General features: G+C 42.6%; 1 protein-coding gene and 1 pseudogene across 2 annotated transcripts; one reads left to right on the plus strand and one right to left on the minus strand.

The window, feature by feature from the left end:
• Nucleotides 1-16,672: 16,672 nt before the first annotated feature.
• DRAM1 (DNA damage regulated autophagy modulator 1) lies at nucleotides 16,673-55,865 on the minus strand. Of its 2 annotated transcripts, XM_054574629.1 has the most exons (7): nucleotides 55,376-55,865; nucleotides 39,645-39,712; nucleotides 35,536-35,678; nucleotides 27,416-27,593; nucleotides 22,241-22,299; nucleotides 18,083-18,175; nucleotides 16,673-17,503 (listed from the first exon to the last, which is right to left on the minus strand). In XM_054574629.1, the coding sequence occupies exons 1-7, from the start codon at nucleotides 55,504-55,506 to the stop codon at nucleotides 17,459-17,461; spliced, it is 717 nt and encodes a 238-aa protein (XP_054430604.1). In that variant the 5' UTR covers nucleotides 55,507-55,865; the 3' UTR covers nucleotides 16,673-17,458. The 2 variants fall into 2 exon arrangements, with proteins under 2 accessions (XP_054430604.1, XP_054430605.1); XM_054574630.1 differs by lacking the exon at nucleotides 16,673-17,503 and having other exon boundaries at nucleotides 18,107-18,234.
• LOC129071451 (intestinal-type alkaline phosphatase-like) lies at nucleotides 40,127-42,439 on the plus strand (annotated as a pseudogene).
• Nucleotides 55,866-56,160: the final 295 nt, after the last annotated feature.

Consider the following 56,160-nt stretch of genomic DNA (forward strand, 5'->3'; position numbering starts at 1 on the left):
CTTTTATAGGCTGTCACCTCATTAAAAAGTTACTGTGCATCTTATACCCAAAATTTAGAGGAAAAATATCAATTAAAAAGAGCTATCCTGATCCTGCGGTCCACAGCTTTCACCACTGAAGCTCCATCAGCGCGTTTTTCTGCCCCTTCACAGGGGGCAAAGTTGTAACCTCTTTGCCCAAGACTAGAATTTGTCGGTGTCTCGCTTGGAGAGAATAATCCCGGCTGCCAGCGTTTTCATATACGGAACTCAGACCGTGGACGAGGCCTGAGCCTCTTGATGGTGACTTAGACCCAGCAGTTTTCATGGGCTATTGCAATAGTCTCCCAGTGACTAAGCGTGCCAGTCTTCACCTAATCAAGTTGACCACACCTAAAACCATCAGCCTCGCTGCTGGTGCTCAGGTGGGGACAACCTGTGACATCGGAAAAGACTGACGTATAAGGCTGCCTTCATGTTCAGATGTTTCCCTGTATTCAGATTCATTGAGAAAGGCCTTTAAACTTTGACAGATAAAAATACAATTCAGTGATTTTAAGGATTGCCTTTAAACACCAACCTACAAAGAGAAGCTTTGCAAAGAACTACAGGGAGAGCCAGGTTGTCCCAGGAGGCAGAGGTGTATGGGCTAGGTGGCCTCTCTAAGGCATAATGACAGGGTGTTCAAGCCTCCCCTACCACAGTAGGCCTGGGGAATTCTGCATGCTTCACACTGTTGATGAGGATGGTAATTCCAGAAGGCTCTTGTGAAAGGTTGCCTGGGAAGGGTGAGGCAGGCCGAGAGCGGCACAGCAACCTCTATTCCCTTGGAATCGCCTAAATCTCATGACGTACAGCTACAGGGCTGGACTATAACACGACAGGCAGCTACCGGCCGGGTCATATCACACAGGCAGCTACTATCGTGAGAGGAACACACTCTGGCGACAAGCAGCCACTGTCATGAGGGGAAGACATTATCATGAGAGACAGCTACTCTCATGAGAGGCAGCTAAGGGGCCCAAACTACGTTGGTAATAAAGGGGAAATGCAATATGATCTCAAGTGGAAAGAGCCTAATTGATTTTTAACCCAATATTTATTTATTTGTTAGATTTACTATATCAATGTATGGCAAAATGTTTGTAAGAAAACACACATGAAAGAAAGAAAGAGAGGAAGGGAGGGAAGGAAGAAAGGAAGGAAGGAAGAGTCCCCTGGAATCTGGAGGAGGTGGAAGAAAAGTCAGAGGCATCTAAACCAAGTAGTAGAGGCCAAGGAGACCCCTGCCCGGCCCGTCCCTGGCAGGGGCACCGATCCTGCACGAACGCTGCTACATGGATGGGAGCCCGCTGCCCGGCAGTGCCACCCTCACATGCCCAGCCCACTCTGGGTATAGACAGGCCTGTTATTAGAAGGATCTTAATTTTATTGAGACCAAAACATCATTCCCCATAATAATGACCTTCGGTTTATGATTTGCCTTAACATACATATTTCCAATCCTAAATGTATATACTCAGCTGGCCATTTGACCAAGAATTAGCCCCGGAGGGACCTGTAAACCGGATTGAGCAATTGTCATGATAAACACACAAAAGGACAAGGCTGCTTAAGAAGCAAGCATGAAGGAGGGTGAGGTGGAGGAGTGGAGGATGGCATCAGCTCTGGCCGGCGTGCCAGGGAGACAGCAAGCAGCAGAGGGACTTGGACTGCAAGATCAGACAAAAAACCATTTGGTGGGCCACCCCTGCTTTCCCTGGGTCTCTCCCCCAGTGGCGTCCCAGGCATCAGAAACTGAGCGCTGGGCTAGAAGGTAGGAAATTTAGATCTGGTCCCAGCCTATCTTAACTTGGGAAGCTCATTTAAGCTCTTTGTGCGGCAGTTGCCTCATCTGTAAAATTGGGTTAATTATGTCTAGCTTTTCCACTATGTAGGACTGTGTTAAGAATCAAATGTGACAATGCACATGTAGTAGGGATACAGGTCTCTAGGTATAAATTTCTGGCAACACAACCCGTCTCTGCTTCTATTTTACTTTTCAGCCTTTAGTTTTCTTTGCATTGTATAAAAACTTATTTACAATCTCTTATTTATACTTTTAAGTTACCTCATATTCTTTTTGAAATATGGTGTGGAATAAATATAAACATATACAAATTATTTTTAAAAAAGAACATATCCTGATGCAGTTTGTTCTTTTCTTCACCTGTACAATTTTTTTTTTCTTCAGAATGAGAGAACCCATGAAGAAGAATTCCATTTTCAACTCCTAGGCTCTGTGGTTAGTCTAATAAGAATTTCTACCATCAAATGTAGCTGCCCCCAAGTGAACACAAACAAGGGCAAGCAGTTGAAAAGAGTTGAAAAGATCATGTTCTATCTCTAAAGGTAAAGGGCAAAAGGGCTATATTACCTAGTCTGATTCTCTCCCATTTTTTCTTCCAAAGGAGGAAGAGGAAGAGAGCTTCAAAAGGGAGAGGAGCTGGCTCTCAGTAGCTTTCCATTCGGCTGGAAAAGGAATTGCTTTGGTTGCTGCATCTTTTGTTTGCCCTTTTTTGCCCGTTTTGGGGAGAGACGGCCCTATGGCAGTCCACGGGTGCCCCCTATTGTCCATTTCGGGAAACTCACAGGGCAAATCTCTTAGAACTTCCCACTGTCATCTCTAGACTAGTGGCTCTACTAGCAATTCATATAAAGAGTGGCTCTGTTGTCTGTACTATTGGGAAATTGCGTTTCCCCTTGGGAGACAACTAACCTATATGAAAGGCTCTGAAATGCCCGTCAGGTAACATTTACTCAATGCTTGTTTAACCCAGCATTTCCTACTCCCTTTAGTTTCACATAATAACTGCTAATATCTCTCGGAGCCGCCTGCGCGGCTAAAACCCTAGGTCAACTTCACACCCTCTCAATTTTTCTGATGAAGAAATCTCAGAAATTCAAAATTCAAAACCTTTCATTCAATAGAGGCAGTTTATATTCAAGTCACATTATCATTTCATAGAATTATTTCATACAGAATGTTAGAAATGACCTTTGGAAAATATTCAGTCAATTGCTTTTTTTTTTTAAACCTGAGTGTAGGTATTGGCTCCGAGAGATATTAGCAGTTATTATGTGAAACTAAAGGGAGTAGGAAATGCTGGGTTAAACAAGCATTGAGTAAATGTTACCTGACGGGCATTTCAGAGCCTTTCATATAGGTTAGTTGTCTCCCAAGGGGAAACGCAATTTCCCAATAGTACAGACAACAGAGCCACTCTTTATATGAATTGCTAGCAGAGCCACTAGTCTAGAGATGACACTGGGAAGTTCTAAGAGATTCAAGATGAATCATTCTACAAATTTGGAAACTGAGTCCCAGGGAGGTGCCCGTGACGAGATGGTAGCAGAGTCCCCGGAAGGACCTGTCAGGAGGCTCCCAGGCTCCCAGAACTGCCCCTTCACCAGACTGCCCTGCTCCCCTTACAGTTGATCTTCAGTATTTCTTGCTCCATAAAGCGTGTTTTCTTGGGGAACAGGAAATGGCATTGTCTTCAGCCAAGTATATTGGGAAAGTGGGATAGACCCCTTTTAAGCATGTTCTAACTCTTTGGGGAGAGTAATTTGCTTCTGGTATTTTCAATTCGATTTCTCTCTGTCTCTTCTGAAGAACTTTATTGTTTTATAAAAAGCCTTAATTCAACAAATCCTTGTTATGCACACAGCTCTGTGCTAGTTGAACGTCATATAGAAGCAATATAATACACCACTTTGGGCAAGAGCAAAGGGTCAGAAGGCAAGTTCTGGGCCTGTCACATCTGGCTGGGGATATTTGGGCAAGTCATTTAACATATTTAAGATTCAAGATAAGGAAACAACTTACCTGTCCATTGACAGATGAATAGATTAACAAATTTACATATGAAATATTTTTCAGCCTCAAAAAACAGACCCTGCCAGTTTCAACAACATGAATGAACCTGGAAAACATTATGCTAAGTGAAATAAGCCAGACACAGAAAGAAAAAATCTGCAAGACCTCACTTATATGTGGATCTTAAAAAGTTGGATACATAGAGGCAAATGGCAGAATGGTTGTTACAAGAGAGTAGGGAGGTAGGGAAATGTTGGTCACAAGGTACAAAGTTGAAATTATGTAGGATGAATAAGCCTAAAGATCTAATGTACAACATCACGACTATAGTTAATAATACTGTATCGAACGCTGGAAATTTGCTAAGAGAATAAATTTAAGGTGCTCTCATTACAAAAAAAAAAAGTAACTATGAGAGAAGATATGTTAATTAGCTTGAATATAGTAATCATTTCACTATGTATATGTGTATCAAATCTTGTTTACCCCTTAAATATATAAATTTTTTTATTTAAAAAATCAAACAAATAAGTAAAAGACTTAGGCTCACTATCTGTTAAATAGGAATAACACTAATACCTTCTTTAAAGAATAGTGTTGAGGATTAAATTCGTAAGTACATGTAAAATTGTTAACACAGTGCCAGCATATAAAAGTATTCCATAAATATTTGCTGCTGTTATTATTGTTATTGTTGCTATGATTCTTGATCTTACTATTATGATTATTGTTATTATGATTGTGGTCCCTGCCCTCAAGGACCTAATAGCCCTACTGGAGAAAGAAGACAAACACACCCAAAACTGCAAATAACAATAAAGGAAATGGATCAAAGATAGCAACAAGGTTTCATGTCACTTGCCAGCTCCAGGGAGCACTTAGTGGCCACCTCAAGGGCTATGTTGGGAAGAATTCTGAGCTTCTGGCCAGTTTTGACAGGCAAGGGCACCAATGTCAATTAGTGATATTTTTCATGGAAATAGGGAGTGTGGATATGAGGTTATACGGCATGTACTTGCCATTCTTCAAATGACTGAGGAAATTCCAAGTGTGGCAGATTAGACAGAGCAGTCATTTCTACAGGAGGCAGGATAAGATGGACATGGAGAATGGGCTTAATACGAAATGAAGGAGATGAAGAAAGGGAGGGAGAAGTATCTGGCACCAAGAGTTTTGTTAGCAAATATGCCAGGGACAAAACACACATCGTCTCTCTGGGTGGCTAGTTTGAATGAAACCAAGAACTGAAGGACCATCCAGGACTCTCTGGTTCTTCTTGTCTCAGTGCCTCCAGTTACTCTCGTCATTAGTTTCATTCTTCATTCTAGCCAGTGATCAGCTTTCTCCAACAGGTGGAAAATATGGGTCCAATAGCTCCCGAAGTTACCAGTATATCTATCTAGTTTTGGCCGCTAGAAAGAGACTATCTCAACATTCTCTCTGGTTCCAAGGCAAAAAATCCCAGCGAAGGACTCACTGAAGCAGTTCAAGTCAGTCAGCCCCAGCAGTGAGGAAACAACATGGTAGCCTCTGGGGGAACCACAAAGCGGGGGCCAAGGGAGAGGAAATTTCTGGAAGTTGAAGGGAGAGGGGCCGGGCAAACAAAACAAGAAGTGCCTGTTACATCTTCCTTTATTTATTTTTTTTATGCCAATTCAATTCAGCCGTCTGCCAATAATTTCATTCATTTCATAAGCACCTAGTCACTTATTGTCTGCTACATGGCAGGTACTGTGCTAGATTTTAGGGATGAAAAGATGACTCACATAATGCTGAGAGTGTTATGCATTCAGATACACACACACACACACACACACACATACTTGGTTTAGAACTCTAGGAACTTACCACATAACTAAAGAAAGAAGACTATGGATGTGAGATATGCAAGTATAGCATATACATGTATAACAAGTGGCAAGCGCTGTGCTATGGATGATGAAAGTTAAAGAAGGTAGAAGGTAGTGTGGTCAGTGAGGCCTGGCACATTCAGAGGAAGCATCTTGGAGAGGGTCATGCTTTTGTAGGGTCTTTAAAGGGCAAGGAAGTTCTTGTTTATGACTGCATGTGTCTAAAGTGCAGGGTTTTCACAACATCGCACTAAGTGAGGCCCTCTGCTCAAGGCTCTGTGCATCTGGAGGCCTTCTGGAATGCAGCCGTTGGCCAGTGTCCCTGTCCTTTCTCGGAGACAGGACTACCACCCACAGCTCTTCTCATAGTCTTGTTTTTTATTGCCACAGCCTGTTGGATCAAAGCCTCTGAGTTTGATGCAAGTTCAGAATAATTTCCTTCAAGGATTAACTCATCTTTCTGGGCTCGGGAAGCTACACAAGCAACATCTGGTACAGACTGCAGAGGGATTCTTCACCCAAGGAGTTTCAAATTTCAACATGTGAGCCATCCTGCTGAATAAACAGGGAAACAGCACGCAGAGACCTTATCTTGTAACAAGAGCTCTGTGCAACCCTCGTGGTCATGTTTTGCACACGACTATAATAAATGGTGCAAATTGTAGCAGGTTCTTCCACACTTTATTTCTTGCCAAAGGGACGAAATTTCACACTGATAGGGTTGAATCCCTTGGTGGGTTTCCTCTGGGGCCATTCCATAGTCCATACGTTAATAATACCCTCCCTGTACATGGACCAGCCCCTAGGCTCACATTTTAATGCGGTTACAAGGAATGTCTTGGTCAGTTTCCCTTGTCAGACCCGCTCTGTCTCCTCCCTGTCTGCCCTGGCCTCCTAGAAAACCCTCAGTTGGGACCATTTCCTTGCCTCTTGGTAAATCCTGCACTTTATTGCTCTGTGCTGTGTTTTTGATGTCCCTGGTTCTGCCTTCTGCATCCCATGGGTTATTCCCACCACTCCTGGAGTTCTCTTCAAGGTCAAGATTTTACCTTGTTCTTAAAGGTGAAATACTATAGTAGCTAATAGTTGAGTAGTATGAGTATTATAGTAGCTAATAGTTGAGTAGGGGTGTATTATTATTCATAGGGGCCTTATTATCATCGCCTGTGACTCACCAGTAAGGAAAATGAGATACAGAGCTTGACTAAATTGCCCAAGTACAAGATATGAAACCACATCTGTCTCACTCCTAAGACTATGTTCTTTTTCAAAGTATAAATATAGAGGCCCAAAGAAATGGTTCAATACCTCCGACAGGACAATCCCCCCACTTCCAAGTGCAGGAGGGAGAAGAAAAGAGATATGAGGAAAGCTCAAAGACCAGAGGCTCTGAATTCAAAGGAGAAGAATTTTAAGACATGGAGAACTGTCTGAAGTCAGAAGAGGCTGAATAATTTTGAGACCATTGGCCTCAAAAAGGCTGCTGGCAAATGTTTTCAAGAAACACTGCAGTAGAGTAGCGGGTCTGGAAGAGGCAAGGTAGTGTGTAGAACAATGCAGATTGCGAAGAAAAGAACCACTATATAGAAGATGGAATGGGGGTATTGCTCTTCCATAGCTTCATGATATATTTTAGATTCCTTAGTGTGGTTTGTGAGGCCGGGGGAGTCGGTGGGGGGGGATGCTGCCCTCTATCTAGTGAACCTGAAACTCCGGAGAGGACCCAGGAATTGGTCTCATAAGTCCCCTCAGGTGATTCTGATTCTCGCTAAGATTTGTGACCCACTAGCATAGGACAGAGTTCCTCAGCCTTAGCTGCATGTGAGAATCCCCTAGAACCATGATACTTCTGCCTCATTTCCTGAGATTGATTTAATTGACCCAGGGAGTGGGGTTCTGCAAGCTCTCCATGTGATTCTAATGAGCAGCCAGAGTTGAAAACCACTGCTGCCATCAACGAGGAGGTGGAAGGGATAATACCAGCTGCAATGCTGAGCTCTGGCCATGCCAGGCTTTGTGCAAAGGCCAAGCTTTTCAGGCTCCGATGGGCATAAGAATAACCCATCCCAGGTACTTTATGGGCATGTTCCAGTGAATCCTCATGACAATTCTATAAGGCCGGTACCACCATTGTTCCCATTTTGCAGATAAAGATGCTGAGCTTCCAAGAAGTTCCCTGGCTTGCCTGGGTGACTGCAGTGCACCTTAGTCTGCAAAGCCCTGGTCTACAATAAGTGGCAAAGCTGGAACTTTAAAATCAAGTCTTCTTTGACTCCAAAGTATTCATTCTTTTTTTTTTTAATTGTGGTAAAGTATACATAACATAATAATTACCACTTCCACCATGTTAAAGTGCTTAGTTCAGTGGGATCAAGGACAATCGCAATGGGTGCAACCGTCACTACTCTCCACTTCCAGAACCTTTTCATCACTCCAGACAGAAACTGTCCCCATGAAACAGTTCCCCGTTCGCCCCTCCCTCCAGCCGGACACCCACTATCCTGCTGTCTGCCCTTATGCATAAAAGCATTTGTCCTAAACCACTGCTTCCAGACTGGGCTCAAAGAAGGAATGGAGGTGCTGAAATTGATCACACGTTTTCCTTGTATAAAGGTATCTCTGAGTTAGGCGAGGCCCCCGCCTAACTCCCCATTCTGTGCTCCCCAAATACCAAACAGCTTGCAATTCCCACGAAACAGCATATGTTCTGTCTTGCCTCTGTGCCAGAGCACGTGAAACTCCCTCCACTATAGGTGCCTTTTCCCTCCTCCTCTTCATTTAGCAGACTCCAACTCCTTCTCCTCTTAGCCTCCGCCAGGCATGACCATCCCTGAGGGCCTGAACTAAGGGCTTCAGCTCGCCTGATCCCAGAGACCAGGGCTTTGCACACTAATGTGTACTCCAAACACCTAGGCATCTCGTTAAAGTGCAGATTCCGATTTAGTGAGTTTGGGGTTGGGCCCTATGCTTCTACATATCTATCAAGCTCCCAGGTGATGCTCACGCCACTGGTCCCTGGACCACACTTTGAATGGCAACACCAAACTGCAGGGCTTCACCATGACAGGTTTCCTGTAGTGTTTCCTTGGCTGTTTCTCCACTCCACTGCAACTACCTTGAGGGGAGAAACACATCTTATTTATTGTTATATTCCAGAGCCCAACATTGTTTCAACCCAGAGTAGCTCTCAGTGTGAGTGAATGAATGAATGAACGAATTAATGAATGAACAAGCTCACAGGTTGGAAGGATGAAAAGGAATCAGGTCTATGAAAGGCCTCGTAAGCCACTCTAAAGAATCTCAAATGTATCATGAAGCTATGGGGAGCCACTGAAAGATTTTAAGAGGGCAATGTATCAAATATGTATGTGGGGTGTGTAAGATGCATTGGAAAGAACCAGGACTGAGATCAAGGAAAACAATAGTGAGCTACTACACTAGTCTATGTAAATTACAAAGGCCTAAGATAGTGATGGTGGGAATGGCGAGGAAGAGAATTCAAGACCGTGTAGATGGGCTGGCCACACATCTCCATTTGCTTCGGACAAACTCAGTTTACTCCAGGTACACTCGTGCACTGTGCCCCTTTCATTCCCCCAAATGCCCGGGTTTGGATTATAATTGTCTGTTCACCCTGTACATAGGAGATAGAGTTTATACAACATGTGGTAGGGGGACGGAGTCTAGGACATTACTCTCAAGTTTCCGCCCCGGGTGGCCCAGTGGCTGGTAATACCATTCCCCAAGATAAGCAGTCGAGGAGGAGGACCAAGGGGAGAAAAGACTTGCCTTTAAAAATAGTTCAGATTAAAACTGAGTCGTTGAAAAGTGTTAAGTAAACTGCAGTACATAGCATGACAAAAATCCCAAGGAAGACACACAAATGGCTGACATTTTTGGAATGCCAATAGATGGTATCACTAAATCGAGAACATCCTCCCCACCCTCCATCCCCCACCCCCGAAGCTCTGAATCGCATTAGTTTCAGAGCAACTTATTATATTAGGAAACCTGCCCTATTCTGCCATCAAACCAGCTTCAGATTGGAAGTCAACATGGCCAATTAACTCTGGGTTCCCTCACTCCCCATTTTCGCCCCTCCAACTCAACAGGTGTGTCTGCTTCCAACAACTAACGACTTGTATCTTCAGGATTAACTGGATCACAGTTGACTGCGGCCCTTTAGACAGACAAAATAATGGCTTACCTGCCAGGGCCTGCTTAACTGAGTCAGAAGAACATCCCCCTGGTTCGACCTGAGCCAAAGGTCAGGGAACACTGAAATGTTCTAGCTCATTTATAAGGCACATGACCCCAAATTCTTACTAATCTCTCTTCATACTTGCCAGCACCTCGGCTTTTTTCCTTCCCCCACCACATGTCAACAACTAGGTAATTATTTAATAAGCCCCACAACATACCTTTGCTCCTTCTCTTGGCCAGCAAGACCTGGGATTTTCCCAGTTTCAGTTACAAGGTGGCTCTTACTTAAGGGTTCCAAGTGCGGTCAAGCGGAAGAATAAATCCACCCGCTAGAGCCTTTTGAGGGAACTTCCAACACAACTGTGGCTTTTCAAGTATTAAGAGGAAATGACAGACTGAACTGAGTTCAGTATTCATTTTAATACACATGTTAAAGGTTATGTTAGCGGCTGTCAAATCACTGGCCAACTCTAAATACATCACTCTTCGCCTTAAATCATGTGTCTTGGGTGGTACCCAGAACTAGCTACTCTGGGCTGACCCCGAGCAAAAGGCTTGTTCAAGAAGGTGACATGTGTCTTCCGGGCATCCCTATCACTCGTGCTATTATTAGCGTGATGAGCAGGAGAGCTGGAACCGAGGACTCCGCGTCCTGAGGCCTTCTCTGCTTCCTGCGGCTGCTGGAGGCTCAGGTAACTCTGTGTCTCATGCCGTGGTTCTCACACCAGACCCAGATGTCTACAGATGTCAACCCTGGGGACTTTTCTTACCCATCCTGGGAGCAGCCAAAGCAGTCTTTCCTCTGAGTCCCACTTTGACACCTCTCTTGGGGCGCAGAGAGCAGATCTTTCTTTCCAAACAGAAGACAGCCCGGAGTCTGTCTCACTGCACTAAGCAGAAGCAAAAGACACTAAGAGTTGAGTCCCAAGAAAGCACACCTCTCAGCTGCCAGAGCCTTAATCATACTGCAAGCCCCCGGCCCACAGCCTCCCCGCCCAGAGAAAGCCTTGGACACTCAGCATTCTTCCTCAGGGGTCGTGGGGGGGTGGCGCTGGAGAGCTAATCTCAAACTCCCGCCAAAGACTGGGCGTGGCAGACGGCCTGCTCTCTCTATTACGTTTCTACTCCCGATCCCCACTACCTGCCCTCGGACCCCTAGTCTTAGATGCACGGAGTTCAACTGGGACCTGCCCTTTTGAAGCAACAACCCAAACATTTCACCCATTTTTCTCAACTTACCAGCTTAGGAATTTCACTCCTCAGTGCCTTGTATTCTGTAACCCCAGAAAAGCTGACAAATGAATTAATAATCACATGATAATTGTTCATAATCCCATTGTCCTCTTGGAAAAGATTAGCTGTAGGAGTCTAAATTTGGTCCTAGCCCCCCCCATTTGGTACTTGGTGACAACCTCACTGCACCTTAATTTTCTTAATAACTTTAATAATGTGCCTTCAGTATGGCAGATGCTCGATGTGAACAGAATCTGAGTGATAATGCAAGCAGGTAGACAAATGTCCTTGGTGTTTAAGCCAAAGTCCCCAAATACCTGGTACTGAAAAAATTAGGATGCTTCCCCACAGGTAATTCCAAATATTTTCTTTTTCAAAGTAACAAGATTTTTTTAGGATAGTGAAACTACTCTGTATGATACCACAGTAGTGGATACGTGCCATGACACATTTGTCCAAGTCCACAGAATGTACAACACCAAGCGTGAACTCTAATAATGTAAACTATGGACTACAGGTGATGATAATGTATCAATGTAGGTTCACCAATTATAGTAAATGTCCGACTCTGGTGGGAGATGAGGGTATTTGGGGAGGCTGTAAATGTGTGCTGTCAGGGGATGTGAGGGAATTCTGTACTTTTCACTGAGTTTTTTTAAAGGTTTTATTTATTTTTAGAGAAAGAAGGAGGGAGGGAGGGAGAGAAACGTCAATGCAAGAGAGAAACATCGATATGTTGCCTCTCCTATGATCCCCAACTGAGGACCGAACCTGCAACCCAGGCATGCGACCTCACTGGGAATAGAACCAGCGACCTTCTGCTTTGCAGGGCGATGCCCAACCAGCTGACCTACCCCGGTCAGTACTTCATTCAGTTTTACCCTGAACCTAAGACTGCTCTAAAAGGTCAAGTTTATTAATTTTTTTTAATTACATAAAAGGTACATTGAAACAAAATTAAAGTCTATGATTTCTAAATGTTTTTAAGTTTCTCGAAGCTGGAGTTTCCTCTCTTTCTCTGTGTGCCCTGCACTGCTGGCATCCCCCACTCATGGGGCCATTTCTGCACAGACCACCAACCTGCAAGGCCAGGGAGGGCCAAGTGGCCTGCGGGTTCCCCCAGGTGTTCTATAACCAGAGTCACCAAGGAAAAGTGAACATATAGTTGGCATCCTCGGTTTAGAAGAAAGTCTGAAATAGTTGGAAAGATTTTCCAACAAAAAAATACTTAAGTCAAAAGGTTCTAAGGGCAGGATGACAGACAGCATTGGTCAGATTACAGATTCAGTTCCCGTTTGTCCTAGCTTTCCCACTTACGGGAATTTCTCCCACCGATGACCTTGCACATGTGTGATGATGTAAGTACAAGGTCATCCATCCACTTGTAATTGCAAAAGTTTGGAAACCACAAGATTGTTCTTCAAATAGAGTCACCAAGGAAAAGTGAATTTATAGCTGGCATCCTCAGTTTAGGAGAAAGTGTGAAATACTTGGAAAGATTTCTGTAAGAAAAGCCCAGCTCTACTGGGCTTTTTATTATGATCTCATACTTTTGTCCCTACCTTTCCAAATCTTGTCCCTTTTCTACCCACTTTCTCTTTGGGGTAGCTCTTTCAAAGGCTACCACATCACTTACACATCCTTATGTTTTTAAGAACATTGTGTTTTTATACATCAATAAATGAGGGCACAGCCTTACAATGGAATACTGTACAGATTCAAAACAGAACCAAGAAATGAGGAAGCTCTCTATGTATTGACAAGGAAACATCTCTAAGATGCATTGTTTAGTCAAAAAAAAAAAAGAAGAAGAAGAAGAAGAAGGAGGAGGAGGCAGCTCAGAACTACAGGACGCTATTTTTAGGGTAGAAGTTAAAGGGAAAACATTTTTTTTTTCAAATACATTTGTCTCTTCCTACCCCCCACCACTTTCCTAAAGGGAAAACATTTTTAAATGTGTGTTTCCGCTTGTATTTTTTTAAATAATTTTTCTTAGATTTTATTTTATTTTTTTTTATTTTTAAAGAGAGGGGAAGGGAAGGAGAAAGAGAGGGAGAGAAACGTCGATGTGTGAGAGAAACATTGATCAGTTGCCTCTCACATGCCCCCAACCAGGGACCTGGCCCGCAACCCAAGCATGTGCCCTGACTGGGAATCAAACCAGCGACCTTTCAGTTTGCAGGCCAATGCTCAATCCACTGAGCCACACCAGCCAGGCTCTGCTTGTATTTTCATAAAAAGTGGGTATCTGCAAGGAGAGGAGCGAGCTGAGTAAGTGTCAATAGAGAAAAATACAAAGGTTTTTCATAGAATAACTTTTTGTATTTTTTTTGAATTATGTGAATATTACTAATTTGAAATTTTTAAATAAGAAAAAATGATACAGGAGTGGGGAAATAGGAACAGTTGAGTCCCCACTTATGTAGAAATTTTCTTTCCACCCCAGCACGGTGAGTCCAGATAACAGGAGTTCACTGTGTTTCTATATTGTTGATATTTTCTTCAGCATTTTCCAAGCATTGAATTGCGGAAGTTACTGCCACCCCACCTCCAATGTGAGCTTGGCATCCTGTTGCCCTTCAGGGTAGGGGGATGAATCTGCTAGGGGTGACCCAGGAGAGCCAGGAGCTTCTGCAGGGCTAGAGGCTGTGGTTGCTCTCTTGTGCAACAGACAGGACACAGATGCATGACATTCTGGCCTTGAGAATGTGGGGCACTCAGAGTCAGACCAAGAGTATGTGTGTGGGGAGCCGGCTGGGCTTACTGGTTGCCAGAATCGAGGGGTGAGAGAGAATGGGATACCGCTTACCTCCCTCCCACTCCTTCTTCCTCACCCCAGCCCAGACACCAGACCAGTAAGTCTCCACTTGACTAAAAAATAGAACATGGGACAATGCCACATGTTAGGAACCTCAAACACAGCACAGCGATGATGTACTTATTTTGGTTTATGAAATGTCATTTCTGTGAAATCCTCTTTGTTTAAAAAAAAAAGACCCACTTGATTAGAAATCAGGAAAATGATTCCCCAACTGGAATCTGTTGCCATCTGGCAGTAGACTCTCTTGCAGGTCATTGAACTTCTCTTTGTCTTCTTCATCTGAAACATGTGATCATTAAGAGCCTGACCAACCCTACAGAGGTTAAATAAGAACACAAGAGGCTTGAAAAAGTATAAACATAACTCTGAAATTAACTGAAGGCATGTTTATTACCTACATGGCTTACATTTTCTTTTAACCTAAAAAACTTGTCAGCAAGTAGAAATTGGTTTACACTGAAAGAAATTAGGCTTCTCTGGTATATGGAGGTAGGGCGGGGGCAGGGAGACTTTAATTCCACAACTGAGTCTTGCTTTGTGTTTGTCCAAGATCCATTTCCCAAACCTTTCTTCTGAGAAACAGCGTTCACCTACCGTCAGCCTAGTAATTCGGGTGGTGTTGACCCCTCCTGCTCCAGAGGTGGATGCGTGGCACAGGTCTGTCTACTCAGAGCATCCTACCCTCCAGGGCTCCCGGAAGGGCATGTGACTCAAGCCAGCCAATCAGAGACAATGAGTTTCAACTCACTGGCTGTTGTTGGAACTACTGAGAAGTCCTCCTGTTCTGCAGGGCAGGTTGTAGGCCTGGGATCTCATTCTGACAGAGGAAAGCCTGCCTGAGAACGATGCCAACAGGGAGAAAAGCAGAGGCGAGGTGAGAGAATAAATGGAGCCCTGGTGGCACTTCTGAATCCATCCATCCCTAGAGCAAGTTCCATCCTTGGACCTCTGTTACTTGAGTGAATAGATGCCCCCTTTTCCTTTAACAAATTTGAGTTGTATTTCAGCCCTAAGAGTCTTGACTGATGCAAACTTCTGATACTAATGTTCAAGAAGCTCTACAAAGGTGCCAGGTGGATACTGGGATGATAGTGGAAATCATAATTGTCTAACCACTACGGTGTACATCTGAAACTAATATAAAATAATATGGACTGTGAACTGTAATTAACAAATAAAAAACAATAAAATAATAAAATGAATTTCTACAAAGATGAACCATTGTGCCCACATGCAAAACTATATGAATTAAGAAAACATAAGGTTTCAACTATACCTTTACAAAATCCAATAGAGCCTAGAATTGTTTCCCTGGTAAATACACATCATTTTTTTGTACCCAGGCAACATATTATAATTTAAAACAGACACACAGTACTAAAATAAAGAAATACTTCATTTCATTTTACTCTTTCAGTATATGAGGTCCAAGTAAATGCAAGTTCTTGGAAATTAGAAATGACCAAAATGTGGATCAGACCAGCTTTAGAGGTTGTATGGAATCAGCAGAATATGATTGTCTGAAGTGAATTTTGGCCTTCTCAGTTTGCCAAGCCAGGTGTACCATTTTGTCTAGCCCATGTGACAATTTCTGTGGTGACTGTCCAGCTTGTCAGAGAATGGTGAAGCTCAAACAACTGAAACATTTACAGTACACAAAACAGTCAAGAACTGTTGGTTTACCACTTCATTAGTAAATCAAGAGTAAATCTCACTAGTCAGCACTACAAATATCCTGAGTCATTCCTTTATTTGTTCACTCATTCATTCATGCAATCAGTGAATATTTAGTAAGCACCAACTGTGTACCAGGAGATACCCGATTAAATGCTGGAGTTATAAAGATAAAGATAAAGATTAAGGCACACACTCTGTCCTCAAAGAGCTCCTAATCTTATATCTCTCAGAGAGACATGGAAATGAGGACAACAGTGCATTATGAGAAGTGCTGATAACAAGTCTGTTCCAAGTGAGACCAACCAGGAACGCATTCCACTACAGTCTCCGCAGTAAAAGTATGTGTCATTCTCCTCCTCTTCAGAATAACAACTGCTTGACGTGGCTTTGATCAGTCTTTCAGTTCCAGGGTGACAATGGGGATCCACAGCATATGACAAGTTACAACAGATCCAGAAACAGTTATCAGGTTCCCTCTGCTGGGCACTCAGGGGGACACACAGTTTGTCATTGCAGAGGTGGCTGGGCGCTGCTGAGTCTCGCCCTTCACTCGCTTAACAAGTAGTTACTGGGGAGCCACTGTGGGCTCACCACGCCCAGGTCCCCCGCGAGGCTGCCCAAGAGGGCCGCTCTGCTCTTGGTGTGAGCCCTCAACGTGTGGACCCCCTTGGCCAGGCACATGTTTGTGTCTGGTGGATCCACAAAGGAGCGTTTTTTTCTTTTCATTTTTCAATGCAAGCGTTAACATTGCAAGGCACACTGCTTCTGCTGGAATGACTTGCTCTTCATTTGCCATTCGTGATTCGGGCAAAAAGGTGGTGTATGTAGGTCTTGCTTAACAAAAGACCTGACTGGCATTGCATGTGATGGGCAAACATCCAGCCTCAGGCGTACAAGCAGAAAATGAACTGCCCTCGGCGGCTCCCCTTTTCCCTCTCTCTGGGACCTATGTTCTCTTCAGCGTGTTTACTAGCATGACGTGAATGCAAGATGTGAGTTCCAGCCTCTGAGCCTGACCATATATCAAGTTATGCCAGTAACAACACAGGGTGGTTTTATAAATGGTATTTTTAATGATTTTTCACAGGTTGCGGTATTTATTAAGCACCTACTTTGCAGAAGTTTAGTATTAAGTTAAAGTCCCCTTCCCATAATCCTGCCTTCCACAAATGCCTACTACAGACTGCTGATCAGCAGCAATGGAAAAACCTCCAGCTCCTGTGAGCAGGCAAACTGAGGTCTGCTGTGTTCACTTAGAGTTAATGTGTATAGTGATATTAAGGCTTTTCAACAGAAGCATTTTGCCTAGTTCATCTAAAAATCAGAGTGTCATAGTTAGCGTTAATTTATTAACTAAATCTTGATGTCACTATAAATTGAATTTTACAAATGCTCTCATGATATAGAAGTATACAGTTCATTCCCTGAAAATGAGATTTAAAAATATCCCAATTTTACTTGTTAATAAATCCCTCACTTAGTGTATATCCAGAAACCATTCACATATGAAGAAACAACAAAACAGAATCTGTACAAAAATAAGAGCTCTCCATTTTTCCAAAACACCTTATTCTTTTGTGCAATGAATTTGTGAATATAAAAAAGTGTCAGTTTAGAAAATTATAAAAACATTGCTACACTGTCATAAATGCTCTACATTCTCTAGGAAAACATACCTTTGGAAATATACAACTATTGGAAATTCTTAGTGAAATTCAAGTCCTGGATGTGCTGCAGATGCCTGCGACAGGGCAGCATTCAAACCCTGTCCGTCCCCTGTGCCACTTCTAGAAACCGTCTGTAACTTTCAATGACTAAAATAGAATTCTTCTCTCTTCAAATGTCATCGTTGATTTCTGTGGAAATCCTTAGAGTGACACTCTATTAAAAAAAAGAAAGGTTTCAAAGAAGGTAAATAATTCCAGTACCAGCTATGAAACTCCCAGAAGCTTTGCAGCCCCCAAGACAGGACCTTACTATGGTTTGTGCTGAGCTTCAGTTGGGTCCTCAAGAACTTTCTTGGCTTTCTATATCATTTTAACTAATTCCAATTCACTTGTTTCAAAATGCAAGATTTTACCTGTGGCCAAACCTGAAAAGGTTCCACTTTCTGTCTGCTTTGGGCACTTTTTTTTCAACAATATACTTTCATTTTTTTTTAAAAGACATATTTCCTATTATTGGAAACTAGGAAGTGAGACCACCTTGAAAAGAAAATAACCAGGATGTACAACTATAAGCATCAAATGGCAGAGGACATATGAAAATGTCATTGGTTGAAGAGCAGTTCAAGCTGTTTGGCTTTGGGAATGAATTAAGTTGCACAACATGTATGTTTTTTCAAACACATAATGGTAAAAGAAAAATTGAGCTCTTATTTTTTTATGCAAGAAATTTTCCATGGATTTTTCTAACTTTAATTGTCAGCAATTTAGAGCATTTAAACTGATAAATACCTACCTGGAAATCATGGATGAATGTTAGGAAGTAGAAAATAAAACCAAAGGCCACTGTCCACTCGCAGATCGCACTCACTACGTGATACGCATAATCCTGACGGCGATCAGAAAGAAAACCAATTTAGCCTCCACTGAGTCTCTTTAGTGGATGTACTGAAATAATGATAAGAAGGTCAGACCAGAGGAAAAAGCTGTCTGGTGAGCATCAATCAACCCCTCAAGGAAATACAGCAAGAAGCAAGGCACCTGCCCAGTGAGAATGTGGATGCAATTATCCCCAAAGTACTTTCTAGCTCTCACATGCTCTGGCATCCAGACTTGTCTACAGCCCTCACCAGTGTGGCTCAGTTGGCTGGGTGTCACCCTGCAAAGTGAAAGGTAGCCGGTTTGATTATTGGTTCAGGTGCGTTCGAGAGGGAACCGATGATTCTTCGTCACATCGATGTAACTTTCTCACATCAATGTTTCTCTCCTTCTCTTTCTCCCTCCCTTCCCCTCTCTCAAAAAATAAATAAATGAAATCTTAAAAAAAAAAGAAAAAAAAAGACTTGTCTGTATAGTTTCAAAAAAGCAGAATAAGGACCACGAAATGGCTGAGACTGTGAAGCAAATGTGGACCCAACAGAAGACAGAACTTTCCATACAAAGCAGGACCTGCTCCCTGGAGGCTGGGAACCCCCAGGTTGAAAGGCATTCAGAGTTTGTGCAGTTTTGGCAAAGACTGCGTGTGTGTATCTAGAAAAGTAGGTTAACTGTCACCACTGGGGTCTGTGTTATCTGTTGCTACAAAAAATGTCAGTTCAGCGAATAGTCCTGCTTAACATTATATGTAAACATAGCTACAAAGCAAGTGCTAATGGGACATCCATATGCATTCACTGACTATCTTCTTGGAGGCAGGAAGGAGAGAATGGGTGTCAAGAATGAGAATGGCTGTAATTGGGGTTCCAAAGTCAGCTGCCTGTGGAGGCCAGGAGATTAATAAAAATAAATGAAACTGACTGTTGCAAAAAGGGCAGGAAATGGGGAGCTCACATTTATCAACTCAATTCCATTTTTACCAAATGGGGAAACATGATACCCTTGTTCTTTTTTCCAAAGTAAAACCAAAATGTGTGTGTGCGCACGTTCTCCTGAGTTTTTAATGTTGGAAACTACTTTTTAAAAAGCATTTTTAAACACCTTCTAAGTAATAAACTAAACTAACGCCTGCATCTTGACACTATGCATGTGCCAAATTAGGCCTGTGGACAGCCAGGCCTGATTTCCAATGATGACCTGTTTTGTGTTTTTTTCCTGTTTTGCTTTCTGCTCTGCCACTGATTACAAGTATGAACAAACAAAATGTGCTGGATTGCAAGTCAGTTCTATGGTGACAGCTGTTTTCCTGGATCCAGGTTTCATCCGCAAAGATTAACTGCAGCACATCAAACTCGGAGACACCTCTCGTCACTACCCCACGTGACCAGCCAGCCATTCTTCTCATCCAGGTCCCCCTGGGGAGAGCCTGACCTGCTCACATTAGGGGTTAGAGAACAGAAGGGCCCTCCTTTGGTGACAGCACCAGGGGATCTGCCCCATCCCCTTATCACCCTGGGGACAAGGAAGGTGGCTTATGAAATTTTGGCAGAAATTTCTTTAGCATGGTATTAACAAAAGTGCACTGAGCCAGAAGCCCAGACTCCTCCACTACCCCTGAGCGAATGCAAGCAAAGCTCTAATCCCCTTGCTACGTAAAACGAGACAATGACACTGTCATTCCCGCCCTCCCTACCAGGTCAGTCCCTGCAGGGGCCCGCGTCGTGACATCTCTGAGGCCGCACACGGCAGCCTGAGGCAGTACCTAACTGCTTATTCCACTCGGTGAATTAATGCAAAAGATTCTATTTATATTTATGGATATTGGGAACAGAAGTAACCCAAGAGTGGCATGGTAGTTTATGAAATGACTAGAAAACCAGGTACTTTTCAGATTTTAAGATTAAAAGTGAAATGGGGCGGCAGGGGCGGGGGGCAGATTTTAATTGCCTGGGACTATGCTTTGATGAAGCCTTCCCAGCAGCTGATTTTTGTTTGATTTGTGGGGAAAGGTCTCCCCACAGTGGTTGAAAAGTAAAATACACCCGAGGCTGATCCGCTGTGAGGTCTCTCTGTCAGGAAGCACTTTTTTTTGAACTTCTGCCTGAGTCGGTCTCTTCTTCAACATCTGCAGTCTCCCCCTTGTCCCCTGTAGGCTCCCGGTAGAATCCTTCTCTGACCACACTATCCCCTATAGCCTTCATCTTATTTCTCCTCTTCCTTTTGCCTCCCAACATTCGGTGACTGCTGAATGAATGAACCAGTCCTCTTACATTTTGTTAACCCCCTGCAATTAGCTTTTAACTCCAACATTTCTAACTGAAACTGCTGTATGAATACCATCCTTAACTTCACCTGCTCCTTGCAAAGAACATTCCTTAAAAAAAGAAAAAGGAAAAAAAACTGCTCCTTCTTGTTCTCCCACTAACTCTTCTCTCCTGAGGTGTCATCCATTGTCTGTATGGCATCGACATGAACCACTGTGATTATCTGATGACAGGGATCCTAGCAAACCCAATCAGTCCCAGGTGTTGTTGTCTTTGGTCTGGAAATGACCGGGTGACCTACTCCATGCTCCGATGGCTCTCCATCCACCCAACTCCATGCTCCGATGGCTCTCCATCCACCCAACTCCATGCTCCGATGGCTCTCCATCCACCCTACTCCATGCTCCGATGGCTCTCCATCCACCCAACTCCATGCTCCGATGGCTCTCCATCCACCCTACTCCATGCTCCGATGGCTCTCCCCCATGCTCCGATGGCTCAACTCCATGCTCCGATGGCTCTCCATCCACCCTACTCCATGCTCCGATGGCTCTCCATCCACCCTACTCCATGCTCCGATGGCTCTCCATCCACCCTACTCCATGCTCCGATGGCTCTCCATCCACCCTACTCTATGCTCTGATGGCTCTCAATCCACCAGAATGTCTAGCCCCACGTGTCTGACTGGACATTTCTCCTTGATGTTTTACTATAGCCCCAGATTCAACAATTCTAAAATCAAACCCATCCATGTCCCCCCATGAAATAAGTTATCCGTGTTAGGGACCTTGTTCCTCCCTGTTCATGGGAACCAATTCTTCAGGTCACCCAAAAAGTCACCCTTGACTTATCACGTCCTTTCATTCTCATGTTAGCCACATGCCAGTGATCGTCAAATATTTTCTCCCTATTACTTCCAGGCAGTCGAGGTTGATCTTGATTTGAAATCTAAACTGCCTCCTCTGCCATCCCCACTCTGGGCTCTCTCCTCTTCAATCCGTCCCAGCCATTGCTTTTTCTTATTTGTATATGTATGTAGGTATGTACGTACATACATACGTATTTTTAGAGAGAAAGGAAAGGAAAAAGAGAGGGAGAGAAACATCAATCAGCTGCCTCTCTCACGCCCCCAGCTGGGGACTTGGCCCACCACCCAGACATGTGCCCTGGCTAGGAATCGAACCAGCAATCTTTCTGTTCGCAGGCCTGCCTTCAGTCCACTGAGGCACACCAGCCACAGTAATCCCAGGCATTGCTTCTCACGAATATTCACCCACTAATATTCTTTCCATTTATTTCCCTGTTCAAAAGCCCTCAGAGGCTTACTCTGGTCACCTAACTCAAGCATGAGCCCCTCTCTCTGACAACCTCTTAAAGCTGTGGGTGAACTATTCCTCAAAAATGTATCCCTGGCCCCATTTATGTCTCATTCTATCCTGAAATGAGTTATCCACTTACACGGAAGCTGGTCTCGTCCACCCTGGTTCACAGCCCATGATGCCTGCGGTTTCCATACATCTTCATTCACATTGCTCCCCTACCCTTCTCTTTTACTAATCATTAAGGAAGTTTTTAAGAGAGAGTAGGAATTCAAAATTTTGAAATTAATCCCAGGAAGCATTTGGAATAACCCAATAGCTAATTATGACACGTGAATTGCCAAATAATTGGAAAGTTAATTATATGCCATATTTTACTTCATATATTTGCAACTTGTTCTAAGAAACGACAGTAATCCTTTCTTAGAAGTTCACCCAGCCACAGCCTCATGTAACCAGGTTTGACAATCATATTGAAAATGACTTAAATTTTACCTTTTCTTTTGGATTCCACTCCAGCTTGGTTATGGAAATGAGGGAAGCACAGACAATCACTAAAAAAAGGAAATTGTTAAGGAAAGTACAGAAGAAAATACGTCCTTTAATGTTAAGACTACATTATTCTTCCAATAATATAATAATTGCACAGTGTTAAAATGTTTCACCTCATACCCATTAGGATGGCTACTATTGAGAAAACAGAAAACAAGTGTCGGTGAGGGTGTGAAGAAATTGGAAGCTTTGTGCGCTGTTGGTAGGAATGTAAAATGGGCAGCCATCGCGGAAAACAGTGCAGAGGCTCCTCAAAAAATTAAAACCAGAACCACCATGTGACCCAGCAATTCCACTTTGAGGTATATTCCCAAAAGAACTGAAAACAAAGTTTCAAAGAGGTATTTGTGTATCTGTGTACATAGCAGCATTATTCACAATAGCTAAAACTTAGAAGCAACCCAAGTGTTTTCTGACAGATGAGTGGACAAGCAAAATGTGCTATATACATACATGCAGTGGAATATTACTCAGCCTTAAAAAGGAAGGAAATTCTGCAATATGCTACAACATTGATGAATCCTGAGGACACTATGGTAAGTGTAATAAGCCGGTTACAAAAACACAGGTACTATGTATTTCTATTTCTAGGAGGTACTTAGAGGAGTCAAAGCCATAAAGACAGTAGAATAGTGGCTCTGGATGGGGGGAAGACAATAGGGAATTCCACTTAATAAATCATATTTTGTTTTATAAGATGAATAAATTATGGAATGGTGTGGTGATGGTTGCACAACAATGTGTATTTAACACCTCTGAACTACACACTTAAAAATGATTAAGTTGATAAGTTTTATGTTATGTACTCTAACATAACTAATAAAAGTTAATACCAACATTTCTGCCATCAAAACAGATTATATCAGCTTCTTAAAATCTCAAACCTTGAATTCAATTATGACAGAAGTTAAATTACAATGCGGAAATATAGTTATTTCTTAGCAAATACTTTTTCAATTATGTAGAGCGAAATTTCAATTTGTGGTCACATTTTGCTCAACCCTGCATGTGCCTTGGTGTTGTTCCCAGTTACACTGCTTGCTCAGATTTGATCAAAATGACAGATACAGCAATCTAAGTGTGGGTCAGCACCTCATGTTTGAGTACATTTTCCCCCAAATACTGCTTTGCTTAAATAAAAATACTGAATAAAAAGTTTTTTTCCTCTAAAATACTATTTTCAAGGCAACAGCTTTAAGGAAAAAATAACGTTTCAAAGTACCAAAGCATTAGAAAGTATCAAGGCTCATATACAAAAAACAAGCTACAGAAATTAAAAAACAGATTTCTGTCAAGTAATTGGATATAAGCTGAACCCTTCCTCCCAAGCCCAAAGGGCTTTGCAAATGGAAGAGATACGTCCTACATCTGACCTTGTGGCCAGCATAGCAACACCAGGGACTTGAGTCTGTTGCCGTCTGTGGACGGTCTGTCTGCATAAAGGCAATGACTCCCACTTTGATTGAACTCTGAAGGCAAAAGAGAAAGTTTGAGAGAAATGAGATGCTCTAAAAAAGGTTTTACAAAAACTCAGAAATGCAAAGTGTGGCATCAATGCCAAGTTCACAGCCTCCTGTGAATTCGGAGTCGGCATCTTCTCTGCCTGTCCACTCCCTATCACCGAACTCCCTATTTTGCAGGGCTCAACACTTCTCAGTTTTTCAGAATAAAAGAAGTAGAAAGCATAGCAGGTTCTCTGGTCCTTCTGTGATCACACTTCTGTTTCTAATAGTTTTAAAGCCTCTTTAATTCTTTCATTAATTTGTTTTTTAGTTCCATGTTCTGCCATGTTACAAGGGGTGAAGGAAGAGGCAGGGGAAACCCCAGCCAAAAAGACTGGGTCTCAGCTTCCAGAAACATCACAGTCTTGCCAGAGGAAGCCCAGGACTGTCCATGTGAGAGGGAAGAGCAGGGCACAGTGATGTGGCAGAGGAAAAAGTGTTAATTCAGAGTGGAAAGGGGTTTGGGGTATAAGGGAGGCCTTCACTGAGTTGAGCTTAATCTAAGTTACGAAGTTTGAGGAGTCCTCTAGAGCAAAGCTGTCAGAAATATAATGCTAGCCACATGAGTAATGTTAAATTTCCTGCTATAGTAGCTGTGTAGTGGCAGTTAGACAGGCTTGAGCAGAGTGGGAACAATAGGCCAGGTATGGAATGTCACCAGGACGGAAAGCCCTGGGCACCTAGCAACAAGAAAAACTGGGAAAACAAGGATCTCACCCTCTGGGTGACCTTTCCTCCCCTAGCATATCGCTGGTCATATGATTTAGAGCCTGTTACTTTTCGTATCACTGGTCATGCAGTTCGGACCCTCCTCTGACCTCTCCTCCCCTGACATGTCACTCGCCATGTGGGGTAGAACCCCTTAGAGGAGGAACAAGGGGGCCAGTGAATAGCCTCATATGACTCCCTTGCACGACCACTCCCTTAAGCATTATGTGCTTAGGACAATGAGGTGCTGACTCACATCAAATGAAGCAGAGCCTTGGATCTGTTGACCACAGAGACAGAGTTTTGGTCAAACAAGAGGCCTCAGCTGTGTTTCAGCTCCAGGCCCAGAATAGTGGCAAGGCCAGGAGGGGCATCAAAGGACCAGCTGTGATGACTAATGATCCCGTACCCTAGCACTGACCAACAGGCAGAGACCACAACCCTGGAAGGACACACCTAGCAAAGCTTAGGAATAGTCTATCGAAATCCTCCCCTGGAGCCTCCCCTAAGATCTTTGCCTTTACAGAGAGGATAAAAACCTTTAGGACTGAGGACCCAGCTCTCCCTCTCTCTCTGTTTCTCCCTCTCCCCGCCACCTGTTTCCCTCCCTTCCTCCCTCCTTCCCCCTGGAGCACACCGTGTCTTTCCACCCCTCCTTTCCCCAGGTGAACTCTCTCTGTCTTTCGTTTCCCTAAATTCCAAGGGCCCTTCTTTTGCCTCCGTAACTTGTTTCCTGAGTCTACTCAGCCCAGCTGGCTCGCTTCTACTTCTGTAACTTTCCAAATAAACTTTTGTTTGTATTTGAGTCATGACTCTGAATTCTTACTTAGCCAGAACTCAAGTACTGAGGTTGCTGAACCAAGATCCGGTTGCTGAACCAAGATCCAATTGTTGGTAACATTCTGGTGCCATTTTATCACTAACAGCCACATTTTAAGAAAAGAAGCAAAAAAATTAATTTTAATAATACAGCTCCTTTAACACAAAAGATTAAAAATGTCATCATTTCAACATGTAATAATATAAAGAATTATTAATGAGATAAATTACACCACAGCATGTCTCTGCAGACTAGCCACATTTCAAGTGCACAATAGTCACATGTGGCCTGTAGCTATCATATTGGCTAGAAAGACAAGGTGGAAGGTAATATTTAGCCAGGAGAAGGGCAGGGGGTAAAAGCAGAGGACAGGAAACAGCCAAGTCTGGGGGAGTCTTAGAGCATGTGTCACAAGCCAAAGAACCTGGACTTTGTGCTGTTATTTTGTGAAGGTAATGCTGTTGAAACCGGTGCAAGACAAATAGTTTACCAGGAAGGGCTTAGAAGCCTAATTCTAACGTGCCTCGGTTTCTTCAGCAGTTAAATGAGGCCATTACACAGAAATATTACCATAAAGAGAAGAACAAGCATTTTTGAAATATTGGTAAGTAAATATAAATACTATGCTAGTGTTTAAGGCAACAGATGTTTTCATATGGATGAATTAATGCGATACAGGGACATACCCTGTTTCTGTGTAGGGCTGCAACCCCTTGGCAAGGCTCGTGGAACCCTCTAGAAATGGGAACTAATAGTATGTGAGACTCAGGCCTGAAATGCAAATTGTACTAACACTCTGTCTGATTTTAATATTTAGAGACCTATCTCCAGAGTTGGAAGCAAGAAAATGTTTCCTACAACAAGAAACCTTGCCTTTAACACTACAAACACTTCTGCTCTGAATTTTACAACTAAAACAAGCTAAAGGTCTGAAGGAAATATATTTGAAGAGAAAGCACGAATGTCTTCAGTCCACAAGTATGACCAGAAAACTCAGAAAGAACTATATAAGGAACCAGGGTATATACTTTGTTGTTAAATTTCTCAATACTAGGGTTTATTTCCTCCGTGCTTAAAAATTTTGTAATTAAGAAATTCCTTCCCTAAGATGAAAACAAAACCAAACCCAAAACCGTACACAGACTTCACATTTCCTATAGCTTCTATTTTAAAAGAATAATGCAAAGTTCAATGTCAGAAGCACATGATATGCCATCACTCAGGCTTTCGCACTTTATACCACTATCCAACCCAGACTAACAAAATGGCTAATAGAATAGTTCCCATTTTCCTGTAACATGAGAGTAATCACCATTTTTTAATGACCCTGTATCTTTCTCTGATATGAGTACAGAGGGTATTTCGAAATATGGGGAATTTTCCACCCCTTGAAGACCACAGCTTTTTTATGTTATTTGTTAAATCCCAAGAGAGAAAGAGAGCAAACTTTCATTTCCTCTAAATTAGAACACACAAGTCTGATAAATTCATATTTCTTCCCATGCTGCTGAATGAGAAAACGAAATAAATTTTTGAAAGTGAAATCAGTAATCAAAAGAAAAGGCTACATGTGTTTTAATTGAATGAGAAGTATATAATATAGAGCTTTTAAAAACCTCTTAATGTGGATGAGGAAATCAAACCATCTATTCACCTATGTGCAGGGAGTGGGGAGAGTCTGACGTCTTGGGACTTCACAGGGCTATTACTTTAAGTACAATATCAATATTTGGTGTCTTTAGCCAAGCACTCCAAAGAAAAACAAATATTTTCCCATGGCTGGTGAAGCCGACCCTGTTGGAAGGAAAGTAAACAAAGACTGAAGTTTTCCGACATTTTTTCCATCCTCCTTTCATAACATTCTTTTCCCCGAAGATTCTTTTGATCTAACCTGACCCCATTTCTTAATGATTTTTTAATTCATTAATCATTTTCTTAATGATTTACACTTTTCTCCCAATGGGTCTTCTGAAGCATATGGAAACTGGGCTGTTAACCTTTGCTTTTTTCACGCTTTTTTTTTTTCTGGGTGGAGGGCAGAGGAAAGTGTCAAGCTTCTAAGGACACTGGCAAATGCGGAAAGGATACTGGGGATGACAGCTGCACAGGAAATGGCAGAGATGGTCATCCGTACGTGGCACGTGGAGAGGCTGTTCCACTGGGGACACGACTTGTAAGAGATGATGGATTGCAGGAGCGTGTACACCACACCGCAGACAAAAGCCAAAAGGGCGCCGCCGTCATGAACCACTGGGACAGCTAACTCCTAGAGAGAAAGGCACACGTGTGCGTTACCCCACGTGAGTCCGAGTCTGTCCACACCGTGATCCGAGCACTCGCGCACTCAGGGCTATTCAAAGCCACCTGTTGTCACAGATGTACCCACCCCGTCCCTGGAAAATGCGGCTGCTTACACACAATTACCAAGAGAAAAGCCTTCCCCCATGATGAAGTAAATGTTCCACTGCAAGCCTGGGCATGTGGGACAAGGACAGAGTGACATCTGCCTTAGAGGTGGCAGAGTGGGGTCGGGTGGGCTTGGGAGTCTGGCTGACCTGGATAAAAAAAAATCTTGACTCCACCACTGGGGTCTGGGACCTTACTTTAAAACCTCAATTTCTGATCTGTAAAATGAGCATAATGATTCTTGCTGTGAAAGTTTGAGGTGAAGGTTATTTGATAAGGTGCGTATAAAAGTACATGAAGGTGCCAAGGGTGGCTTGCAGTTTTTACGCGCCTTGCTCCTCAATGTCTATTTGTCCCTGCCACGCCACCCCAAACAAACACATAAATCTAAGTAAGAACACTCCTCTTGCAATGCAAAGACGACCTCAAATCAAGTCCTGCCCCCGCCACCCTAGCCATTTCAGCAAGAAGGCAGCACCTATACCCAGTCTGGGCAGAAAGTGTGCCATTAGCCCCAAATGTGGTCACAACTGACCCATCAACAGGCTCACTCTAGGCCCTTTTCAAATGTTCAATGGACACCCACCTTCCAGAATGACAATGATGTTTAGACTGAATGACTGAGTTTCTACTTGAACATAAAAATTTGAGTTTTTCAAAGAGGAAAGTTAAAGCATTGTCCCAGAGAGCCTGGTTTTGGCCCCAACTCACTGTCCACACCTGTTTTCTGACTTTTCTTCAACCACCCAAGAGGTTTCCATAGACCTACCATGTTCTCTGTCCAGACTGTTCACAAAACACATCTTAAATGTTAATTCTCTATTTTGGCACAGCCTAATTTCAATCAATTTTTGTGCAAATAGACTTTTAAAAACATCTTTATTCTCCAAAAGGGAAAGGGAAATATTTTTTAAATTTTACTTCCAGATATCAAACCTAGAAATACAGGGAAAAATCCACCACTTGATTTGTGTTATAGTCAAATAAAACTGCCATAAGATTTTATAACATGACATATCAATTTTCCATGTATTAGGTATATTCTATATAGTTAGGATATATAGAGAGTTAGGGAAGTTATACACAAAAAATAAAATATATTCTATGTTTTTTAAAATGTCTATATACCTTTAAGTACTTTAAGAGGAAAATAACCATTGAACTGTACACTTAAAAATGGTTAAAATGGTAAATTTGATGTTATAGGTATTTTACCACAATTAAAAAATAATCCAAAGAAAATGAAATTACTATCTCAAAAATATATCTGCATGCCTGTGTTCATTGAACCATTATTTACAATAGCCAAGGCATGGAAACAACCTAAGTATCCATTATATAGACACACACACACACACACACACACACACACACACACACGCACACATAACCTACAATGGAATATTATTCAGCCAGAAAAAAAGAAAAAAATCTTGCCATTTAAAACAACATGGATGGATCTGAGGGCATTATACCAAGTGAAATAAGGCAGAGAGAGAAAGATAAATACTATATGATCTCACTTATAAGTAAAATCTTTAAAAGAAAACTGATATGATAGATACAGAAAACAGATTGGTGGTTGCCAGCAGTGGGGAGCGGAAGAGTGGGGAATATGGATGAACGCGGTCTAAAAGTGAAAACTTCCCGTTAAAAGGTAAAGCTTTTCAGTTATATATAATACACAGCATGGTGACTATATTGAATATAAGTGTATTTTTGAAAGTTGCTAGAAAAGTAAATCTTTTTTCTTTGATTTTGGGAGAGTAAATCTTAAAAGTGCTCATCACAAGAAAAAAATTGTAACTATGGGAACTAACTTACTGTGTTAATCATTTCACAATACATACATATATGAAATCACTGTTATATACCTTGGACTAATAATACATTATTTTTTTTAAACAGTAAAATAACCTTACCAAGGAGGTATAAGACCTATATTCAGAAAACTACAGAACACTGAAGAAAGAAATTACAGAAGAGACAAATAAATGGAAGCATATGTTGTGTTCAGGGATTAGAATGATTGACATCATTAAAGTGTCCATACTACCCAAAGCAATTTATAGATTCAATGCAATCTCTATTAAAATACTAATGACATATTTCACAGATATAGAACAAACATTTCAAAAATTTATATGGAACCATAAATGACCTAGAATAGTCTCAGCAATTCTGAGAAAGAAAAACAAAGTAGGAGAGATCACATTATCTGATATCAAATTATATTACAAGGTTACTGTAATCAAAACAGTCTGGTACTGGCATAAGAACAGACACATAGATCAATGGAACAGAATAAAGAACCCAGAAATAAACCCATGTCTCTATGGCCAATTAATGTTCAACAAATGGGGCAGGAGCATAAAATGGAATAAAAATAGCCCCTTCAACAAATGGTGTTGGGAGAACTGGACAGCTACATGCAAAAAAATGAAACTCGACCAACTTACACCATTCACAAAACAAACTCATGATGGATAAAAGACTTAAATATAAGTCACAACACCATAAAAGTCCTGGAGGAGAATATAGGCAGAAAAATTTCAGATATCCCATGCAGCAATATTTTCACCAATACATCTCCTAGAGCAAGGGATATAAAAGAAGCAATAAACAAATGGAAATATATTAAGTAAAAAAGAAACTTCTTTTTTTTTCTTCTGCATAGATAAAGATAACATCAGCAAAATGAAAAGGGAACCAACTGTATGGGAAAATATATTTGCCAATGACACCTCAGACAAGGGTTTGATCTCCAAAATATATAGAGAACTCACATGACTCCACACCAGGAAGACAAACAATCCAATTAAAAAAAATGAGCAAAGGACCTGAACAGACACTTCTCCCAGGAGGAACCATCGTCATATGACAAGATACTCAACATCACTAGCCATCAGAGAGATGCTAATTAAAACGACAATGAGATACCACTTACCACCAGTCAGAATGGCCATCATAAACAAATGAACAAACAACAGGTGCTGGCGAGGCTGTGGAGAAAAGGGAACCTCAGCGCACTGTTGGGAATGCAGACTGGTGCAGCCACTGTGGAAAACTGTATGGAGTCTTCTGCTGAGATTATACCCTAAGAATCCTGAAACACCAATTCAAAAGAACCTATGCACCCCATACTCAAAGTAGCATTATTTACAATAGCCAAGTGCAGGAAACAGCCTAAATGCCTATCAGCAAATGAGTGGATCAAAAAACTGGTACATTTATACAACGGAATAGTACACAGCAGGAAGAAAGAAGGATGGAACTAGAATATTAGGATAAGTGAAATAAGACAGGTAGTGAAAGACAAATACCATATAATCTCACCTATAAGTGGAAGCTAACCAACAAAACAAGCAAGCAAAATAGAAATAGAGACATGGAAATAAAGAACAAACTGACAATGACTGGGGGAGGGGGGAATAATGGGGGAAAGAAGGGGAAGAGCAAAGGAACACGTATGTAAAGGACACATGGACAAGGTCAACGAGGAGGGAGAAGGATTGATTATGGGAGGAGGGAGTGGACAGGCCAGGGGAGAGTAATGGGGGAAAAATAGGACAACAATAAAACATTAAAAAAAAAAAACAGTAAAAAATTTTAAGAAAAACAAATCCTTTCTACCCCTTGAATGTTAGGCACATTTGGTCAAGGGAAAATAAACTAAAAGTAAGGCATATATTGCTGAGTCATTTTCAAGAATAATCTTCTGAGAATCCTGGTTCTTTCCACTCCATTTTTCTTTTTATGCTATAAGTCAGCATTTGAATTTACATGCTATTTTTTCCCTCCCGCCAGCACTGTCAGGGAATCTGCTTCCTCAGCCCTGCCCAAGTCAACATATCCTTTAGGATATTAATCTGTGGATGGCACAGACCCCCACATTAACGCTAACAGTATCAGATCACAAGGTCCTTGAGCCCTGGCTGGTGTGGCTCAGTTGGTTGGAGTGTTTTTCCATCACCAAAAGGTTGTGGGTTTGTTTGACTCCTAGTCAGGGCACATACCTAGGTGGAGGGTTCAATCCCAGGTCTGGGCACAATGATCCCCGTTTCAGGCACACACGGAAGGCAACTGATAGATGCTTCTCTCTCTTTCACCCCCCACTTCCTCTCCCTCTAAAAGCAATGAAAAAATGTCTCAGGTGAGGATTAAAAAACCTTTTTTTTAAAGCCCTTGATTGAATGGGAGGTGTATTTGTAATGTGCCTTTTTCACTATGGAGTACATACTCTGTCATCAAAAATGCCTTTTGAAAGCAAATGATTCTGAGATCAGACCTGGATCTTGGATTGAGGCACCTGTTTCAAATCACTTTTTCAAAACTCTCATGTTAATTGAAAAGAGAGTAAAAATAGTGTTAAACTTTGGAAAACTTGACTTTTCAAAAATAGAAACTTCTTGAGGAAAATTACAGCATAGACAGAAACCGGTGAGGCCATACCAAAAAGTAGCCTTCCCACCCACCTGGTTCAGGAAAGGGAGCTCTCTGTGAACTTCTGATAAATATAATTTACTTCCTACTCAGGAAAAACCACCAGAGTCAATGCTCTCTCTCGCCCTCGGATCTCTAACTCTTCTCAAGGTAACAGCTCAAGTGGGTCTGCTCATAGCATGCTGAAAATGAATTACAGGATATCAAACAAGGAAGTTGTAAAGATATTTGTGGGAACAATGGCAAGGCAAACACTTTGCTCTCAGGAAAGTTATTGATTCTATTTCTGGCTTTTGTAAAAATGTAATCACGTCATGGAAGCCTAACAGAGAATCAAGAGTTCAATTATCTAACCATCCAAGTTTTCTTCAGAAAGTCTGCCCTTTGTTGCTTAAAAATTGGCAGGTGTATGATGATGTTGAGTGACTTGGAGGATAAATCGATTAGAATATCGGATAGTGCGTACTATCCCCTACTGACCAATTTGTATCCACACTCTACTAGACAAATGAGGTCATTCCATGTCACTCCATTCTTTTTTTTTTTTTTCCATTGTGCTCTCTGATGCTGGAACTCTGTGAATTGTGACATGCTTTTTCCTCCCAGAGATTTCCTCATTGTAGCATTGAGGTTAACTCTTTCCTACGGGCTCTGGACAGACTGCTTCAATGCAATGGCCACTTCTGCCTTTACCGCTCATGTAATCTTGGGTAAGTATTAACTTCTCTGGGCTTCCACTTCTTCATCGAAAATAAGGAAAATTATGCTACGCATCTTCTAAGGTTGTTATTCAAATTATATGAGTTAAAGCACTGAATGCTTTCATAAGTTTGTCACATAGAAAATTTCCAATACATGTTATGAAAAACAGAATGAATAAAGGCATAAAACATAAGGATATGTCGCAGAGTCTCTACTCTGTGGCAAATTTCACATGCAACCATGCATTGTGATATGGTGTGTCTGCTTTCACCATATGGGGACAATAAGGTAGGAAAGTACGCTCGCTCTCTGTTCCCCCTTCCTCTCACGCTCTCGCTCTCTACAGCGCTCTCTACAGCAGCTCTTTTCAGCCGGTGCGCCACGGCAGGCACACGGGCGCGCCACAAGAATTTTTAAAATATGCGATACTTGACTGTCCACTCAGGGGCATGGACCTCTTTTCCCTTATATTGTCAAATTTTTAAAAAATGACAAGAGCTACTACAACAAAAACCTTCCCATGTGAATGAATTCAAAATTACACCTTTTTTTGTCAGATAGGCAAAAAATATATTTTTTGGTGTGCTGCAGAATTTTAATAATTAGTTTCTGTGTGCCATGAGATGAAAAGGGTTGAAAATTGCTACTCTATACCACAGAGACCTAGCCTTTGCCCTGACAGTCAGCAATGCCAGAGGCAGCAGAAGACAGTAGGCAGACCTAATGTTCACACACTATGGACCTCTGGCTGCCTAAGGATAACATCTTGACCTAACTTATGTTTCGGCTCCTGAGCCCTCAGGTGGAATGACCCACTGGCTACTTTCCCATGAGACGAGACAGGGGGAATCCCAGAACAGACCTCAGAACTGTCTTCAAGGCCTGGGGAAATGATTCATGACCTTTGCCTCTCCTCCAACCAGCTCCCAGCACAACCCAAACCCCTAACCCACAGCGTCTTGTGGTTTTGCCCTATGTAATCTATAACCTACACACCATCGGGGAGTTGGTTTGTTTGGCGCATAAGCTCCCTCTGTCTGTATTGGACAATTCAACATAAAACTATTTTTTTTTTCTTTGTAAAAAAACACAAGAATAGGAAAGTGAAATGGAGCCAGAAGCAAATTCACAAAATGCCTTCCATGAAGCCCTATACACTTATTTCAGGGCAGCTACAAATTTGGCTCTCACCTTTCTAGCTTCCCATGAGAACTAGGTCACTAATCATTGTGGGTTTGTAATATTCAAAAATGGATACTCCTGAGAACTGGAGAACATCCCAGCCCACAGGCTGTCCTGAAGATACTGTGTAACCTAAGGAAGGGCGCCCTCACCTCACATCTCCTGACACAACACGGAGGTTCCCAGAGCACTTTATTAGAATGTCCTCCTCCCCCTCCACTAACAGATGGCATCCCCATGAGCAGTGCAAAAAAGATGACTCCATGACCCGACATGGGGCAGGTAAGACAGAGGACTCTGTGACAATGGTCCACCTTCCTGGAGGAACGGACATTAGTGAATGTGGAAAGCAGATGGCGTGCGAGTGGGGGGTCTGAGCTTATTTATTATCCTCACAGATCAATACTGGGGTGTAGCGCCATCAATGTGAGGACAAATACATCAGCAGCCAGCCAGCGGTGAAGGCTGACACCTTTTTGTAAAAATAGGCATCACACAAGATCAACCCACTTCTGGTGGGAGAAAAGTTAAAGGAGTACCCCTGGGCCAGACAAGAGCTCGTCCTGAGGAACTTCCTTTCTGCTGTCGTAGGAGACAGCAGTGACGGAGAGCGCAGGACCGCTCTAGTGTTAGCCTATAATGATGAACCTGGGATGACTGTGATGGCCACCAAGTACAGACCACTTGTCACTGAACGTTATCTCAATCCAATCCTTGCTATCACCCTAGGAGGTGAGTACTATTATAATTGGTACTAATTTTAAACACAACAAATGTTTCAAAAAATATTAAACATTGTCTCCAAAGATAAGTAGGTCCCATGCTTTCTGAAAAGAGACTTCGGGATGAGCAGGAATCCACCAATTAGAATAAAACAAGTAGAATTTCTTTCAAACACTTGACACAGTACGTCTCTGTTGAGGAGACTCCGCAGTAGTCATGATGTGAGATAATTGGCTTTAGTGGGGCCACATTTTGGCTCAGCAACTAATTAGCTGAGGCACCCTGAGCAAATTATTTCATTTCCATGTGCCTACATCCTCATCTGTGAAAGGAAGAAAGCAGGTGCTGTTGTTTGAACTGAACACCAGAGGTTCAAACCATAGAATCAGTACATACACACACACTCATACCATATTTTCACACTCTTAGTGAAATCATTACAACGGTTGATGTAGCTCTCCCAATGCATCAACTGCATCAATAAGAACATGGAGCAATGCAAAACCGATAGCATCATTCAAAGCACGCTGTCTTTCATAATCATGCACACATGTACCCCATCACTCCCAAGTACCAGACAGAACTGACTTTCAAATGATACTTGTTTCTAAAAGCAAATTACCCCAATTTTAAAAACTAATCAACTATTTGATAGCTGTACGGGTACAAGCATGGCTCTTGTGTTCTTCCCTCTCTCTTCCAGACACACAAACTCCGTCACCCCCAATAACAAAAAAAAATTCAGGTCATACCTGAAAATTGGCAACAATGCCCATTCCAATACATCCCACCAATCCTAGAACTAAGGACACCAAGTTAAAAACAGGAGTGCTGAAATAGCTGGTTTGATTCTGCTTTTCCACTATTTTGTATCTTGTGTACATTGTGGCCGCACCTGAAAAAAAAAAGGTACAATAGCGAATTTTTAGTATTTGACTGTTTAGAGTGAAGAACACAGAAGCAGCTTTGTATTGGGTTTTTTTGAGGTTTGTATTTCAATTTCCTAATTGCAATAGTCTTCCCATTTGCCCACCCCTGTCCTACCACAACCCATCTTGCTCTCTCCCCAGTGTGATGGGCGCGCGTGCACACAAACACACACATATTTTTTCAGCTGTTATCCTTCTCACACAAATGTTATCATGCACGTGTGACGATTTTTTTTTTCACTTAAAAATGTACCATGGAGATCTTGCCATGTCAGTATATAAAGGTCCATCTCAACGTTTTCAGGGATCCCATCATGGTACTGAGATACACATTTATTTCATCCTCCTCCTCATGATAGATTTCTACTTTTTTCTATGTATGTCCTTTTGCAAGCAATATTCAATGGACATCTTTTGGCACACTTTCAGTGTTTCTGAAAGGCAAATTCCTAGAAGTAGTATTACTGGTTCAAAAAATTGTACATAAAATTCCGAGAAGTATCTCAAAATTGTTCCCAGACTGTAGCAATTTATACTCCCAGAACAGAATTTAAAAGCAATTCTGTATGCTCATGCATTTTTAATTATTGCCAATCTAATGAATGAAAAAATGGCAACCTATTGGTTTACTTTACATTTCTCTGATCATTAGTGAGATTAAGCAACTTTCAGAATGTCTACTGGTCATTCGCACTTCTTACTCTGAAAATTGCATGTTTATAATTTTTTCTTGTTTTTCTCTTGAGTCAGTCTATTCATTTTTAATTTGTAGTTGCTTTTTATATATTATGTACATTACTTGGTCTATTGTCTGCTATAAATATTAGAAATTTTCTTCTGGTTTGTCTTTAACTTTGTTTCATGTATCTTTCATCACTTAGAAAGTTTTAGTTTTCTATCTACTCAAATGTCAATTCTTTCCTATTTAGCGCCTGGGTTTTGTGTAAGCTCAGAGAAGCTTCTTTATCCTATAGTTTTAAAATTATTTTCCTATAATTTAATCCTCTTATAGTTTTAATTTTCATGTTTGATTCTTTAACATTGGTTTTTATGCATGGTGTAAGGGAAGGTACTAAAGGCTTGTTTTTCAAAAAAAGCTAGTCGATTAACCAAATGCTATTTATTGTTTTGTAGAATAAATTGACAATAACACTATCTCCATGTCAGTGAGGTCCTTGTCTGCCTGTTGTTGAGACCCCAGCAGTAAGCACTGAGTCAATGAATGCTAAATAAATGCATAGCTATCAAAATTTTAAATCTGTATTCTCTTTAGTTCAGCAAACTGACCTTATAGAGAAACTCGCATACATATGCAAAGATATGTTTAAAAGGATGTTCACTTTAGCATTGCAAATTCCAAAATCAGAAATAGCCTAAATGTTTAACAATAGGAGACTGATTAAATAAATTATAATACATCCACGAAATTGATAACATGCATGTGTTAAAAGGATAAAGTAGATTTCTATGTATTGAAATAGTGTGATGGCCATAATATTTGTCCTGGATTTTAAAAAGCAGGCCAAAAGCTAATCATTTATTATAGACTTTTAAACAAAGATACTCATATAGGGTCCTGCCTTGCCTAGGAGCAAAAATCTATTTATCACTTTCTGGTAACAAAATAATCTGTCTTCTAAATCTGGATGCTGGGCAAGGATGGTGTAAAAGTGTTGGGAATCGTCCTGCCTGGTTTCAAGGACTGTAGCCTCACTGATAAGTGAGAGGGCCCCAAGGCTGGAGCTGAGCAAGGAGGCCTTGGGAAAACAGACCACTGAGGAGACAAAACCAGTCCCTCTGGCAGAGGCGCAGCCCCTGCCTCCCTCACATCACTGCGCTTGGCCCCAGACAATGGCTGGTCAGTCAATGATGGTTAAGACCCCCTCAATGGCAGAGGCGACCTAAGACAGGCACAGTTGCATAGGGGTCATCAGGGAAGGACTTGGGGGATACAGAGAAGGAGCAAAAGACCCTCGCCCCTCAGCTTTGTCAAGGTCAGAGTCCTCATTCTATCTGAAAGAAGTCCCCTTATCTCTTGGCTGCCCTGCTCCACCCACCTGGCTCAGGCTTGAAACAATACTAGAGGCAGGTACAGCCCTGATCTGGATCAGGCAGTTCCTGGGGGCAATTAGGCCTGGAAAAGGAATGCATTAAATCCCCTGAAACCTACTTTGCTAAGAATGCCCTCAAATTAAAGAGTACCTGGTCGAGCCTAGGATGAGTTTATTTACCCAGGTTCTAGAGCTGAATAGGCATCACCCTGTATACCAGACCCTGATCTGAGGCAAATCTGTGTTCCTTCAATTGTTATCTGTGGTCTCTATCTGTTTTCTGTAAATATAGCCTTTAGGCATTGATTGATAAGCTTTGCATGCTTGCCATATACCCCTACACATATCACATATCATTCTCAAAAAAAGCCATTTCAGAGAAGGGCTCGGGGCATTCCCCACTGGAGGGAATCACCTCTCCTGACAGGCAAATCGTATCTGATACAGTTTATTTCTTCCTCTTCGGCCGCCGGCGGGACTCTGAGGGACGGGGCCTCCCTCATAGGAGGGCACTTGGATTGATGGACTATCCCTACTTCCCCTTGCTCACCGCCACAACCTCGGGCAGAGAAGACCACCGATGGGTGATGGGGTAAAACTTCCTCTCTACCAAGTAGGATGAAAAAATTCCAAAGGTGCCAAGTCACTAAGTAGAGCTTCCAGCATCTCTGTCCCTTCCCACCTACACCAATAGAGAGGGATGTAAGTGCTAGTTATGTAACAGGCCCCTGGCAAACACTTAATTGTTCTGTAGGGTGGGGGTTCATGAAAGGACTAAGAGAAAGAGCCCCTTATCTCAGAGCTATAGATGTACCCTATCATCTGCACCCCAGGGGCACTGGAGGAATTGAAAAGAAAAATCGTGCCTGAGTTGGAGACAAACTTCTCTACTTTCCCTCTCCCCTCTCTCCAACAGGTGAGACAACATCTTAGTCAGTGGTTCTCAAGCTTTAGTGAGTATCCAAGTCCCCTAGACAGCTGGTTCACAATGCATGTGCTTGGGCCACACTCCCAGAGGTTCTAATTGAGTAAATCTGTGGTGTGGCTGTGGAACTTGCATTTTCACCAGCGCCCCAGGTCATTTTCATGCAAGTTGCCTTCAGAACACACTCTGAGAAACATTAGCTTATACACTGGGTGTCTTTGGCTTTCATGAGTATATTGGATAAAAATCACAATTTTAAAAATCAAATTACATTTAAAATCCATTGGATAATCTTGTGGTAAACTGCCAGGTGAATTGACAAATAGCTCTACAAGGGCATAAATAACTTTGGATTTCAGGTCATATTAGTTTTTCAGAGTAAAACAAAATTCTAGTTGTAAAGGCTGTACTTTTTTTTTTTTAAAGATTTTATTTATTTTTACACAGAGGAGAAGGGAGGGAGAAAGACAGGGAGAGAAACATTAATGTGTGGTTGCCTCTCACGTGCCTCCTACTGGGGACCAGGCCCGCAACCCAGGCATGTGACCTGACTGGGAATCGAACCTGCAACCCTTTGGTTCACAGGCCAGTGCTCAATCTACTGAGCCACACCAGAAAGGGTGCAAAGGCTGTACTTTTAAAACATGATACATACCAAGAATGAACTCCAATGTAAACTATGGACTTTGGGTGATTGTGATGTGTCAGTGTAGGTTTATCAACAAATGTACCACTCTGGGGGGTGAGGCTGATAATGGGGGGGGTCTGGGGGAGGGGAGCAGGGGCTATATGGAGTATCTCTACCTTTGGATTAATTTTGCTGTGAGCCTTAAACTGCTAAAAAATAAAATCTATTAAAAAGATAATGATAACAATTATACATACACTATAAGTAACATATTTCCCTTCCCATGAGACTGTGAATTTTTCATTTATAATAATTATTGTGTACTTACCAAGAAATGCGGAAAAGTTTATCATAAATCCAAAAATTCCACTCTCCGGAGGTGTTGTTCCTGTATCACTGAGAAAGAGAAGAAATATCTGAATTATTAAAAAGGAATTCAGTTCAGACCTATGGGCAGGAATGTAATTGGCAGGTTTCATAATGTGTCTTTTCTGGGTGTTTAGTCACTTTGAATTCCAAAGATTTGGTCTGATTTCATTCTAAAATGTTTTCATTTTGGCCCTGAAAATATCTGGAAATGCTGCCCTGGCTGGTGTGGCTCAGTGGATTGTGCACCAACCTACAAACTGAAAGATCGCTGGTTCTGTTCACCATTGGGGCACATGCCTGGGTTGTGGGCTAGGTTCCCAGTTGGGGGCATGCAAGAGGCAAACAATTGATGTTTCTCTCTCATATCGATGTCTCTCTCTCTCTCTCCCCCTCCCTTCCCGTCTCTAAAAATAAATACAATCTTTTTTAAAAAGCTATGAAATGCTTAAAGTGAATAAAAGTGGTGTTTCTGAAATAATCAAACCCTATAAACCTGATAGATATGTGTCCATTCTTGGTGAAGAATTGAGCATGACTACTTTTGGAAAAATGGTCTAAAGTCATCTTTGAAAAATCTACATTGGAATATTAAATACACATAACACATCAAATTTTTTTAACAAACTGATTTATGCACAAGTTTACAGTGCTAAAAATATAATTAAAGCTGAGCAATATTTTGATATTTATCAGTATTTTATGGAAAAATAGTGTTTGGAGGGTATACATTCATTGTGATAAATTATTTAACAAAAATCATTTCTAGAAAACATTTTTCAGGTGCAGTTTACCAATTCAGTAATTAAATGAGCTGAATATAGTGTTTGATAGGATCTGTTTTCTATTGATCAATATCAAGGTTTAAATTTTTACATTTTCAAGCTGCCCGTATAAAGCAACAGTTGAAAACTGATGGCCAAAGACCTCCCAATATGAAACAACTCATACCCATCTGGAGTGTTTCCATGTTTTAAAACAGCTCTGAAATTTAAGTATTGAAAGACTGATCACACTGAAAAGGTGCACTTTAAAGTGTGTGAAGAATTCCCCAAGCCGGTGTGCAAAGAAAGCAGACGTCTTTATAAGCACAATATTTGAAGAGTAGACTTTGCAGTGCAGCTGGTCCTCTCGTGTCTTAGCCTTGCCCAAGTTCCAGTCTCATCAGTGTCCCAGCCCCTCTAGAGTGACCGCGCCACCACCTTTCCACCATCCCACCGGCAAGCAGAGAGCCTGGGTGTGGGTGCTGCTGCTGCTGCGGCTGCGGCTGAGGCTGTGGCTCTCCCTGTGCATCATCCCAGTTGAGGAGGAAGACCCAGCCTCCTGGAACCACCACCAGACAGCCTAGGCCCCGGACACCACCAAGGAGCTGCAGCCCACCCTCATGGCTGCCAAGAACCTCATTATCTTCTCGGAGGATGGGATGGAGGTGTCCACCATGACAGCAGCTCAGATCCTAAAGGGACAGATGAATGAGAACCTGAGACCACCCACCCCGACCATGGATTCATTCCCATACATGGATGGCTCTGGCCAAGACATACAATGTGGACAGACACGCGCCAGACAGCACAGGCATGGCCACCGCCTACCCGTGTGGGGTCACCACCAACTACCAGATCATTGGTGTGAATGCAGCCACCTGATTTAACCAGTGCAACACAACACATGGCAATGAAGTCACCTCTGTGATGAACTGGGCCAAGAAAGCAGGGAAATCAGCGGGGTGGTGAGCACCCAGGGATGCAGCATGCCTTCCCGGCTGGCACCTACACACACACAGGGAGCCAAAATTGGTCCTGATGCCGACAAGCCTGCCAGGCACTGAAGGAGGGCTGTCAGGACATCTCCAACATGCACACTGACATGACCCTAGGTCGGGGGGTGCAAGTGCATGCTTCCCAAGGGAACCACAGATCCTGAGCACCCTGGTGATACCAGGCAGAGCGCAGTCAGGATGGACAGGCAGAACCTGGTTCAGGAGGGGCAGGCCAAGCCCCAGGGTGCCCGGTGTGTGGAACCAAATAGCGCTCATTCAGAGCCAGGGGATACGAAGTATGAGGCTCACAAGACCCTGAGCAGGACCCAACCCTGACGGAGATGACAGAGGCGGCCTTGCGCCTGCTGAGCAGGAACTCCGAGGCTCCTCCATCTTTGCTAGGGGGTCCTCATCGACCATGACCATCAGGTGAGCAGAGCTTACCTGACGCTGACCGAGACTAACAGTTTCATGACGCCTTTGACAGGGCCGGCCGGCCAGCTCACAAGCGAGAAGGGCACACTGACCCTCATCACCACTGACCACTTTCATATCTTCACTTTTGGTGGTCACCCGCTGCCGGACAGCTCCATTTTCAGGCTGGCTCCAAAGGAGGCCTCAAATGGCAAGGCCTACACCTCCATCCTTTATAGCAGTGGTCCAGGTTTTGTACCCAGCGGGGGCTCCTGGTCCAATGTCAGCGACAGCCAGAGCACAGACTCCAAGAACCAACCGCAGGTGGCCGTGCCCCTGTCCTACAAGACCCACACCGGCAAGGACATGGCTGTGTTCACACTCATGGCAGTGTTCGCGCTTGGCCCGCAAGTGCTCCTGCGCATGGTGTGCAAGAGCAGAGCCTCACGGTGCACACTGTGGCCTTTGTCGCCTGCCTGGAGGTCTACACCTCAAGTGGCCTGACAACCCCAGCTGGCCGCACCGACACGGTGCACCCTGGGTCGTCTGCAAGCCTGGATGCTGCTTCTGCTGCAGCTGCCTGACGACCCCACCCCACCGCTGAAACGCTCCCCCTCCCAGGGCTGAACGGCATCCTCGCCTTAAGCCTCAGACCCAGGACCCACCTCAGGCCCCTACATCCTGACCTTTGCTCGCTGGCACAAATGAGCCTCAGCTGGTGCTACGCTGTCCCCACCCCTCCCTGTGGTGGCCAGACTGTGGGGCACCCTGGAGGGTGGAGCTGCTCTGAACTCCCCGCCCGCAACCTTGGCCACCTGGCACTTGGCTCTTGGCATCTTGGGGCCGCGCAGGGTGGATGGTTTTCTGCCACCCTGCAACTGGCCCTGCGGGCACCTTGCTGGCCCAGGAGGCTGCTGGGGTCGGATATCCCCGCACTCTGCCTGGGCCTGGTTCTATTACCCAGTGGAAGAGATGGAGACACAGAAAGGAGAGGCCTATCTCTAGTCACTCGGCTACTGACATGGTCACTCCCAATGCCCATCCAGGCTGGGAGAGCCAAGAAGCTTCAGAAGTTTCTGGGTGCAGGGCAGACAGCCCTAGAGTAGCCCTTGCCCGCACCATGAGGCCATGTATGTGCTGGGTTTGGGTTTGTGAACAGGTTCCCTGCCCTCCCTGGGACTTCTGTTCTGGTAGGAACACATGAATAATTAAACTGGTACACAATATAAAACACAAATATATACATATGTATTTAAAGAGTATAAAAAGGTTAATACTCCCCCTTACAACAAATGCCTCTATTCTCAACTATTTTAATCTGAAGTGTTCAGAATTTAACACCATTTTTTCCTACAAAATAACCATGTTTCTCACTAAAGGAATGTTGAGGTGGAGAAGGCTGCCCAAGGAAGATGCCTTCTGAGCACAACAGGCTGCTTAGTGGGCAAGAGGAGGGCACTGGAACCAGTCATGGGAAGAAGGTGACAGCTCAGTGTCCTTGGGCAGAACTTTTGTTCAAAAACTCATTCTCACAGGGAAATCAAGCCTTCTATCCTTGACCTTAGGGTATAAAAAAGCAGCTACCAGGTGACCCATGCAAGAGGACAGGTCTAGAATAATCTGCCACATGCCAGAAAAATTGTTTGCTTATTTGTGGAGAAAGGGAAAGAAACAGAAGACTAAGGAGGATATTTAGGGGGGATGGGCAGTTGCGGGACAAAGGTGTTCTAACAGGACATAAGAGGACCATTCTCAGAAACTACCTGTCCATTCACAGCAAATCAAGACATATGTCAAGGGCTCAGAGGTACAGTCCATTTGACATCAACCGTGAAATCTGAAAGCTCAGAATTTCAGGGTGGTATCTTATTCTTGTTTATCTGTACATTTAAAACCATGCAGGCAGAATCAGCCCTGGCTGGTGTGGCTCAGTGGATTGAGCGTCGGCCTGTGAACCCAAAGGTTGACTGGTTTGAGTCCCAGTCAGGGCACATGCCTGGGCTGCAGGGCAGGTCCCTGGTTGGGGATGAGCAGCAACGTCTCTCTGGCATCAATGTTTCTCTCCCTTTCTCCCTCACACCCCCTTCTATAAAAATAAATAAATAAAATCTTAGAAAAATAAATAAAAAATAAAACCATGCAGGCAGAATCAAAATTGCTTTGTAAGTAGTCATTCCATGTGTACTTTTTGAATGAATGACTATCAGAACTTACCAAAAAAATGATCTAATAGATAGCACTTATTCAACATTTACTATGTACAGGCACCGTTAGGTGCTTACCATACGTCATTTCATATCATTCTCACAACGCCGAGGTGGGTCCTCTATCAACCTCATTTTACTAGGAGAAAACTGGGTATCAGAGAACTTATATACCTTGTTTAAGGTCACAGAGCTATTACATAGAAAAAGCTATATTCCAATCCAGATGTCTGACTCCCCAACTTTCCTGCCTTCACTGTGCTCTAACAGCGGTCAAGGAAGAAAGCAACTAAAAGGACCCTGGCGGTGGAGTGAAGAACAAACACTAATATGCTCGTAAATGCTTAACCACCAGCTCCAGAGGAAGCCTGACTTGTGGCACAGGCTCATTTCCATGGTATAAATACTCTCAGCACTTCAAAATTCAAGCGACCACAATGTAGGTCAACCGAACATGGAGTTGAGAAGAATTGCGCACAGTTGGCTCAGAGGAGTACACACCAGCTGGCTCCTGGGAATGAACCGTGATGGTAATGAGAAGGGATCATCATGCTTTTCCTGGGTACTGGGAAGTTGTCAAGTAGGCAAGATCTCATAGCTTCTCAAATGTCATCATTTAATTGTAAATGTCTTTAACAAACTGTCACTGTCACAGTACCTCTGATTTTCTTTCAGAATTCCTGAGTCTACAACAGTTCCCTTCAATGCATGAGGACCAATGGACCTACTTTCCTTCACTAGGCACTGCAACGTAGGCAGTATTTAATGCTAAAAAATTGGGGGAAATGTTAGTGCATTCATGACGGGTTGTTTGATTAAATGCAACCATCTTTTTACAATTTTTTATCTGGCCCTACCTGATGCATCTCGGCAGACTGAGCGCTGGCCTGAGAAGCAAAAGGTCGCTTGTTCGACTCCCCACCAGGGCACATGCCTGGGTTGGGAGCCAGGACATGTGAAAGGCAACCAATTTCTCTGGCACATCGATGTTTCTCTCCCTCTCTTTCTCCCTCCCTTCCCTTCTCTCTAAAAATAAAAAAAAAAAAAAAAAAGTAAATATCTGGCTCCACATATTACTATAAAATGTATCCACTCATCAACAAAATATTTATGGGACATCTACAATGTGTTAGATACACTCTGAGATACAAATTATCCATGCTGTCAGGTAAGACTGGTCAGCTTGTGATTTATTTCTGTTCAAGTGACAAAATGGTACCTCTTAACAACATCCACTGAAATTTTCCTGAGGAATATTTCAAAAAAACTTTCCAAGCAGCAAATGAAAAGGTGCTAATATGTTATATCATAAATAAATATTGTGTCACACCTTCTGCCTGATGTTGGAATCCAGATGAGCGTAACACCAAGGAGGCACCAAGAGACCCTGTGGGCAACCTCTCTCTGTTTTATTGTTTTTTAAGCTCAAACTAAATTATCTCATTGTGCAAAGGCAGAGGTTCTAGTCTTTGGCTGGCATAGCTGCACTCAGGCACCTGATTCAAGAAACTGGAGAATGAAAGGCAAAATCAGGGCCCTCCCAACTAAGAAGTAGTCTTATACCCGCCCCCCACCTCCCACCACTGATTTTGTACCACGTGGCTTAGGCAATATGGTTTCAGCCTTGTCTCAGTCCCAACTACCTCCTCGCTTATTGCCTTGCAAATAAGGCACTTCTGAAAATTGCAACAGGGATAGAAACTAATAGTTCATTTGCATGTGACTTAGAAGCTGTTGAGGCAGTCATGTGTACACAGTAGTTTCTAGGGTAAGTTGTGCCTAGGAAATCAGTTCCCTTCTATATTTCCTTTATTTACATTTCCACAAGTTAAGTTCATCATGAAAAATTCCAAGGTATTTGTCTAATATCCTTCTTCATTTAGGATGTTAAGCCAGTTCTTTTGATGCTCAAAAGAATGAAAATAATACAAAGACATGTATGACAATATAAGCTTGGTCAAATGCTGTTCTTTAATCATTGGACACATGTGATTCCATTACTTCATACCATCGTATTGACCACTGCACTGAAATGTCATAGGTTTATTAGGCGGGACCGAAATGACAAGGAGCACAATTATCTGCTTGCCCAGACGGAGGTTTTCTGGTTGCCCTAAAATCCTAGGCCCACTGCTTGGAAGGTTAATCAAGACTTAGAACCTCAAAGCACTTAATACACCACTAGCAAAAGGAGACCATTACTTCCTCTACCTTCGTAATATTTAAATACCTTATTTGAAAGGAGTAAGTATGATAATAAAAAGATGCTACATTTTGTTAGATGTTTTTAATGATCAGGGTTAATATTTTTGGCACTTCCACTTGGTGACAATTACTCTAGAATGAAAGGCACTGTAAAGCTATATCATCTCTTTTTAAATGTAAAGAGAATTTCCTACTCATCAATGCAAACAACTTGCTCTTGCCACACACTGCCCACGTGCAATTTTCCCTCTGTCAGTCAGTTTCCACTTGGTTCACACGTGCCACATTTTTTAAGAATTGTTAAGCACTACCTAAGTGTCGGCAACTGTGCCAGTTGATGGGGCTACAAAGATGAAAAGATAATTTACTATCTTCAAGAAGCTTAATATCTAACAAAAAATTCAAGGACTCATTGACCCACACATAGTTATTGACTGCCTTCTATGTAACAGGCAACTGTGTAGGCAAGGAGAATGTAGTTGTAAATAAAATGGGAAAAGCCACTCTTTCATGGAACTTATTTTTTTGTGGGGGTAGCTCAGTTGTAGGGAAACTGATATTCTTGGCTGGGTAGCTCAGTTGATTAGAGCATAATCTTGATATGTCAAGTTTCCAGGTTTGATCCCTGGTCAGGGCACATATAAGAAACAACCAGTGAATGCATAAATAAGTGGAACAAGGAATAGATTTCCCTCTCTCTCTCTCTCTCAAATCAATAAATAAAAATACATATATTTTAAAAAGAAAAAAAAGACAGAGGGTGATAGGTGAGCTACCTACTTGAGACAGGATATTCTAGGAAGGTACTTAACTGAAGTGGAATATTTGGGCCAGGAAAATTACTAGTAGAGAGAACAGCAAGTCAAAGACCTTTAGGTGGCAATATGTTAGAAGAACTGCAAGGAAGTAGGTGTGGCTGGACAGGAATGAGCAACGATGTGTGTGTCGGAGGTCACAGACAGCCCTGTGGGTAGTGGTTGTGGTAAGGACTCTGAATGTTATTCTAAGCATCATGAGCAGCTGTTGAGGGCTGAGAGCAGGGAAGTAATATAAAGTTCGTGTTTTTAAAGGATTTTACGAAAAGACTATAGAGGGGCAAGTGTAGACCAGGAAAACCATTAGGGAGCACCATCATATTACCTGACCCAAAAGGGGATGGGGTAACTTGAATGAATGGTAAACAGGCCACCTGGAGGCACCACCTTTTATTTTACATTTTTTGCCTCCAAACAGCCATCATGAACTGTTTATTATAGCTCTATATTACATACAAAACCCAGTACAGTGCCATATATACATAGAGGATGATGCATAAATATACTTTAATTAGATTTGAGTAAGAATTTGTCAAGAGATGACAATGACTGGGACAAGGGTGATATTAAAGAGGGAGGTGATAAGAAGTCAAATTTGAGAGGTTTTTGAGGGAAGTCTCTAGAAACCATCCTGCTTGGACTACAGCTGTTAATACTATAAAAGAAAAACAATTCACATTTCCTCAGTGCTGACACTCAGCCAGGCACATTTTATTTAGCCTTCACAACATTATTTTTAAAAAGTACTTACTATCACCATCTTAAAGATCAGGAAACTGAGTCCTTAGAAAAGTCACTTGTTCAAGGTCACGTATATAGTTAATGAGTAAGCCAGGCCATGCATCTAGAGCTGTCTAATTTCAATGGACACAACTTAGGAATGCTGCTGTGCTCTACTGCATTTTTAGAATGTATTTCCACATGAGTTTACAGTGTTGTATATTTACAACCAGTTTGGCATCAGCTATTCTGTCTGGAACCATTAGTAAGTTGTCCTTGACATGCAATAACTCTACGATGCATGGAGTGCATTGTGATTACTGTCAGGCAAAGAGGGCTATTAAATGGAACATTCTCTTTTTTAAGTTGAATTTGAGCCCTTATATCTAAAAGCTGTTAGCTCTGCATTAGTGAAGACTTTTGAGCAGTATTCTAATGTCTTTTTAAAAGTAGGAATAACAGAAGAAAATCACTCACAATTTTATTTAATTTAGTGGAGGGGTGGGGATTTTAATGTAATCAAGTGATAATGAAAAACCAAAATGGAACAGAAGAGAAGTTATAGATTGACTGTTGGCTCAGAAGCCCAACACCACATCCATCACCTCATTTAATTTCCAAGATGTAAAAATTTGGGATCTGCAATTTTGCTGTTCTGCTTTTCTTATAATTAAATAAATTTGGTCATGCTTTCTTAAAGAAAATATTAAACTATAAATGATCATTTAAAATAATGATACTTTAAAAAATTTCTAAATTAAAAAATGATACTCTTCTTAGCTAAAAGTTTTAAATGGCATGCCTGCCTTTTTGTCCTTATGACATTGTGGTTTAGAAACACTATTAGGGAATAACCACTGCACTGAAATGTTATTAACATCATGTCAGAATACGTGACTCTACACACACAGACCTCATTCTCTGATTATTTATTATCCCAGATCCCATTGTTATGGTTGAACAGGAAAACAAACATCACCATAGCTTGAAATTCAGTGTAATTAGTAATCAAAAAAGTTGGTTTGAGCAGGAAGTCATTAGAAATTAGATGGATACATATACACCACAAACTTAGAAATATACAGTCACTTGCCTACCTTTTGATGGAGGCCACAGCTGCTACATGAGTGCAAACACACTGCATAGCTTTTTGATACATAAACCACGTCCACTCTGAATCATCTCATTTCCAGTTTTGGTTCTTTGGAGAAAAACCTTGGACACTTTTGAAGCAATTTGAGTGCAGAATCCTTCTAGTTGTTTTTTTTTTTAAGAGTTTTAGTAAATCTTTACATTTGTCATAAACACTACTAAATAGACTGCAATTTTTGACTTGTCTCTTTTGAATCTTTCCAAAAAATTTGACCAATTTTTCTTAAAAACTACAATTCTTTTTGCATTTCTAGACCAACAGTTTACGTACACTGAGCTAAAGAACACCATTACAATTAAAAAAAACTTGCATAAACACTTTTGGGAGCAAACAGAGCTGGCATTAGGTAAGTGTACAAAGAAACAAGCGAAAGAAGCAAGTGCGCAGCTCTCAGAATGGCAATTGCTGGGGCAGGTGTTCAGGGTCCACTGACTTCAACCGGCGTATTTTTCAGAGAATGAGGTTATCAGTTAGACCAGCAAATTAATTTAGGTGAGGTTGGTTAAGAAAGCTGCTATATGCACAAATAAATCAATCACTTATAAAATTAGCCCTCAACAAGCTTGCCTTTTCCTGCTTAACACTAGCATCTCTACAGACCAATGTGGACTTGTCCCTTGATGATACTAATAGCAATTGCTTAGAGAGACTTTATTATGTTCTTGGACCAGGGTGTTGATGAGTTTTAAGTGGGTTCATGTGTTAATTCATGGAGGAGGTGCTATTAACCCACAGGAAACAGAAAGAAGTCAAGTAACTTGTCCAAAGTCCTATAGCTGGGGCATACAGTAGACTTGTGTTCTAAATAAAGTTGTCTGCTCTAAAGTTGTTCCTTTATCCAACACACTATATTCCCTGTCAGTATGATTACCAAATGCTGTAAATATTCAACATAGTGAATATTTACTAGGTGATCCTGTGTTCTGCCACCAATCACCAAGGAGGGCTCGTGGTCATGAGGAGAAACAATGGAAGTGACCAAAGAGCACACTCAACCCAGCAAACAGCACTTGTACAAAAAGTGAGACTAGGCTACTAGAAAGCAACTAGGATATAGAACTGGCCAAACTTTAAAAGCAAAGCAACTAAGGCCGGGGCAACGTAGCTCAGTTGGTTAGACTGTCATCCTGATATGCCAAGATTGTAGGTTCTATCCCCAGTCAGGGCACATACAAGAGTCAACCAATAAGCCCTTGCTGGTATGGCTCAGCAGGTTTGATTCCCAGTCACAGCACATGTCTAGGTTGCAGGCCAGGTCCCCAGTGTGGAGGCATGTGAGAGGCAGCCATGCATTGATGTTTCTCGCCCTCTCCTCCCCTCTGTCTAAAAATAAACAAATAAAATCTAAAAAAAAAATTAGCACATTGTGATTATAACCTAAATCTTGTTACCATTTTTTTCATTACCATTTATACCCCCATACCCTCTTTCACCTCCCCTCACTGCCCTCCTACAGTCACTACATGTGACAGTTAACCAAATAAGACTCGACTCTTTTACTTTGTTTACTATGTCATGTTGGCCCTCCTTTTAAGTGACTTAATTCTAGGTGACCCAGTTTCCTGCCACCAATCACTGAGCAGGGTTTGTAGTCATGAGGGGGAACAATGGGAGTGACCAAAGACCACAAACTATCTAGCAAGCAGCACTTAACAAAAAGTGAGGCTAAGCTAATAAAGGATGTAACCAAGATGCAGAACTGGCAAAAATTTAAAGGGCCACAGAACATTCTGGAAGTATGAGACACAAAACAAAGAGGATATAAAAGAGAGTAGCTTATCAGCTAAACGGAGTTGATAAGTAACTGGTAATCCAAGATAGCCTGAAGGATTTGGTCAGAGGGAATATAAGAAACTATAACAAATTAACCAGAATGGTGCTCAAGAATGTAGGTGTAACCTTGTAAAAATCTAAACTAATGGCTTTTGTTTGTCCTTGGTTTGACATCCTTGCATTAATGGTCTCATATCCAGAAATATTGCACTGATCAATTACTCCAACTTGTTAAATTTAGTAGTTAATTGTTTGAGGTCTTCTTTAGATAAAGCATATTCAATTAGCCAGTCCTCTACTCATGGATATTTGTATGGCTCTCAACCATTTGTTACTAAAAGCAATGCTTTCCTGACTGGTGTGGCTCAGTGGGTTGGGCATATTCCACAAAACTAAAGGTCACCAGCTTGATTCCTGGTCAGGGCACATGCCTGGGTTGCGGGCCAGGTCCCTGGTTGGGAGCATGTGAGAGGCAGCTGATCAATGTTTCTCTCGCACATCGATGTTCCTCTCCCTCTCCTTCTCCTTCTCTCCCCCTCTCTCTAAAAATTAAAAAAAAAAGGCAATGCTATGAGTAACTGTGTAGATATATATTTTTTAAATTTCAATAGATAACACCAAAGTCCTTCTCTAGAGAATGACTCAATTTACACTCTCACCAGCAATGTATGAGAGTCTGTTTTTCCAAAGTCTCACCAATAGAGTGTGTCAAACATTTGAGTTTCTGCCAATCTAGTAAATGAAAAATTGTATCAGTGAGTTTTAATTTGAATTTTTATTTGATTCATGAAGTTGAGCATCTTTCTATATAGATGTAAGAGCTATCTGCCCATTAATCCAATATTCTGAAGAATAACAATGTAATAAAACATCTGATAAGGAAACTTAGTTTGAATGTCATACTAGATAGCAGTCCTCCCATGGTTCTAGCTCTTAATTAAAACACATTGTGTGGGTTTCTTGCCCTGGCTGGTGTGGCGCACTGACTTGAGTGCCAGCCTGCAAACCAAAAGGTTGCAAGTTCGATTCCCAGTCAGGGCACATGCGTGGGTTGCAGGCCAGGTCCCCAGTAGGGGGCATGTGAGAGGCCACCTATCAATGTATCTCTTGCACATCGATGATTATCTCCCTCTCTCCCTCCTTTCACCTCTCTCTAAAATAAATTTTTTTTTAAAAAAAACACATTGTGTGGGTTTGTTTTTGTGTTGTTTGCTTGTTGTTGTTGTTGTTTTTTTTTTTTTTAAGAAAAGAAAAAAGCTTTTATTGTGACGTCTACGACCAGGACACAAGACGAAGGGCTCAAATCTAACTCCCTAATCCAGAGTTCGGCGAGATTCAAGGGGTTTCAGCACCAGATACTCCTGGACAGCAGACCTTCCTTTCTGAAAGGGTTCAGGAGCATCTGATTGGATGAACAATGTCATCATGGAAAAGGAGGTTCATCCTAAAGACAGATGGTCCCTGATTTAATATGGTTTTACTTTTGATTATTTACTTTACAGTGGTGTGAGAGCGATTTGCCCTAACTCCCAGTCAGGCGCTCCATCAGTAGGGTAAACAAACGACACTCTATGGTGCACTATGTGGCCAGCATTCTTTGTTTTAGTTCAGTGTTTCAAACATTCTTCAGGCCCAGTGTGCTCTCACCTGTGTTAATGGTTCACGGTGAGTATCCATACAACCGTTCCGTTTTTCACTTTCAGTACAGTATTCAATAAATTACATGAAATATTCAAAGCATTATCATAAAAAAGGCATTTTTATATGATTTTGCCAGACTGTAGGCTAAGGTATGTGTTCTGACCATGTTTAAGGTAGTCTAAGTTAAGTTATCGGGTTCAGTAGGCTAGGTGTACTAAATGTGTTTTCAATGTAAGATATTTTGGACAAAAAAAAAAAAAAAAAGGCGTTCTATGGAAAGAAACTTCACAGGGTGCTCTGACCATAAATTCCTAAATGGGCAGCCCCTGGTGGCTTGTCATGCTGAAAGCATAATCCTTCTTTAGTGAAGGGTTTCAAACCAACCCTGTCCATTGTTCGTGTGCATCTAGGTTAACATACCTTTGAAATACCAGAACACCATTCAATGGGGGTATCAACCCTCAAGAGAGTACATAATCTTGTTAATTGTCTTGTAATCCAATCCGCAAGTTGCTTCCTCCTACTTTCATGTAATCTTTGTTTTCTCCTTAATTTTAAATGCAAAAAAGACACCACAAAACTGTTATTCTCAGGAGCAGTGAGATCTTGCTCCCAGTACACGTGGCCAGTTTGGCTCAAATAAACTCATAAAAAGTCTCTACAACACAATAAAAACAATGATAAAAAATTTTTAAAAAGAAAAAAATTCTCTACAGGCTTGAACATCCCTTACATGGACATTTTAAACTTCAGGTGAGTTTATCACACAGTAACCCCAAAGTCAAGGAGCATCCATACATTCCAGCCACCAATGACCTAATCAAGTCTTCCCTAAAGAAATCTGCCCTAAGGGGAAGAATAATAATACCCACAGTGAGCGTTCAAGAAATATCAATTCAACAAATATTGAGAGCCTTCATGACTCTTACACTCCAGAGGGAAGACAGGTAGTCAACAAAGTAAGTAAGTAAATCACAGCTTGTTAGAAGGTGATAGGTGCTATGGTGTATAAGACTGGATATGGGGGAGGCCCAACACATTTATGACACAGGAAGGAAGACAGTGTGGTTGGAGGAAGTGGGGGAGTTGGGGTAAGGAAGAGTAGGAGGTATTGACAGCAGAGACAAGTTACAGAAGATAAAGCTGATCGTTTCCAGGTAAAGCAGATAAATCAGGCACTACCATCAGCTCCTGACGTACAATTCTTGTCTACACCTTGCCCTTCCTTCAACGACTTGGTTCTCTAGGAGGGGCAAAGGCAAGTCGGTGTTCCAGCTGCTCATGTGGGCAGAATACAAACAACTTAAAAGCCCCAGGCACCTGCAGGCAAGCAATCCATGCGTTCATTGTTTGTTTGTAGGCTGGTAACTCCTGGCTACGAGGAAACAATCTCATGCCTTTTTTCCTGTAATTCTGCTTTTCCTAAAGGTTTCCTTTCCTTGTTAAATTTAAAACCCCTCCCCTGGCATAGCTGTGATTTGAGCATCTCACAAGTGGTTTGTCTTGTCAGCTCATTTGCCCATTTCTGAATGACTTCCATTTCAAGTTCACCTTGTGGCAATATTAATCACAACTACATCAGTCACCTCTACAAAGATTCAAATCCTGCCTCTGACTGCCTAACCAATGTGTATCTAATATTATCTGTCCCTGACCTTCAGATCCAGGACAAATACTGGTACTTTTTTCTCAGTAAAAAACAATGCAGGGAGGGGAGCATTTGAGATCTTGCTCCCTGGCATATGTCATCAGTTTGGCTCAAATAAATTCTTATAAAATTTTTTTAAAAACACATTACAGAGAGAGAAGATTTTTACACAAGTCTAAGAGGGTCTGTCCTGCCTCGGAATCCAGAGGAATGAGACAGTGGCACTTGGGACTGAGATGAACCATGAGACACCAAGACCAGGTTTCTGCTGGGGCGCAAAGCCGGATGGGAAAGTTTGCCTGATGCAGGGAACACCTCTTTCTGGGTGGGCAAAACCACCACCAGGACTGCAGACGTGCCCCATCTCTATAACGTTCTCTTCCTCGGGTCTCTAAACTCTAGCCTCCTCCTGCCTCACCTTCATTTCCCCTTCCTCACCCACAAAGGAAAATAGTTACAGCATATTGGACACAAAGCAGAAGAGCTGCAGGAGAGAGACGCCCTACAATCCGTATCATCTCTACAAAGCTTAGGTGTCACCAACTTTATGAGCCTCTCACCAGCCAACACAGGTCCAGTAGTCACACCACCGGGATAAAGATGAATTGTTCTAAAAGCACAGTTTGGAGCCACACAAAGAGGATCAGGACATGTGTCGGGCAATGACAAAATGACCCTAAAGGTGGAGGCCAAAACTCATGGAAAATAAAATGGCATAAAGACAACACAGGAGATGTCACAAGTTGTTGACTACGTGAGGGGTCTGGCATTGAGGGCACAGAACCCAGAGAGGTCTTGGGCAGCTCCATCCAGGAGGGCTAAGCCAGACTCCCAAAGACCTGGAGTGCTCCTTTTGGCATGGGACGAATCTGGGTGTGAATTCTGCTTCCCCCATTTCCTAGCTGTGACATCAGTGTCACATTGCCGGTATTTCAACATCTGCTTGAACTTAGTTTCCTTTCATGAAAAATGAGCCAAACACCCACTTCACGAGGATGCTGGGAAGCAGAAGTGAAATATGTGAGCTGTTCTGGTGCACACCTGGATCTCCAACTTGCACTCTTACTAAATGGCATCCATCATCGCCCAAGAAGCGTCTTCCGGAGATTTTGTCGCATACTCTCTCAAAGTTCGGGGTAGTTCTGTCTATCCCGAACCGCTCCCAATGGCTCCCTGCTCAGTGTTCAGGGTGAAGTCAGGACCGTACCCCCTGCCTCTCTATACATCTGCCAGGATGCAGCCTCTCCTCTCCTCATTGTCAGACCTCAATCTCTCTGCAAGATGCCCCAGCTGGGTCTGGTTCCCTGCCCTCCGCATCAGTGCCTCTGCCCAGTTCCCGGCCCGCCCGTCCTGTCCATTACCTGATGTACGGGAGGAAGGGGTTGACGTGCCCAGAGAGCACAGCAACCACGTAGGAGATGATGAAGGCGGCGGACGACCAGGTCACCAGGAGGAAGGGGACGAAGGCCATTCCCTTCAGGAAGCACAGCATCTCGACGCAAGGAGTGCGCTGCGCTCAGCTGAGGGGCCGGACGCCTGGCTGCTCGGAGGGGCGGGGGCCGCCACGTGCCAGCCCGCCAGGCGGCAACCACGCGCGGACAGCCACTGCTTTCCCGTCGGGACAGGAGGCTCGGCGATGGTGGAGGCAGGCCGGCCCCGGAGGGAGAGGAAGAACGGAGGAGGCTGCGAGCGGCAAAGCAGCGGGCCGGGGTGGGTGGGGCGCGAGCAGTCCGGGCTTGTTGCGAAACCAGTGAAGTCACAAAGTGGCGGCCCCGCCGACTTAGGGGCGCGCGCCGCGACCTCCCTGCCGACTCCACGCTCGGAAGGCAGCTCCTTTCGCTTTTGGTTAAGACTTGGCGGGGGGTCAGCGAGGCGGGCTGCGCGGGAATGTCCGCCTCTGCTCTGCCGGTTGCACAACTCCGGAGAAACTGATCTCCTCCCCGCCCCTCCTTAGCTCGGGGTTTCCGGGGAGAAGCCTTGAACACCCAAGGTTTCCCCTCCCGGGTCCCGCTGCCCGTTTATCGCTGGGAAGAAGGTATAGATATTGTTAAGTGACATTCACCACATCCTGCTGCGCTGCTGCTGGGTGCAGACTGAGGGTACGGTGGCCACTTTGCCAGCACACGTGGCGGGGATGTTAAGCCAC

This window comes from Pteronotus mesoamericanus, unplaced genomic scaffold (assembly GCF_021234165.1).
Source record: "Pteronotus mesoamericanus isolate MK-2021 breed Mesoamerican mustached bat unplaced genomic scaffold, CSHL_Meso_final contig_263, whole genome shotgun sequence".
NCBI classification, from domain to species: Eukaryota; Metazoa; Chordata; class Mammalia; order Chiroptera; family Mormoopidae; genus Pteronotus; species Pteronotus mesoamericanus.

Bases quoted from the DNA above. Each gene is read 5' to 3' on its own strand.
- DRAM1 (XM_054574629.1), bottom strand. From the start codon at position 55,506: ATGCTGTGCTTCCTGAAGGGAATGGCCTTCGTCCCCTTCCTCCTGGTG. The intron at 35,679-39,644 runs GTAAGTACACAA...TTTTTTTTTCAG, and splicing joins AAACTTTTCCGCATTTCTTG to GTGCGGCCACAATGTACACA. The intron at 22,300-27,415 runs GTATCCTTTCCG...TCCTTTTTTTAG, and splicing joins CTGTGCAGCTGTCATCCCCA to TGATTGTCTGTGCTTCCCTC.